General features: G+C 41.0%; 1 long non-coding RNA gene across 1 annotated transcript; it reads right to left on the bottom strand.

The window, feature by feature from the left end:
- Positions 1-25,165: 25,165 nt before the first annotated feature.
- On the bottom strand, positions 25,166-38,994 carry LOC117515039. The gene is made up of 3 exons (XR_004562010.1): positions 38,839-38,994; positions 34,131-34,135; positions 25,166-25,178 (listed from the first exon to the last, which is right to left on the bottom strand). It is a non-coding gene; the product is annotated as an uncharacterized LOC117515039 (long non-coding RNA).
- Positions 38,995-72,089: the final 33,095 nt, after the last annotated feature.

Genomic DNA, 72,089 nt, shown 5'->3' with positions numbered 1-72,089 from the left:
TGTGTGTGTGTGTGTGTGTGTGTGTGTGTGTGTGTGTGTGTGTGTGTGTGTGTGTGTGTGTGTGTGTGTGTGTGTGTGTGTGTGTGTGTGTGTGTGTGTGTAAAACTAACATGCATTATAGATTAGTGATTGTAATTAATCTTGTTGCCAATTTTTCTGGGTAACGTGTGATCTTCAGTTGTTCTAAGGTAAAGTGTTCAATGAATACATTCTGCAAATGACAGTTGAATGGCATAATTATATTTCAGTTAAGAGCAGTTGCCAAAAAAATCAATATATTGAGCCAAAGTGCATATTGCCAGCATGCTTTTTATCATTTCTTTTTTATTCATGCAGCTTTTTCCTTTTGTCTATATTATTGCTTTCTCATAAGCTTTCGTGTTGCTATATATATATATATATATATATATATATATATAAACAACAAAATTCTGCTCATAAACCAGCCCTCATGAGATACAAGAAAAAAAATAGGGCTGATAAATCATACCCTTTTCCTATCAATTTTACTGCCCTGGAAACTGGCAATAAACTCAGGGTGATACAAATCTTAAAACAGGGCGATACAAAAAAGACTTTGAAAATACCAGGCTTTGTAACGCCCCACTTTTATCCAATCAGGACCCCCATTTCTCATCCCCACCAGTGACACACCCCACTTTGTGTTACCCTAGTGACAAGTGCAGGATCTTGATACAGCATCCACATCATTTCATTCAACCAAGATGTCTGTTCAAGTTGAGAGAGGTTTTTCCTCCCAAGTAGGGAGAATTCCACAACTTGACTCTCATACTGAAGTTGTGAAACATCAAGAACTTAGTGAAAAGGACACTCATGACTTAATAGAGAGACATAAGAACAAGAACACCACCAGCAAAATGCAGAGTGATATGAGCTTGTTCACTGAATGGCTGAGTGGAACCGAGGAGGAGGAGTGAGAGCTCCATGTTCTTTCTCTGGTGGAACTTGACAAATGGAGTTGAAGATAATTATGTGGTTCTTATTCTTTATTTTTGTTGTAATATGTGATAAATATCTTAATACATGTCTGCTTATGTATCACACCCTGTATCATGCTCCGGTGTATCTGTATCATGCTGAGTCCGAAGGCAGCAGCAGTTATGGCAAGACTAAGCCACAGAGTCTGAAACAACTCCAGCCTCACTGAGAAGACAAAGCTGTGTGTCTACCAGACCTGCGTGCTCAGCACATTCCTCTACAGCAGCAAGGTGTGGACCACCTACGCCAGACATGAGAAAAAGCTCAACAGCTACCATCTGAAGTGCCTAGGACGAATTCTGCACATCGGATGACAGGACAAGGTGCCCAACACAGAGGTCTTGGAAGCACCAACATGAGCAGCATGTTCACCATTCTTAGCGAAAGGCACCTTTGTTGGCTTGGCCACGTCAGGAGAATGGATCCGGGCTGCATTCCTAAAGATCTACTGTACGGTGAGCTGGCAGAGGGCACTCATTTGGCTGGTCAAGCACGCCTGTGCTTCAAGGATTTTTGCAAGAAGTACATGAAAATATGCAGCATCAATGTCAACATATGGGAGCAGTGTGCAGAGGGCTGTACAGCCTGGCACCTAGCTGTCAGAATAGGTGCACAGAGGGCTGAGCAGGAGAGGAACCAAGACCTTGCTGAACAACGAGCCAGGAGGAAGGAGCGACAGCAGCAGCCTCAGCAGGCATCACAGTACTTGTGCAATAAATGCAGCAGAGTGTGTCACTCGCGCATTGGAATGATAAGTCATTTGCACAGGTGCAGATAGAAGCAAAAGACAAAAATTTCTTGGATATTTGTATTGTCAACTGTGTCTGTAGCATGGCCCAAGCAGAGGGTCACCTTGTGAGTCTGGTGTGCTTGAGGTTTCTTCCTCAAATCATCAGAGGTAGCTTTTCCTTACCAGTGTCGCCTGTGTGCTCTCTGTAGGCGTTGGTTAGGCTAGACCTTACTTGTGTGAAGCACCTTGAGGCAGCTTTGTTGTGATTTGGCACTATGTAAATGAAATAAATTGAAATTGAATTGAAAAAGCGTAATAAAAACAAACAAACAAAAAAGCAACAAAAAACAAACAAACAAACAAACTGAACTCTACACCATTGTCTCCCGCAGATGGACGGATACAGGACATATATATATATATATATATATATATATATATATATATATATATATATATATATATATATATATATGTATATATGTATGTATGTATGTATGTATACACACACAAAGAGGAAAAAAACAGGAACAGAAAAAAAAAAAACAAATACAACCCCAATTCCAAATGTGTTGCAGGCATCCATTTCAAAATGAGTAAATATTTGCACAAAAACAATAAAGTTTATTAGTGTGAACATTAAATATCTTGTCTTTGTGGTGTATTCAATTGAATATAGGTTGAAGAAGATTTGGAAATCATTGTATTCTGTTTTTATTTACATTTCACACAATATCCCAACTTCATTGGAATTGGGGTTGTACATAAAAAATGAACAAACTACAAAAATATACACAATGCAGAGGTAAAGATGAAATAATCTAGTCCAAAAATATATTGGGTGTTTATGCAGACACAGACTGTAATAAATCTAGAAAGCATTGCTAAATGTCCAGAAACAGTGAGAGATTGTTGAAAACCCCAGTTTTAGAAAATAAAAGTCCGACCACGTGTGGCTTCGACCTGTGAACCTAAAACAGGTGGTTTGACTAATTAGCTCGTCTACCTGGCAGAAGAGTTGAACCAATTACAATCAGCTGGTTCAGTGGGAGGATGGAACACATACCCGGGAGGACTTTTACTTTCTGAAGACGGGGTTGTTCACCTCACTGATTAGACTTGGTCAAACTTCACTTTTATTACTATCCTGGATTTCTTAATCATGATTTTGTGGTTTGTGCCGTGACAGTTTTTATTCTCTATATTGTAGAGCAAATAAATACTTGTAATTTTCTGTTGTTAAAAACACTGTGCATACAACTTAAAAAAAAGGCTCCTTTAATATATATATATATATATATATATATATATATATATATATATATATATATATATATATATATATATATATATATATAAAATTAGATATAATGTTGCAAAATAGAAGCTGTAGAATGAAGAGAGAAATGAGAGACAGAGGAGGAGGAGGAGAAGGTAAAGAAAATAAAGGAGAAGGAAAACAACTGGAGACAAGAAGGAGCTGGAGGGGAAGAGAAGAAAGAAAGAAAGAAAGAAAGAAAGAAAGAAAGAAAGAAAGAAAGAAAGAAAGAAAGAAAGAAAGAAAGAAAGAAAGGACACAAGGGTGAGAATTGTACAGTGGGCAGAAAAATGGATGTGGAAGAGGAAAGGAGGAGAAAGCAGAAAGGGACAGTGAAGAAGAAAGAAGAGAAGAAGAAGAATCCTGTGGTGGAGAGACAGAAGGAGAGCAAGAAGGAGGAAAATAGAGTGATAAGAGTATATTGTTTAAGAAAAAGGAAGTGTGAAAAAGATGAGAAGAACGAGGAGCAGCTTATGAAGGAAAAAGATGAGTCATTAGTTAGACAGATTCGCCCCCAGCTGTCAATTCATAGTCTCAGGTCCCCGAGAGGGTGAAGAGAGAGAGAGTGAGAGGGAGATACGTGGAAGAACGAGAGCTAAAGACAGACCGACAGAAAGAGGGCCAGGCAGGGAAAGAGAGAAAGGTGAGCACTGGAAGAAGAATAAGAAAGAAAAGTCCATTTACAAACAATACAAGGAAATAAAGAGAAGGGTAAAAGAAACCGTGAAAAGATGGAGAGCTGAGCGCTGATGAAGGACGACTGCGAGTTCTTCTGCTACAGCAGGAGCTTTTTACCACAATTAGAATTCTCTCTCATATTCTACACAAATCAGACCATAACACACCAACAGTTCTACAGAATTATATCAAACCAAAAATCCACCCTGTGATCAGGCCGTATTTAACGGGTTTTATGAGGTCAAAGGTCACATGGAACAAAATTCTAGCTGAGTTTTCTGAATAACATCAAGTATGACTTCAACTCATCTGTGTGTAAATGATGTCATTATTGAAGTTCATATCAGTTCTTCATCCAGGGCCCCGTTTCATAAAATAGTCTCATCTTTTAGTCGACAAAGCTAACTTAGTCGACTTAGGTAATCGACAGCTTACATTAGTCAACTAGTCGACTAAGGTTGCCCAACATTTTCTGTCTAATCTCCGTTTCACATCGACGGCTAAATTTTTAGATTAGTTGTCTTATGTTAGTCAACGACTGTCATGATCATAGCGGACTCGCAAGTACTGTTGCTAAGAAACACCTCCAGTGTGCGACAGTTTTGTTTACTTCCGGGTTGATACATCTGGTACAAACATGGCCGAGTCTGCCGCAGCAGAGGAGATGCGCTGTCAACCTCGGAGCCTGTAAACATCTCCAATAGATTGTTCCAGTCCCGGAACACCCGCTCCCGCCGCAGGACTCTCCTTCCTTCCTCCTCCATCAAGTGGTGGCACATGATAGCCGCCTTTTTTGAGGTAAAACACTGAAATTTTGTCAAGTAAAATGAAATAAAATTAGCCTCCTCTGTACCAGGCTAAAAGCCTTTATCAGGTAATGTGAAACTTTAATCGACTAAGCGCTTTGTGCAACGACTAACGTCAGAAGAGGAGTCAACAAAGTGAGTTTAGTCCACTAAACCAGATAGAACTGCTTTATGAAAGCAGGCCTAGGTTTGGTCTTAGCGTAGTACAAGACGGTTAAATAGAAATTTAAAAAACAAGCTGAATAAGTTCAGTTCAGACAACTTCATTCATCCCAATGGACGGTTCACTTTCAGGGACAAGACACAACAAATGAAACAATAATTAAAAACGATACAATATAAATCAAAAATGTCCACAAGATTTTGAGAACGTGTTACACCCGACCTCCTGAAACTGACTGACAGATGGGCAAAAAAAATTACCGCTGTAAACGTGTGCAGATATTACTATTTGATGGAAAATGATAAGAGAGGACTCTTAAAGCAGTTAGACAAGGAAGGTAAGTATTGCCATTGTTGACCATAGCAACATTCCAATCACATTATTAAACTGACTGTGATCACTAGAATTGACAAATTTACTATTTTAATCCATCTCTTCAGTTGGGGTTTTTTCTCCTCCACAAACAGTGGTTCACATCTGCATTCCGGAGCTTTGTGTTCACAATTTTGAAGATCACACCAGCTTTTCAAGTCTATAATAACAATTTGCACAGTCAACAATAGCGCAATGTGCACCTGACATGTTTCTGCTTCACCTGAATTTAAGGCTTAAGGTTTAAAAGCAGTTACAGCTACATAGCTCCCATAATGCACATAATCATGCTAGGCGGGTTTGGTCGCCAAGCAAGAGCAATAGTGGAGAAGATATGCGCAAGATTTGAGGTGAATCGTGACTTTGATGATGAAAGCATGAAATTTGGTACACAGTTAGAGCATACCGAGCAGAAATTTTTTGGCTATAGAGGCATCGCAGAGGCAGCCATTTTGCAAGATGGCTGCCACGTGTTGTTGTTTTATCTGTTGCTCAGGCTCTAGACCAGGGGTAGGCAACCTGTTCCAGAAAGAGCCATGAGGGTGCAGGTTTTCTTTGCAGCCACTGACTCCACCAGGTGATTTTACTGATTAATATCACTTTGAGCAGATGGAATCAGTTAATCAGTGGCTCTGGATTTCGGTGGCTAATCCTACATATTCAAGGATGAGGAATGCAGTAGTACTATTTACAACATGCTAGCACCTACGTAACAACATATGGCTAGCATTCAGGTAATTAAATAATTGGAAAACCATTAAAATATGTAATATTGGTGATATTATACATGTTTTGAACTGTAACTAATGAGAGTACAACACAGTACCCTACTTCTCAATGTTTCATTCATTGCTGTTTGCAATAAATCCAGTAGAGGGAGCTCTAAAAATAGTGTGACCGACAGCAGTTTTTGGTCATCCACTCTTCTCTGCAGTAAGACTTGTTGGCGCAGATTTGATTGCGGCAAGAAATGTATGAGCAGTTTTTCTCAATACTCAACAATGAACATGTGAAAGCTTTTAATTAAATGCATTTATACGAGCACTATGTTTATTAATCCTAATTATTAAGCTAGCTAACTAACATATTTGGCATATTTGGCTCAGAAATCTAGCTGAGTAGCAAGCATTTATGAAGGGGCATACACATTATATTTCAAAATGATTTGAAAATGTTATTTCATTGGTCAAAACATCTGTATTCAGTTGATTTGGGTCCAAAACTGATCTCAATTTTTGTGACTAATCTGTATGTACATTTGTATGCTTTCAGCTGACCTTGACTGGCCTGTTGAAGCTAAAGGTGCACTGACACTTGCACGCACTTTGTCGTGATGATCCCACCCGCTGTGTTCCCAGCTGGACGCCGTGTTTTGTTCCATTGGATGCTGTGCTTTAGTACGCTGGACGCTGCTTATATGAAATAATTATTTCATGGCAGATTAATCATTTTCTGTCAGAGTTGGCTGTTGAAAACACCTCTGATTGCTTCCGGAATCACAGAGGACTGTTGCAACTGGACCTTTTTTCTCTCTGTCACTCTCGTCCGCTGCATGAGGTGGAGAATGTATTGGAACCGTCTAAAAGGTATTTGTAATATTTATATTGTAATGGCTTGGTAAAACCATTGCATGTTCTTTCCTTCTTATGAGTAGCTGTAAAATTATGTTTATGACAGATTTAACATCTCATTATAATCATTCAAGCAATCACTCGCACTCACACGCAGAGTTTTTTAATTCTTTGTGCAATGTTCATGTGAAGTTCACGTTATTAATGGGTGATGGAAATTTTGAACATTTCAAAATTTTCTATGTGCACTTGCACAAACCCGCACACAGTTTGCAACGGGTTACAATGAGTTTGAGACGAGTTTACTCTTCTGCACAGCAGAGTGCTTGCAAGTGTGCAGATCAGAGTTGTGCAAGTGTCAGTGGGCCTTAACTGTACTCTTCCATGTGACTGTGCTGGCAGTTGACATACCTTCCTGGTTTCAGCTGATGCTGGATTGGTTGTGCTAGAGCTAGCACATACTGTTCTTTAAGTAGCATAGTGAAATGTGAGACAGTGGCCAAACTATTCAAGTTAGTGGACCTTACTGAGCCTGGAATGTCAGATACACAGTGCTTGACCACAGTGGAATAAATGTGTTCTGTGTCAGGAAGATAGAGATGAGATACTGAAATGTCCAACTAATTCAACACGTGGCAGAGATGGGGAAGGATGTAAGACCATAGCTGAACTTGTATCACCAGAATCTGAACTCCTCTGCTGTGGATGCAAGAAAGGGATGCAATGGAAAGTGCAAATGTTTCAAGGCAGAGAATGAATGAATGAATGAATGAATGAATGAATGAATGAATGAATGGTTTATTCGAACCACAGAAAAAGTGAAGAAAATATAACACAATAAGCACACAACTTAAAAATGCAGTCTGCCATAGGCCTACAGCATTCAAACAATATACAGCTCAATACTGTGACAACTTATATTTCTGGATTATACATCCAGTTTAATCTAGTCTGAAAAGGAGTGGGTGGAAGTAAAATTTATTTATTCCCACTCCCTTTTTCAACCACTTTAATCACTTCAATTTAAAGGACACAATCTGAATGTTACAGAACAATTTACATTTACGTACAATATAGCAACACATGAAGCACAAATCTCATCTTTCTTCATCAGATACATATCTAGAGAACTTTATATTTATATTTAAACTGATTAATATTTGGACATTGTTTGAGTTCCTCTGTCTGATTGTTCCATATTTTAGGGCCACAAATGGAGCGCCAACAATTTTAAAATGATACAAGCCCCTTAAATTATATTTTCCCTCTCTCTCCATGAAAAATTCTTGAATTCTAAAGGCCAGTTGTTTATTTTTCACTTTATACATTAATTGAACAGTCTTAAATGAAATCATATCGTGGATTTTTAATATTATAGATTTAATGAACAATGGGTTGGTGTGGTCTCAATAACCTGCATTATGAATTGTTCTTAATGCTCTTTTTTGAAGACTGAATAATGGTTGCAATGTAGTTTTATAATTGTTCCTCCAAACATCAGCACAGTAAGTCAGGTAGGGTGCATCCAATGAACAATACAGAGTATGTAGTGCTCTGCAATCAAGAACATGCTTTGCCTTATTAATACTGCAATACTTTTTGATACTTTCTTTTGAAAATGCTGAATTTGAGCTTTCCAATTCATTCTTTCGTCAATAATGACACCTAAAATGTTATTTTATTTGACCCGTTCTATGTTTACCCCTTGTACGAGGTCTGTTAGAAAAGTATCCGACCTTTTTGTTTTCTGCAAAAATCAAAGACAATGTCGGACTCTGTAGTTTTCTCTGGGCCCCTCCCCAATCAGACCGGGAGTGACATGTTTAGCCGCATGTTCTCCTTGAATTGCTGGCTGTCTGAGTGGTGTCCAAAAAATGTGGTGGGCTTCATAGATAATTGGCAAAGCTTCTGGGGAAAACCTGGTCTTGTTAGGAGAGACGGCATCCATCCCACTTTGGATGGAGCAGCTCTCATTTCTAGAAATCTGGCCAATTTTCTTAAATCCTCCAAACCGTGACTATCCAGGGTTGGGACCAGGAAGCAGAGTTGTAGTCTTACACACCTCTCTGCAGCTTCTCTCCCCCTGCCATCCCCTCATTACCCCATCCCCGTAGAGACGGTGCCTGCTCCCAGACTACCAATAACCAGCAAAAATCTATTTAAGCATAAAAATTCAAAAAGAAAAAATAATATAGCACCTTCAACTGCACCACAGACTAAAACAGTTAAATGTGGTCTATTAAACATTAGGTCTCTCTCTTCTAAGTCCCTGTTGGTAAATGATATAATAATTGATCAACATATTGATTTATTCTGCCTAACAGAAACCTGGTTACAGCAGGATGAATATGTTAGTTTAAATGAGTCAACACCCTCGAGTCACACTAACTGTCAGAATGCTCGTAGCACAGGCCGAGGCGGAGGATTAGCAGCAATCTTCCATTCCAGCTTATTAATTAATCAAAAACCCAGACAGAGCTTTAATTCATTTGAAAGCTTGACTCTTAGTCTTGTCCATCCAAATTGGAAGTCCCAAAAACCAGTTTTATTTGTTATTATCTATCGTCCACCTGGTCGTTACTGTGAGTTTCTCTGTGAATTTTCAGACCTTTTGTCTGACTTAGTGCTTAGCTCAGATAAGATAATTATAGTGGGCAATTTTAACATCCACACAGATGCTGAGAATGACAGCCTCAACACTGCATTTAATCTATTATTAGACTCTATTGGCTTTGCTCAAAAAGTAAATGAGTCCACCCACCACTTTAATCATATCTTAGATCTTGTTCTGACTTATGGTATGGAAATAGAAGACTTAACAGTATTCCCTGAAAACTCCCATCTGTCTGATCATTTCTTAATAACATTTACATTTACTCTGATGGACTACCCAGCAGTGGGGAATAAGTTTCATTACACTAGAAGTCTTTCAGAAAGCGCTGTAACTAGGTTTAAGGATATGATTGTTGTGTGGGCCGCCAGAAGAGGAGGTACTGCTGGCCCACCACCAGAGGGCGCCCTGCCTGAAGTGCGGACTTCAGGCACGAGAGGGCGCTGCCGCCACGGACACAGCCGGGAGCTGTTACTCATTACTTCCTGACAGCTGTCACTCATTCTTCATCACCTCACTCCATAAAACCCAGACGTCATCTCCACCTCATCGCCGATATATCGTACTTCATTGAAGGTAATATCCTCAGCCATTTGTGTTTATCTATAATCTGTACATTGTGAGTGTTTGCAGGCGTACCGGTCCCTTGTTTTGTGGAGGCTGAGTGAGTGCAGGACGGCACTCTTTTCCTCTGAGGGATCACTGCAAACTCATCAGCATATTGAGTGAGAGGTGGAGGTGGCATTCCCACCGTTGTTGTTACTGGGTGTACACACACCCACACTTGACTGTCTTTGTTCTCGCCAGCAGTACCAGATCCGACAGTCGGAGACGGTGATCACCTGGGAATTCGGGACTTGGCGGCTCCAGTATTCACCAGGTTCGGTGGTGGCAGAAATCGTGTGGTTCCGGCCCTTCTCAGGACAGACATCTTCTATCCTCGAGCCTGCCCACACGTCACCTTTGTAATTTGACTGTAATCACATTCTGAGATTGTCTGTATATTCGTTGTGCACATTTCACAACATTAAATTGTTATATTTTGGCTCATCTATTGACCGTTCATTTGCGCCCCCTGTTGTGGGTGCGTGTCACTACACTTTCACAACAGGATATCTCGGCCAGCGTCATGGACTCCGAGGGGCGTCACCCGGCTGTTGAACGACCAACGGGAGAGCAGGGAGCGCAGGCCTCTGCAGGAGGTGTGATTGGTGAGCTGCAGCACATTCTCACCGCCTTTACGGCTCGGTTGGATCAAATGACTGAGCAAAACATCCTCCTGAACCGCAGGGTGGAGGCTCTCTCCGCGTAGATGGCGGCGAGCGCTCAGGGCGCTGCTGCAGCTCGTCCTCCTGCCGACCCTGTGCAGGATATAAACGTTCCAGTGGTGGGTCAACAACCCCTCCCACCATCCCCTGAAGCATACATAAGCCCTCCTGAGCCATACGGAGGTTGTGTGGAGACGTGCGCGGACTTTCTTATGCAGTGTTCGCTCGTCTTCGCACAACGTCCCATCATGTACGCGTCAGATGCTAGTAAAATAGCTTATGTGATTGCTCTGCTTCGGGGTAAAGCACGCGCCTGGGCTACGGCGCTCTGGGAACAGAACTCACGGTTGTTATCAGCATACACTGGGTTTGTGGGGGAGTTCAGAACAGTGTTTGATCACCCTAACAGAGGAGAGACCGCTTCAACCATGCTGCTGTCAATGAGACAGGGACGCGAGAGCGCAGCCGCTTATGCAGTCAACTTCCGCATCGCGGCTGCGAGGTCCGGCTGGAATAACGTTGCGCTCCGCGCCGCCTTCATAAACGGACTGTCGTTGGTTCTGAAGGAGCAGCTGGTAGCTAAGGAGGAACTGCGGGATTTAGATGGGCTTATCGATCTCGTTATACGGTTAGACAATCGGTTGGAGGAACGCCATCGGGAGCGAGGCGAAGGACGTGACCGGATACGCGCCGCCCCTCTCCCTTCCGGGTTCGAAAAGGGGCCGCCCTCCCCACACTCCACAGCCGCAGCGCTTTGTGGGGCAACAGCTCCCCCTGCTGACGTTGTTAGGGAAACGCACAGGGCCAAAATGAGGAGGTTGATCCGTGGAGAGTGTTTTCTCTGCAGCTCAACTGAGCACACACAGAGAAACTGCCCCAAACGGCCAAAACGACAACACTCGCCCTTAGAGACTGGGCTAAGGGGGGGTCAAAACATTCAAGTGAGACACACACAGATTGCCACACGACTCCCAGTCACAATCCTGAGCGGGGATTTAACCCTTCAAGCCCCAGCACTGGTGGACACGGGGTCAGAAGGGAATCTGCTAGACAGCAGATGGGCAAGGGAGGTAGGGCTCCCTCTGGTGGCGCTTCCTTCGCCATTGCAGGTGCGGGCACTAGATGGCACCCTCCTCCCTTTACTCACACACAAGACACAACCAGTAACTCTGGTGGTGTCTGGAAACCATCGGGAGGAGATTGAGTTTTTTGTAACTCCTTCTACCTCCCGCGTGATTTTGGGCATCCCATGGATGTTGAAGCACAATCCCCGGATTGATTGGCCGTCTGGGGTGGTGGTTCAGTGGAGCGAAACCTGCCATCGGGTGTGTTTAGGATCCTCGGTTCCTCCTGGTTTACAGGCTAAGGAGGAGGTCAAAGTCCCTCCCAATCTGACGGCAGTGCCGGTTGAGTACCACGATCTTGCTGACGTCTTCAGCAAGGATCTGGCACTCACCCTTCCCCCGCACCGTCCGTACGATTGTGCCATTGATTTGGTTCCAGGCGCTGAGTTCCCGTCCAGCAGGCTGTACAACCTCTCACGACCTGAGCGCGAATCAATGGAGACCTACATCCGGGACTCATTAGCTGCCGGGCTGATCCGGAACTCCACCTCCCCGATGGGGGCAGGTTTCTTCTTTGTGGGCAAGAAAGATGGCGGACTCCGTCCATGCATTGATTACAGGGGGCTGAATGAGATTACGGTTCGCAATCGATACCCGTTGCCATTGTTGGATTCCGTGTTCACCCCCCTGCATGGAGCCAAAATCTTTACTAAGCTGGATCTTAGAAATGCGTATCACCTGGTTCGGATCCGGAAGGGAGACGAATGGAAGACGGCATTTAACACCCCGTTAGGTCACTTTGAGTACCTGGTCATGCCGTTCGGCCTCACCAACGCCCCCGCGACGTTCCAAGCCTTGGTTAACGACGTCTTGCGGGACTTCCTGCACCGATTCGTCTTCGTATATCTGGACGATATTCTCATCTTTTCTCCGGATCCTGAGACCCATGTCCAGCATGTACGTCAGGTCCTGCAGCAGTTGTTAGAGAACCGACTGTTTGTGAAGGGCGAGAAGTGCGAGTTTCACCGCACGTCTTTGTCCTTCCTGGGGTTTATCATCTCCTCTAACTCCGTCACCCCTGATCCGGCCAAGGTTGCGGCGGTGAGAGATTGGCCCCAACCAACAAGCCGTAGGAAGCTGCAACAGTTCCTCGGCTTCGCTAATTTCTATAGGAGGTTCATTAAGGGCTACAGTCAGGTAGTTAGCCCCCTGACAGCCCTGACCTCTCCAAAAGTCCCCTTCACCTGGTCGGATCGGTGCGAAGCCGCGTTCAAGGAGTTGAAACGACGGTTCTCTCCTGCTCCAGTTTTGGTGCAGCCCGACCCTAGCCGCCAGTTCATGGTTGAAGTGGACGCCTCTGACTCAGGGATAGGAGCTGTGCTGTCCCAGAGCGGAGAGACCGATAAGGTTCTTCACCCGTGTGCCTACTTTTCACGCAGGTTGACCCCAGCTGAACGGAACTATGACGTCGGCAATCGAGAACTCCTTGCGGTGAAAGAGGCTCTTGAGGAGTGGAGACACCTGTTGGAGGGAGCATCTGTGCCATTCACGGTTTTCACTGACCATCGGAACCTGGAGTATATCAGGACCGCCAAGCGGCTGAACCCCAGGCAAGTCCGCTGGTCACTGTTCTTCGGGCGTTTTGACTTCTGGATCACCTATCGCCCCGGGACCAAGAACCAGAGGTCGGATGCCTTGTCCCGGGTACACGAAGAGGAGGTCAAAACTGCACTGTCGGATCCACCGGAGCCCATCCTGCCGGAGTCCACTATCATGGCCACCCTCACCTGGGACGTGGAGAAGACCGTCCGGGAGGCCCTGGCACGGAGCCCGGACCCAGGAACAGGTCCAAAGAACCGTTTATACGTCCCACCAGAGGCCAGAGCTGCAGTCTTGGACTTCTGTCACGGTTCCAAGCTCTCCTGTCATCCAGGGGTGCGAAGGACCGTGGCAGTTGTCCGGCAGCGCTTCTGGTGGGCGTCTATGGAGGCCGACGTCCGGGAGTATATCCAGGCCTGCACCACCTGTGCCAGGGGCAAGGCAGACCATAAAAGGTCCCAAGGACTTCTCCAGCCATTACCAGTGCCTCATCGCCCCTGGTCCCACATCGGCCTGGATTTCGTCACGGGCCTCCCACCGTCCCAGGGCAACACCACCATCTTCATGATAGTGGACCAATTCTCCAAGGCGGCCCACTTTGTGGCCCTCCCGAAGCTCCCAACAGCCCAGGAGACAGCAGACCTCCTGGTCCACCACGTCGTCCGTCTGCATGGGATACCCACCGACATCGTCTCTGACCGTGGTCCCCAGTTCTCCTCACATGTCTGGAGGAGCTTCTGCAGGGAACTGGGGGCCACCGTGAGCCTCTCGTCCGGGTACCATCCACAGACGAACGGACAGGCAGAGCGGGCCAACCAGGAACTGGAACAGACCCTCCGCTGCATAACATCCACGCACCCAACGGCCTGGAGTAACCATCTGGCCTGGATCGAGTATGCGCATAACAGCCAGGTGTCTTCTGCCACCGGCCTCTCCCCATTTGAGGTGTGTTTGGGGTACCAGCCCCCATTATTTCCTGTGGTGGAGGGAGAGGTCGGTGTGCCCTCGGTCCGGGCCCATCTTCGGAGGTGCCGTCGGGTGTGGCGCACCGCCCGTTCTGCCTTGTTGAAAGCCCGGATGAGGGCCAAGACCCATGCAGACCGCCGGCGGTCCCCGGCCCCTGCATAGCAGCCCGGGCAGGAGGTGTGGTTGTCAACGAAGGACATCCCCCTGCAAGTACAGTCTCCAAAATTGATGGACAGGTTCATCGGCCCCTTCCGTATCCTCAAGGTCCTCAGCCCTGCCGCGGTGAAGCTCCAGCTCCCAGCTTCACTGCGGATCCACCCGGTCTTCCATGTTTCCAGGATCAAACCTCACCACACCTCGCCCCTCTGTGCTCCCGGTCCGGCACCGCCTCCTGCCTGGATCATTGACGGGGAGCCGGCTTGGACGGTGCGCCGGCTCCTGGACGTCCGTCGAATGGGCCGGGGGTTCCAATATCTGGTGGACTGGGAAGGGTATGGACCCGAAGACCACTCCTGGGTGAAGAGGAGCTTCATCCTGGATCCGGCCCTCCTGGCCGACTTCTACCGCCGACACCCCGACAAACCTGGTCGGGCGCCAGGAGGCGCCCGTTGAGGGGGGGGGTCCTGTTGTGTGGGCCGCCAGAAGAGGAGGTACTGCTGGCCCACCACCAGAGGGCGCCCTGCCTGAAGTGCGGGCTTCAGGCACGAGAGGGCGCTGCCGCCACAGACACAGCCGGGAGTGACAGCTGTTACTCATTACTTCCTGACAGCTGTCACTCATTCTTCATCACCTCACTCCATAAAACCCAGACGTCATCTCCACCTCATCGCCGAGATATCGTACTTCATTGAAGGTAATATCCTCAGCCATTTGTGTTTATCTATAATCTGTACATTGTGAGTGTTTGCAGGCGTACCGGTCCCTTGTTTTGTGGAGGCTGAGTGAGTGCAGGACGGCACTCTTTTCCTCTTAGGGATCACTGCAAACTCATCGGCATATTGAGTGAGAGGTGGAGGTGGCATTCCCACCGTTGTTGTTACTGGGTGTACACACACCCACACTTGACTGCCTTTGTTGTCGCCAGCAGTACCAGATCCGACAGTCGGAGACAGTGATCACCTGGGAATTCGGGACTTGGCGGCTCCAGTATTCACCAGGTTCGGTGGTGGCAGAAATCGTGTGGTTCCGGCCCTTCTCAGGACAGACGTCTTCTATCCTCGAGCCTGCCCACACGTCACCTTTGTAATTTGACTGTAATCACATTCTGAGATTGTCTGTATATTCGTTGTGCACATTTCACAACATTAAATTGTTATATTTTGGCTCATCTATTGACCGTTCATTTGCGCCCCCTGTTGTGGGTCCATGTCACTACACTTTCACAACAATGATTCCTTCTTTATGTTCTCTAATGCCATATACCAACACAGTGCAGAGTAGCTACCTAAACTCTGTAAGTGAGATAGAGTATCTCGTCAATAGTTTTACATCCTCATTGAAGACAACTTTGGATGCTGTAGCTCCTCTGAAAAAGAGAGCTTTAAATCAGAAGTGCCTGACTCCGTGGTATAACTCACAAACCCGTAGCTTAAAGCAGATAACCCGTAAGTTGGAGAGGAAATGGCGTCTCACTAATTTAGAAGATCTTCACTTAGCCTGGAAAAAGAGTCTGTTGCTCTATAAAAAAGCCCTCCATAAAGCTAGGACATCTTTCTACTCATCACTAATTGAAGAAAATAAGGTTTCTTTTCAGCACTGTAGCCAGGCTGACAAAGAGTCAGAGCTCTATTGAGCTGAGTATTCCATTAACTTTAACTAGTAATGACTTCATGACTTTCTTTGCTAACAAAATTTTAACTATTAGAGAAAAAATTACTCATAACCATCCCAAAGACGTATCGTTATCTTTGGCTGCTTTCAGTGATGCCGGTATTTGGTTAGACTCTTTCTCTCCGATTGTTCTGTCTGAGTTATTTTCATTAGTTACTTCATCCAAACCATCAACATGTTTATTAGACCCCATTCCTACCAGGTTGCTCAAGGAAGCCCTACCATTATTTAATGCTTCGATCTTAAATATGATCAATCTATCTTTGTTAGTTGGCTATGTACCACAGGCTTTTAAGGTGGCAGTAATTAAACCATTACTTAAAAAGCCATCACTTGACCCAGCTATCTTAGCTAATTATAGGCCAATCTCCAACCTTCCTTTTCTCTCAAAAATTCTTGAAAGGGTAGTTGTAAAACAGCTAACTGATCATCTGCAGAGGAATGGTCTATTTGAAGAGTTTCAGTCAGGTTTTAGAATTCATCATAGTACAGAAACAGCATTAGTGAAGGTTACAAATGATCTTCTTATGGCCTCGGACAGTGGACTCATCTGTGTGCTTGTTCTGTTAGACCTTAGTGCTGCTTTTGATACTGTTGACCATAAAATTTTATTACAGAGATTAGAGCATGCCATAGGTATTAAAGGCACTGCGCTGCGGTGGTTTGAATCATATTTGTCTAATAGATTACAATTTGTTCATGTAAATGGGGAATCTTCTTCACAGACTAAAGTTAATTATGGAGTTCCACAAGGTTCTGTGCTAGGACCAATTTTATTCACTTTATACATGCTTCCCTTAGGCAGTATTATTAGACGGTATTGCTTAAATTTTCATTGTTACGCAGATGATACCCAGCTTTATCTATCCATGAAGCCAGAGGACACACACCAATTAGCTAAACTGCAGGATTGTCTTACAGACATAAAGACATGGATGACCTCTAATTTCCTGCTTTTAAACTCAGATAAAACTGAAGTTATTGTACTTGGCCCCACAAATCTTAGAAACATGGTGTCTAACCAGATCCTTACTCTGGATGGCATTACCCTGACCTCTAGTAATACTGTGAGAAATCTTGGAGTCATTTTTGATCAGGATATGTCATTCAAAGCGCATATTAAACAAATATGTAGGACTGCTTTTTAGCATTTACGCAATATCTCTAAAATCAGAAAGGTCTTGTCTCAGAGTGATGCTGAAAAACTAATTCATGCATTTATTTCCTCTAGGCTGGACTATTGTAATTCATTATTATCAGGTTGTCCTAAAAGTTCCCTAAAAAGCCTTCAGTTAATTCAAAATGCTGCAGCTAGAGTACTGACGGGGACTAGAAGGAGAGAGCATATCTCACCCATATTGGCCTCTCTTCATTGGCTTCCTGTTAATTCTAGAATAGAATTTAAAATTCTTCTTCTTACTTATAAGGTTTTGAATAATCAGGTCCCATCTTATCTTAGGGACCTCGTAGTACCATATCAACCCAATAGAGCGCTTCGCTCTCAGACTGCAGGCTTACTTGTAGTTCCTAGGGTTTTTAAGAGTAGAATGGGAGGCAGAGCCTTCAGCTTTCAGGCTCCTCTCCTGTGGAACCAGCTCCCAATTCAGATCAGGGAGACAGACACCCTCTCTACTTTTAAGATTAGGCTTAAAACTTTCCTTTTTGCTAAAGCTTATAGTTAGGGCTGGATCAGGTGACCCTGAACCATCCCTTAGTTATGCTGCTATAGACGTAGACTGCTGGGGGGTTCCCATGATGCACTGTTTTTTTTCTCTTTTTGCTCTGTATGCACCACTCTGCATTTAATCATTAGTGATCGATCTCTGCTCCCCTCCACAGCATGTCTTTTTCCTGGTTCTCTCCCTCAGCCCCAACCAGTCCCAGCAGAAGACTGCCCCTCCCTGAGCCTGGTTCTGCTGGAGGTTTCTTCCTGTTAAAAGGGAGTTTTTCCTTCCCACTGTAGCCAAGTGCTTGCTCACAGGGGGTCGTTTTGACCGTTGGGGTTTTACATAATTATTGTATGGCCTTGCCTTGCAATATAAAGCGCCTTGGGGCAACTGTTTGTTGTGATTTGGCGCTATATAAAAAAATTGATTGATTGATTGATTGATTGATTTGAATCACGTTTGACTGCATCAGCCAAGCTTGAACCTTGTGCGCATGCGTGAGTTTTTTCACACCTGTCGGTTGCGTCATTCGCCTGTGAACACGCTTTGTGGGAGGAGTGGTCCAACCCCCTCGGCGGAATTTTGTCAGGAAAATGGCTGAGCGACTGCCACTTTGCTGCATCAAAATTTTTTCAAAAACTGTGAGAGACAGCCAGGTGGAAACCATTTGGAAACTTCAGATGGCTTTCGGTAAAGATCTTATGGGCATCACACAGATTAAGGAGCATTACAACCGGATTAAAGGTGGCCCACAGCAGCTGAGGGTTGCGCCACGCTTCGAGTGGCCATCAACAGGCTGAAACGACCAGATCATTTCCAAAGTGAAGGCTGTGTTGATCCGGGACGTCGTTTGACTACCAGTGAAATGGTAAGAGAGGTGGACATAGCACTTTTTCGGCGCATTACACTGTTACAGGAGATTTTGTAATGAAAGACATGCAGCGGAATTCGCGCGTCAGGACGGAGCCGTGTAATGGCGCAGAACAAAAAGCACCTCCGTGTTGGAAGTCTCATGGGACATGCCCAGCTCTTCCACCATTCAGAAGATTCAGACGACTTTGGGTGGCTTTTCAGTCGAGTGAGTATCTGAGAAATTATCGAAGATCTGGGCATGTCACATGTCCTGTGAGACCAACAAGGAGGTGCTTTCGTTCCGCGCCATTAGCGGCTCTGTGGCAAATTCCTCTGCTCCCGTTTTCATGACAAAATCTCCTTTAACAGTGGAATGTGCCGGAAAAGTGCTGATGTCCACCTTTTCTGCCATTTCTCTGGTAGTCAGACGACGTCCCGGATCATCTCAGCATTCAGTTTGGAAATGATCTGGTTGTTTCAGCCTGTCGATCGCCACTCGGAGCGCAGCGCACCCTCCGCCATTGTGCGCTGTCTTTAAACCGGCTGTAACACTCCTTAATCTGTGTGATGCCCATAAAATCTTCCCTGAAAGCCATCTGAATTTTCCGAATGGTGTCCACCTGGCTGTCTCTCATAGTTTCTGGAAAAATTTGATGCAGCGCTGCTCCAGCCGTTCAGACATTTTCCTCACAATGAAAATCCAACGAGGGGGGAGGACCAGTGCTCACTCAAAGCCTGCTCACAGGCGAATGACGCAACCAACAGGCGTGAAAAAACTCACGAATGCGCACAAAGGTTCAAGCTTGGCTGATGCAATCACACGTGATTCAAATCCATATGGTTTTTGCAAAAAATAAAAAGGTCGGATACTTTTCTAACAGACCTCATATATTTAAATGAATTTGTATGTCTTTTTTATAATTTCCAAATAACATTATTTTAGTTTTAGACAAATTTAGTGATAATTTATTAATATCAAACCATCTCTTTAACTTTATCATTTCAGTTTCTAAATCAGATAATAATTGTTGCAAATTTTCTCCTGAACAAAACAGGTTTGTATCATCTGCAAAGAGAACTGCTTTAAACAAATACAAAACTTTGCATTAATCATTGATGTACAAAATAAATAATTTTGGTCCCAACACAGAACCCTGGGGAAGCCCACAAATGATGTCCAGATATGAAGAAAAGTTTAACAAACTTTTTCTGATTTTGTAAGTAACTTTTAATCCAGTTCAGAGCCACCCCAGTTCAGAGCTTAAGTGCACTGCATTTTGCTACTGTGGTGGCTTGTGTTTTCAGAACTAATGTTGCATTTAACTATAACTGTGACCTCTTTGTTGTTGTCACTATGCCACTGCAGTTGTGTTTTCAGAGCTAGCGTTGCATTTTATCATTCACTGTAACCGTGTAAACTCTTTTTTGTTGTCATTAAAAACAAACAAACAAACAAAAAAAAAAAACAGATTTCATAGATTCAGATGAAAGCTTTTAAAGATACACTAATCCTAATTCAAATGTTTGATCTAATGGTGGTGCTAGAGGGAAGGTCCTAGGGTCACCAAAATCAATAGAATTCATCCTCAGGGGGCCATGAATGTTTCCAGATAATTTGAAAAGAATCAGATGAAAGCTCTTGGAGTTAACGCATTAATGTGAAAACTCTGCAATGGTGGACATGGTGGTGGTCCATGATAAACCATAATATCCCTCCTTGACTCATCGTTTAGGGATTTAAATAGTACCACTGCATTCCTCATCCTTAAAAATGTAGGATTAGGCTGATTAGACGGATTTTTAGAGGGGACCGTTCAGGTGGCGACACCGGGTAACCTACATGAATTGTTGTTTTGCATGGGGAATTAACTTTTAAAATTCATTAATGATTTTACACAAGCAAATCAAATCAGTAGTAGTTGTTTGACAATGGTGTCAATTTGAGACTTTCCAGTACAAGTGTTGCATAGAAGGCGGAATGGATCTGGCACCGTCTAACTAAACAAGTCAGTTATTTGTGATGAGATTAGACATTTGATTGAAATACATGGAGGGGTAGGGATTCCAGCAAACATAATATTGGTGATTTTGTGCATCTGCCCACACCCTTTTCAGGTAGAATTTCACCCAGAACACCCTGGGTATTCTGATGCACGGGTTACGGTAAATATTCAGACACTAAGATGTAAGTAGCCAAAAGAGAAATAGATGTGAAGGCAAAAAAGAAAGCAGACAAAAAGAGAGAAGGGAAGACATGTCAAAACAAAACGGGAGTGAAGAGAAAGTGAAACACACAATAACACTAGTTATGTATATAACTGTGGATCTGTGAGACGAACGGGTGACTCTCAATATGGGCGATACAGAATGAAAAACTTTGTTCTCTATATTCTCAACACCTATGACAACAGATAGTGGAACCTCCTACAATATAAAAATGGGGCCAACTTCCTGTTTGTCTTGTTTTCTTGAATGCCACAGGGCGTTCTGAGTGACAAAGTTATTCTGGTCATTCTTTACATTCTACTCATTCTCATAGTTACATACATAATCTGTTCCAACCTGACTCTGACCACACCATGGTCAGAATAGGATGACAAATAACAAAGGGGTCATGAGGAGTGGCACAATCCAAGTCCCTGAACCTCGTTGATCAACCAACATCAGGATAGCAACAATCAGTTGATGCTGAACTGGTGACATGGACTATATAAAACCTGACAAATGTTTGTGATGAAACCTTGCATCTGCTCTGCACATGTCTCCCAAAGGTACACCCCTCAGTGCAACCCAGGATGTAGCCACACCTCTGGTCGAGTGGGCCCTAAGTAAACAAGACAGGAAAATCTGTGGTACATAAACACAAAAAATTACCTGAATTACACTGTGCAATACCTGAACACCAGCATGGACTCCCAAAATTTCCTGTATATTTGTCGAGTGTGTCGGTAGCATGGCCCAAGCAGAGGGTCACCCCTTTGAGTCTGGTCTGCATGATGTACCTTCCTCAAATCCTCAGAGGGAGTTTTTCCTTTTCCTTACCACTGTCACCTGTGTCCATGCTCTAGGGCAGGGGTCACCAACCCTATTCCTGGAGGGCACCTGCCCTGCATGTTTTCTAACTCTCCCTGTTCCACTCCCAGGCAACTAACTCTATCAGGTGTGCTCAGCCAATCAAGAGCTGGAAAACACTGCTTTCAAAAACATCTGGTGTGTCTTGAGTAGGTAGACGTGGAAAACATGCAGGACAGGTGCTGTCCAGGAACAGGGTTGGTGACCCCTGCTGTAGGGGTTGTTAAGGTTAGACCTTACTTATGTGATGCGCCTGAGGCAGCTTTGTGGTGATATGGTGCTATGTAAATAAAATAAAATAAATCAAATTCAATTATTTCCTACTACTTTTTACTCTTTATTTTACTTTGTCTTTTATTTGTTTTATTGCCTGTTGCAACTTTATTGTTATTTTTAATTTATTTATTTATGATTGGGGTAACTTGGTGCCCATTTTTAATTATGTACAGGACTTTGGTCGACTACTGTCGTTTTAAACGTGCTTTAGAAATAAAGGTTGAGTTGGGTTGAGTTGAGTAATCCAATGGGACAAGTACTGTATCAAAAGGGGCAATCCCAGTTATCCCTTTACACAGCAAACTGACACACCAAGCTCTGACGATCCATTGGTCGGCCACTAATGTCCTCATTAAATGCCGAAATGGAGGAAGCATGAATGGAGTAAGTATGAACACCAATTGTACTGACTGGAAGAGTGTATGGGATCAGTACTCAAACTGAGCCACCAGTTCCGAAAGATCTCCATCATAGTGCGTAACCAGTATTAGCAGGCAGACCTCCAACATGACCTAATGTGTCATAAATAATGTTGTCTAGTTATTGAGAGATGGATGCAGCATCCATTCATCCACCTGCAACTGAAGGTCCCCTCTGGACAGCAGTTACAACTTAGCAGTTTTGCAAGCCATGGGTGCCTTGGCCAACATGTAGCAACCAGCAGAACAAGGCAATGGCTCTCCTTGACGCTGTGGAGGACTTGGCAAATCACAGGAAGAGCAGAAAGTGTATAACAAGCTTGTCAGCCATTCTTTGAGACAGAACATCCAGGCCTAAACTGTGTCCACTGATGTGAAAACATTAACCTGGGACCACCCTGTATCAAGCCCAAAAATGGGCCACCATGACTGTGTACAACTGCAAGTCCCCAGGGGAAAGCCCTGCAGTGGACAGGAAGCTCACCACCATGTTTGCAATATGCAGAACAGTCAAAGCCATGTTGATGAGGAGAGCCATGCCAAACAGAGTTATAAGGCAGACAGGGGGTAATCACAGTGGAGGTTCTACTTGTTCATAAGACCACATCCCTGGGGTGTAGAAATGACAAAAGACATCGCTGAGCAAAATAAACAGTTACACCACATGTGTGCTGTGACGTCTCAAGTGGAATCCCACCTAGACTCCACAGTCTTGCCCCTTGTCTTCAGGATGGGAAAAGGGCATAACCTTATTCTTCCATCCTGACATGGACAAAGATTAATTGGCAATGCCTCATGGGACACACTTTTAGCAGACACAAGCAAAGTGCCACAGAGTCAAGAAGTCAATGTACTTAGCAAACGTTAAAGAAAATAACACTATGAATTCATTCATTCATTCATTCATTCATCTTCAACTGCTTTTCCTGGTTCGGGTCGATGGGGCAACAGCTCCAACAGGGGACCCCAGAATTCCCTTTCCCGTGCCACATTGACCACCTCTGACTGGGGTATCCCGAAGCGTTCCCAGGCCAGTGTGGAGATATAATCTCTCCACCTAGTCCTGGGTCTTCCCCGGGGTTTCCTCCCAGATGGGGGTGCCTAGAACACCTCCCTAGGGAGGCACCCAGGCACGCCCATAACACTATGAATCTGCAAGATAATTTGGAACAGGTTTCACCCTTCCCAACTCTAGATGCACTTGGAGAATGAGCATGGGCGGTTGACCCTGCTGTAGTGTAAGTAAGCACATGGATTGCATGCTCCTCTGTAGTGCCCACCAGCAAGACCAGTAATTTCCTAAAGCTATGAGCAGTAGCAAGGGGCTTACTACCACAACTACCACAACTACACAGTCCACAATATGAAGACTGAGACAGCCAGTCCTGGAATAGATGTAATGGAAACAAAGACCAAGAAAGCACCCCTTTTGGTTGTTGGGATTGCAGTCAGTTCAGAGGAGAGACATGGTCAGTCAATACTGGTAGAGTCTCCCTTTGTTATATGTCAGGTGCAAATGAGCTGACAAAGAAGAGTCAAGAGAAATGGAGTCCTAAACATCCAGGCTCACAGTTGTAGCAAGGTTGCCAAAAGACAGTAAGTTCCACCTGTACGAACTGCATACACAGAAGTTTTAAATAATCAGAAAATCAGCTGTCACAAATATGGGCAAGTCAGAGTGTCGTCCATGAAGCCATACCCAATCCTATCAGAGGTAGGCCCCAACCCCATGTCCACTGGGTAACAGGCACATGCCAATGGCTGACATCCAGCAGTAAACTGAGGTTCACCAATTCCTTCCAACTTTAGCATTGACAAAACTGGACTGGTGGAACGTGGAGCATTGTGAGTTCACATCTTGAGGGGAGCAAGTGGGAGGAGTCAAAAATACAACGCAGACCAAGTTGCTGCATTTGACATCTGCGTTTTATTTTTAAATGTGTCTAGGAGAAAGCCGTGCAAGTTTTCCACTTTTGCAAGAGTGTGACCATGAAGGCTTGGAGAGTTAGCAATGCTGAGTTCACATTCTCAGCAGGACAGCTGTGGTGTGGACACGGGACTTCAAAACAATTAGCACTGGTAACTGTTAGCGATGTCTATGCTTACTAGCTTTTTGACTTTGTTTGGAGAAATGAAAGAATCAAAAGGCACAAAGGTGACGATGGCAATTGGCTGTTTAATGACTGTCATGTGGAACTTTGAAAAATCAAAGATTAGGAAGCCCTGTGAAGCTGGAAGCAGTGTCAGACAGCAGGACAATAGTTTCGATGATTCTTGTGTGCCGCTTCAGGTGAAGTAAAATCAGTGGGATGCAGTTGTGTTGCGAGGTAAGTAATAATAACATTCTCACTGGCCAGGATGTGACTAAGTAAGGAGAAGGTAAGGTAAGGTAAGGTAAGGTAAGGAGAATTAATGCATAATAGCAATCAGGGTGTGACCCCCCCCAACAAAAATGGTAAAGACAGGTAGAGGGAGGAATGATGTGTCTCCATTCCATCCATTCTCTAACATAGACCCTACAGAACATGGAAACTATAAGCTGCACATCTGTGCCACCGCCTGCAGCTACCAAAGCAGGTGTCATCAGCACTACATCCTGCCCTTTGGCACCACAAGCAAAAAGAACCAGGAAAATTGTCTCTTTATCAAATCAAATCAAATCAATTTTATTTATATAGCGCCAAATCACAACAAACAGTTGCCCCAAGGCACTTTATATTGTAAGGCAAAGCCATACAATAATTACGGAAAAACCCCAACGGTCAAAACGACCCCCTGTGAGCAAGCACTTGGCGACAGTGGGAAGGAAAAACTCCCTTTTAACAGGAAGAAACCTCCAGCAGAACCTGGCTCAGGGAGGGGCAGTCTTCTGCTGGGACTGGTTGGGGCTGAGGGAGAAAACCAGGAAAAAGACATGCTGTGGAAGAGAGCAGAGGTCAATCACTAATGAATAAATGCAGAGTGGTGCATACAGAGCAAAAAGAGAAAGAAACACTCAGTGCATCATGGGAACCCCCCAGCAGTCTAAGTCTATAGCAGCATAACTAAGGGATGGTTCAGGGTAACCTGATCCAGCCCTAACTACAAGCTTTAGCAAAAAGGAAAGTTTTAAGCCTAATCTTAAAAGTAGAGAGGGTGTCTGTCTCTCTGATCCGAATTGGGAGCTGGTTCCACAGGAGAGGAGCCTGAAAGCTGAAGGCTCTGCCTCCCATTCTACTCTTAAAACCCTAGGAACTACAAGTAAGCCTGCAGTCTGAGAGCAAAGCGCTCTATTGGGGTGATATGGTACTATGAGGTCCCTAAGATAAGATGGGACCTGATTATTCAAAACCTTATAAGTAAGAAGAAGAATTTTAAATTCTATTCTAGAATTAACAGGAAGCCAATGAAGAGAGGCCAATATGGGTGAGATATGCTCTCTCCTTCTAGTCCCCGTCAGTACTCTAGCTGCAGCATTTTGAATTAACTGAAGGCTTTTCAGGGACCTTTTAGGACAACCTGATAATAATGAATTACAATAGTCCAGCCTAGAGGAAATAAATGCATGAATTAGTTTTTAATCTTAATCTAGTTTTTAGTCTTTAATGCTGACAAGTGTGCTTCAGGAGAAGGTCCACTGGTTGTAGACCAATCCTTCTTCAAACCGTGATAAGGCACAGAAGCCCATGCCACTTTCACTAATACGGAAAAAAAAACATCTCAATAAGAAATATAAGAGCCAATGTACATATTTAAGTTGTTTCCCTTTTTCCAGAGTGTGGAAGTGCACGTCACTTGCTGGTCATGAGCTGCACTGCAGGAACTATCAACAGTTGCTCTGTCAATATCCAAGCATGAGGGGAATTTGCAAGTTGATATGATGTATTGTACAGGACAAATATACATTTACAGTGAGGAAAATAAGTATTTGAACACCCTGCGATTTTGCACGTTCTCCCACTTAGAAATCATGGAGGGGTCTAAAATTTTCATCTTAGGTGCATGTCCACTGTGAGAGACATAATCTAAAAAAAATCTGGAAATCACAATGTATGATTTTTTAAATAATTTATTTGTATGTTACTGCTGCAAATAAGTATTTGAACACCTGTGAAAATCAATGTTAATATTTGGTACAGTAGCCTTTGTTTGCAATTACAGAGGTCAAATGTTTCCTGTAGTTTTTCACCAGGTTTTCACACACTGCAGCAGGGATTTTGGTCCACTCCTCCATACAGATCTCCAAATCTTTCAGGTTTGGAGTTTCAGCTCCCTCCAAAGATTTTCTATTGAGTTCAGGTCTGGAGACTGGCCAGGCCACTCCAGGACCTTGAAATGCTTCTTACGGAGCCCCTCCTTAGTTGCCCTGGCTGTGTGTTTGGGGTCATTGTCATGCTGGAAGACCCAGCCATGACCCATCTTCAATGCTCTTACTGAGGGAAGGAGGTTGTTTGCCAAAATCTCGCAATACATGACCCCATCCATCCTCCCTTCAATACGGTGCAGTCGTCCTGTCCCCTTTGCAGAAGAGCACCCCCAGAGTATGATGTTTCCACCCCCATGCTTCACGGTTGGGATGGTTTTCTTGGGGTTGTTCTCATCCTCTAAACATGGTAAGTGGAGTTGATTCCAAAAAGCTCTATTTTGGTCTCATCTGACCACATGACCTTCTCCCATGCCTCCTCTGGATCATCCAGATGGTCACTGGTGAACTTCAAACGGGCCTGGACATGTGCTGGCTTGAGCAGGGGGACCTTGCTGCCCTGCAGGATTTTAAACCATGACAGCATCATGTGTTACTAATGTAATCTTTGTGACTGTGGTCCCAGCTCTCTTCAGGTCATTGACCAGGTCCTCCTGTGTAGTTCTGAGCTTTCTCAGAATCATCCTTACCCCACAAAGTGAGATCTTGCATGGAATCCCAGACCGAGGAGAGTGACAGTCATCTTGTGTTTCTTCCACTTTCTAATAAATAATCATAACAGTTGTTGTCTTCTACCAAGCTGCTTGCCTGTTGTCCTGTAGTCAATCCCAGCCTTGTGGAGGTCTACAGTTTTGGCCCTGGTGTCCTTAGACAGCTCTTTGGTCTTGGCTATTATGGACAGGTTGGAGTGTGATTGATTGAGTGTGTGAACAGGTGTCTTTCATACAGGTAACAAGTTCAAACAGGTGCAATTAATACAGGTAACGAGTGCAGAATAAGAGGGCTTCTTAAAGAAAAATTAACAGGTCTGTGTGAGCCAGAATTCTTGCTGGTTGGTAGGGGATCAAATACTCATTTGCAGCAGTAACATACAAATAAATTATTAAAAAATCATACATTGTAATTTCCAGATTTTTTTTTTAGATTTTATCTCTTACAGTGGACATGCACCTAAGATGAAAATTTCTGACCCCTCCATGATTTCTAAGTGGGAGAGCTTGCAAAATCGCAGGGTGTTTAAATACTTATTTTCCTTACTGTAGCTATAGAAACACACACACACACACACACACACACACACACACATATATATATATATATATATATATATATATATATATATATATATATATATATGTGTGTGTGTGGGCTGTCCATAAAGTATCGGCCCTTTTTATTTTTTTTAAAAACTATATGGATTTCATTCATACGTTTTTACGTCAGGCAAGTTTGAACCCTCATGCGAATACGTGAGTTTTTCCACGCCTGCCGGTGACGTCATTCGCCTGTGAGCACGCCTTGGGAAGGAGTGGTCCCGCCCCCTCATTGGAATTTAATTGTCTGGAAATGGCGGATTGAAAAGGACTTTTTTCCATCAGATTTTTTTCAGAAGCTGTTAGAAACTGGCACCTGGAAACCATTTGAAAAATTTATCTGGCTTTTGGTGAAAATTTTGCAGGCTTCACAGAGAATAAGGACTGTTAACTGTCGCTTTAAGGACCCCTTTAAGGACGGTTTGTGCCGTGATGATGCGGCACAAACCACTGGATAATTTCTAAACGGATAGCTCTGTGGATACGAGACGTCGTGTGCTCTTTCTCCGGTAAGAAAGACACGCGAAGCCTCTGCATGGCTTTCCATGACAAAATCTCTAGTTAAATGTGAAATCTGCCGGAAAATGGCTGATGTCCAGCTCTTGTGATTACTGGGGAAAGAGCACACGACGTCTCGTATCCACAGAGCCATCAGCTTAGAAATTATCCAGTGGTTTGTGCCGCGTCATCGCGGCACGGAGCGCGGTGCGCCGACCGTCCTTAAAGGGGTCCTTAAAGCGACAGTTAACAGTCCTTATTCTCTGTGAAGCCGGCAAAATTTTCACCGAAAGCCAGATAAATTTTTCGAATGGTTTCTAGGTGCCAGTTTCTAACAGCTTCTGAAAAAAATCTGATGGAAAAAAAGTCCTTTTCATTCCGCCATTTCCAGACAATGAAATTCCGACGAGGGGGCGGGACCACTCCTTCCCAAGGCGTGCTCACAGGCGAATGATGTCACCGACAGGTGTGGAAAAACTCACACATGCGCACGAGGGTTCAAACTTACCTGACGTAAAAACATATGAATGAAATCCATATAGTTTAAAAAAAAAATTAAAAGGACCGATAGTTTACGGACAGCCCACGTATATATATATCCATATGTATTAGGAAAACACAAGAAAATACACCTCCCCTGTGACTCTTAACTGGAATAAGCAGGTATAAGGTATATAGCCAGCACCCTCTTTTACACCGTGGTGGGCTGGGCGGGGCACATCCAAGAAGGACACATCCAGGCTGGACAAACTGATCAGTCAGGCTGGCTCCATGGTTGGCATGAAGCTGGACTCTCTGGACAAACTGCTGGACATTATGGATGATGTCAGTCACCCTCTGCACACTGTCATCAGCAACCAGAGGAGCTTCTTCCACCACTTTGTCCCTCAGGCCATCAGACTGTATAACTCCTCACTCAGGGGGAGTTGGAGTAACAGGAAGATAGAGGACAGGAAGGAGAGGAACAGTGGTAGCCGGTAAATCAGCATTAATCAGTATGTCTGGTATTTATGTTGTATATGCAAACTGTTTTTGTTTTTTTTTTAGCCTTCACTTTTGATACTCTGTGTGCTTCTTACAATGCTGCTGGAACCTCAATTTCCCTGAGGGAGTCTTCCCAAGGGATCAATAAAGTTCTGCCTAATCTAATCTAACAAATGAATGAATGAATCTTCTTCAACAGCACAGGGTCTGTGGCAAAGAGAAGTCTCAATGACCTCGACACACTTAACCCCACTACTACACAACAGTCGTAAAAGGCAATCAAACCACAAAATTAGATGGACTTCACCAGCATGGGAGCATACCTGCCGTATAGACAGAAATCACACTCTGTACATGTCCAAACCATCTCAATTGCACCTCTCTGACCTCACCTCCAAACAGTCCTACCTGTAATGTTCATCTGATATTCTTATTCCTAGTTATGCTCTGCCACTTCCAGCTCTGCCTCCTGTCTTTTTGATAGTGCCACCATCTCTAAGCCATACAACATAGCTGGTCGCACTACTGTCTTGCAAGTGTTCCATTTCAAGCTAGATACCAAGTCAAGTCTGGGAGCATGTGCAGGTGCTGCACCTGGCTGCAACCATGATACTACAGAACGGCCACCACCCAGACAGACAACTGGTCACTGTCACAGCGTGGTGAAGCGTGAACATCCCCTTGTTCTTCTCCAAGTACAGGGGTCCTCAACACTCAGGCTCCAGTGTGATGAGTCATGCGCAGAGAAACGATCCACGTGTCAAAAATGATGAAGCTGCCGCTCCGTCGGAATGCAAGTGATGTGCCTCATCTTGGGCCTCGTCTCCCAATATGTTCTTCTTTGTCATTTTCAAATAGTTCCACAAACATGGCGCTATTTCAAGAAATATCTGCATCCACACCAAAATGCTCAAAACAACTGGAAGTGCTACATGTAGCACTTGTAACATGTAGCTTCTACAATGCAGAATCAAATTTTATGGGTGAACACTTTCAAATTATGTAGTTTTAAGTTAATATACAACAAATTTAAATTTAACTTGCTCAGTGAACCTAATAAAATTATGGAAAGTATTTCCACCCAAGTAAAATGTGTTAACGTAGCCAGAAACTATTTTGCTGAGTGACCTAATTGTAAAATTGTTGGGTCAACATGATGAATTTGCAGTATTGTTGCTTAATTATCATGAGTCAGGCCAACTAGATTTGTAAGAGTAAATGTAACAAAAACAAACAAAAAAACAGAAAGTCCCTTTGACTGCTCGCTTGTTTGCACTCGGGGTTTTCACAGCAGATCCAAGGAGGATCTGAATAAATTATGCAGATCCAACACAGCAAAGTTAAGTTGATATGTAACTGTACTATTTTAAAAGTAGTTGTAACGACTTACAGGGCAGGGGTGGTGGCCAAGTGGTTAGTGCACTTAGTTTCAGTATGAAAGGTTCCTGGTTCAAACCCCACCACTGCCACATTTCTTCATGTAATATGGAGTTGTATCACATCTGACGGTGGTGTATATGCAGTTTTTGCATCATCTGATCGCAGTCTACATATTCTGATAGCATCAAAACAGCATCTGAAACAATCTGATGGTTGTTCTGAGAGTTCTGAGATGGATCAGTCACAGCAAAGCCTGCCATCATGTTGTGCCACGGATCTCCACCTCCACTGGACCCTGACCATGGAGGGCAAAGGAAATGTTGGTATGTTATAACATGTACATGTGTCACACATTCATCATGTACAGTGAATGTGAACAGTGACAGTCAGAGCTGAATGGATCTCACCGCTTTAATATACATATTACTTGAACATTACTAAACTCTGTAAGAGGTGCAACATGAAACTGGATCACCAGGCCATGACAACATTATTAAATATGAACCTTACCTCCAACACAGAATGACAATCATTTCGCAGCGCACAGTGCACATTTGCACTCATCAGCCTGGAAGCTTCGCATGGGGCATACTTGGACATTCCAACATGACAACGATCCAAAACACAAGGCCAAGTTGACCTGTCATTGGCTACAGCAGAATAAAGTCAAAGTTCTGGAGTGGCTATCGCAGTCTCCTGACCACAATATCATTAAGCCACTCTGGGGAGATCACAAACGTGCAGTTAATGCAAGACAGCCCAGGGATTTACAGGAACTGGAGGCGTTCAATCAAGAAGAAAGGGCATCAGAGAAAATATAGAGCTTTGTCCACAACTACCACAAAAGACTCCAAGCTGTCATTGATGTTAAATGGGGCAATACATTGTATAAAGAACAGGACTATGTAAACGTTTGATCAGGGTCATTTGGGTAGTTACTATGTCCACCAAGGACATAATAAAATCACTGGCATTTATTTATTTATTTGTCTGTCTGTTAGCAGGATTACGTCAAAACTACTGCACAAATTCTGACAAAATTATAGATATTAGGTATTAGATAGATGGGTATTAGATAGATATTAGGCCATGGAAGACTCCAATCAAGATTTCACTTTACATAGGCTTTGAACGGTTACATCAAAACTACTTCACGGATTCTCACCAAATTTGCACCACAGATACATATTAGGGCATGGAAGACTCCACTGAATTTTGGAAGTGATCTGGATCCAGATCCAGATTCAGGATCAACATTTCATTTTATATAGGCTTTGAAGGATTACATCAAAACTACTTCATGGATTTTCACCAAATTTTCACCACAGATATATGTTAGGGCATGGAAGACTCCCTTAAATAACAGAGGTGATCCAGATCCTGGATCAAGATTTCACTTTATATACGCTTTGAAGGATTACAGCAAAACAACTTCACGGATTCTCACCAATTTTGCACCACAGATAGATATTGGGGCATGGAAGACACCATTAAATTTTGGAGGTGATCCAGATCTAGATCTGGATTGGCGGACATCAGAAATCTGTGATTGCTCTTGTTTCAGTTGTCATTATGATTTAAAAAGAGTAAACACAGTTGTTGACAATAAATGGCTTCACCCAACCACTAACCATGAGTAGAAAAAAGTTTTTTTTTGTTATCATTCATATTCTATGAAAAATGGCCAAAAAAAACAAAAAATTCTGCTGGAGTATGTAAACATTTGAACACAACTGTACGTATCACTGTCACTACTGCTGCTGCTCTGCTTCAAATACTACCTCAATAGTTATTCATCCCGTGCAGTACAATCATCCTATATTCTTATCTTATATTTGTACATAGAGATTTTCATTGCACTGTTCTGTAGGATTTTATACAAGCGGAGCGCCCCAGAGCGGTGTGAGGCTCGCTCTATGGTAGACAAAGGCAAAACTGGAATTGGCACAAAAAAATCTCAGCAGTGGGGAAAAAGCCACAAACCGTTGTTGTGAAAAGTTGTAAAAAGCCATAAATCGACGGTAGACGAACATAGACATTATATAGAAGAGTAGACGCCGCATTGGTTGCTGAGGTGCAAGAAATGCAGCCGTCATCTTGGAGCGGTCATCGTGGTAATTTTATAATCTTATTTTCTTTTTTAATCTCTCTAACATAACGTGTGTGAAATACCCAGTGTTCCAATACTTTTGGAGGGCACTGCATCCTAAGCTTATGATGAGTGCAAAATGAGGTGGTATTATTACTGTTTTGTTTAAGAATGTCATTTGTGTGAAATCATAGTCATATCTTATATCATACTGATATGACAATATTGCGATGTGATAATTTGGGCATATTGTAGGCAAAAAAAAAGAAAAATGCTTAAAAAGGTGGGGGGTCTAGGAGCTCCCCCAGAAGCTGAAAGGTTTTAGCCATGCTCATGCACCACTGAAGCATTTACTCAAAATAAAGTCTGAAGGACCTAAATGACATAGTGAGATGCTGAAGAGTAGAGGTGGGCGGATCGATCCTAATATCGATAATATCGATACAGACGCTGGTATTGATATTGAACGATCCTCGTGTAAAAAGATCGATACTCAAGCTTTTTTCCTCTCCCGCACGCACTGACTGCTGCGCACGCAGATTCATCAAAGTCTGCTCTCTGTCTGTAAGAGCAGCGCTGCGCTGTGTCACACAACACACAACAGCGCACCCTTGTATTGTGGTTTGTCAGCCCTCTACCTCAGGAGATTTTGTTTTAAGTTGTGTTGAGTGATATTTTTTTAAACAGAAATGTTGATTGTGATAATAAAGTATTTTGTTGTCACGTACAATGTTTGGCAAATTTGGGTCCTTTGGATCTATGAAGCTTAAATATGAGAAAGTATCTATATCGATATTAGCGATACTGGGCCTGTATTTACTTGCTCTCGGATCAATACCAAAATTCCTGGTATCGCCCACCTCTACTGAAGAGCTTTGCTCGTCATGTCTGCAACATATACATATTACTTATAACTATTTATGCTTTTTTTATATTGTCTGCACTGACAAGGAGAATCTCCGATCTCGTCGTATATTGTGAATAACGACAATAAAGAGCATTCTATTCTATTCTATATAGTCCAGCTTTGTGCACCTTACAACAACACCTTGTGTGCCTCCTTCTTCTTAAAATTAGCATTTATGAGAACCATTTCCATCCTTTTTGCAAAACCTATCGCCATCTGCCCTTCCACATTCCTCTGCTTGATACCATATCCACCCATTACTTCTTCATCACTTCTGTTCTTTTCTCCCCAGACATATTCATTGCTGCGGTTCACCCATTCCATGATACCATAGCAGCTCAAGTTTTTGATGGAGGAATCACATCTGATCTATTTCCTCTGTCAAATGGCACAAGTGCTGTTCACCATGTTTGCAGCGGTGGTACATGTTGCTATCATCAACTGTGATCTGGCCATTTCCAGATGATGTGGTCCTTTAACCTCAAGGAGAAGTCAAGACACTTGTACTCCCTGACTTCTTCTTCACTCACGACTCTGCACACTAGCTGCACACTCCCTAGGTGACACTCAAGCCATCACAGATCACGTTGTCACTGCCTGTCAGCACTTTGGCCTCACCATCAGCCTGAGGAAGACTGAAGCTACGCTGCAGCCAAGCTCAGGTGGTGATGACAGATTACCGCAGATCACGATCAGCAATACTCAATTGAATGCTGTCGACAGGTGCTGCTGTGTTGGCAGCACGCTAAGGCAGCACGGTGGATAAGTGGTTAGCACTGTTGCCTCACAGCAAGAATGTCATGGGATCAATTCCCACTTGTGTCCTTTCTGTGTGGAGTTTGCATGTTCTCCCCATGTCTGCGTGGGATCCCTCCGGGTGCTCCGGCTTCCTCCCACACCCACAAACATGCAGGTTAGGTGAAGTAGAAACTTTAAATTGTCCGTAGGTGTGTGTGTGTGTGTGTGTGTGTGTGTGTGTGTGTGTGTGTGTGTGTGTGTGTGTGTGTGTGTGTGTGTGTGTGTGTGTGTGTGTGTGTGTGTGTGTGTGTGTGTGTGTGTGTGTGTGTGAATGTGTTTGTCTATATGTAGCCCTGTGACAGACTGGGGTCCTGTCCAGGGTGGGTGTACCCAGCCTCACACTGCCCCCCATCACCCTTAATTGGAGTAAGTGGCTATAGAAAATGGATGGATTTACAAACCATAATTATGTTTTCATGGAGGTTGTGAACACATAAATAACTCCAAACTGGCCGTTTGAAAAGCAAATGTTGGCATCTACACATTTCTGGATCAAATAATAATTGATTTTTATTAAAGATCCTAAAAATATTTCAGGTAAGCAAACTTTTAATTACTAGATAAATTACAAATTTTCCTTGTAGCATGGAATTGTATAATTTTCTGGATGTTTTACATGAAAATACATTTAAGTGTAAAAACGTGATACAGGTGACTTTGCACAGTGTGACCTGTGTAAATAAACTCTGTTGATGCATTTAAACTGATACTTTAAAGCTACTGCATAAAACTGTTGGTGCCCACGTAGGAGGTGTCCGCACCACCTCCCATCATGCCCTGGGTCAGAGCTTCCGCTCACTTTACTGGTTGAACATGACTGCTGTGAGATTTCTTTGAAATGAAAACGTCCCTTCATGGACAGCGACATGACGTCTCCTAACCGGGCAAAATATTGATGAAGTACCCGGATGTTAATGCATTTTCAATGGAGATCCGCAACTGAACACACTCAGAAAAATGCTTGCAAAATACGTGTTAAAATGCCATTTTGACCTGGATATCGAGCCAGTAAAATTAATTGACATTAAATTATGTCAGGAAAGTATTAAATTTACTCGGACACACACACATTCCCAAATATTAGTGTTGAAAGTTACACGGATTTGCGCTGTTCAAGCTGCTGAGCTGAGGCGTCCTTCAGCTGCTGTTCAACGCAGCTCCTAAAACCATTACAATACATTTATATACATTTTTTTGTTTGTTTGTTTGTTTTTGTGGAAGTCTGACGTCAGTGCACACCATCACTGGACATCACAATTTGGACTTTAGCAGCAGTGGAATACCAAAATGGAAGTCCCTTTTCTGTTGTTTATAAATTAATAAAATATCAAATGACAAGGATCTATTTTAGCTGTTATATGAAACAAATACTGAATGTTTTTACATTCTTTCAATGGAATGAATATTCATGAAATATTCGTACCATTGAACCCATAAACATTCATTATTTGTATATTGATGCACAGCAGAGGGAAACACTTTTCTAACTATCTGTCATTGCTTTCCTCTTATGAAGTGTTTCCCTTGTGGTTTCTGCTGTGCACCATTTATTTTTAGCATGTACAAGCACATCTATCTATCTATATATATATAAACATGTTAGATTTATGGTAGTACGGTGGCTTAGTGATTAGAACTGTCATGGGCTCGACTCCCACCTGTGGCCATTCTGTGTGGAGTATGCATGTTCGCCTCGTGTTTGAGTGGGTTCCTTCTGGGTGCTATGACTTACTCACACATCCAAAGACATGCAGGTTAGGTGGGTTGGAAACTTTAAATTGTCCATAGATGTGTGTGAATGTATTTGTCTGTCTGTGTGTATGTGGCCCTGCGGCAGACTGGCATCTTGTCCAGGGTGAACGAAGCCTCATGCCCTATGATTGCTGGGATAGGCTCCAGTGCCTGTGTGACAGTTGATTGGAGTAAGCAAGTGTAGAAAATGAATGAATAATAATAGGGCAGGCAGCACAGTGGCTTAGTGTCATCTGTCATCTCTCACACTGAGAAGGTCCCAGGTTCACTTCCCACCTGGTCCTTTCTGTGTGGAGTTTGTATGTTGTCCCCGTGTTCGTGTGGGTTCTCTCTGGGTGCTCCAGCTTCCTCCAACTTCCAAACACATGCAGATGAGGTGAATGGGAAACTTTAAATAGACCGTAGGTGTGATTGTGTTTCTCTGCATGTGTGGCCCTGCAGCAGTCTGGCGTCCTGTCCAGGGTGTCCCGCCCCTCACACCCAGGGACCGGTGGGATAGGCTCCAGCCCCCTGTGACCCTTAATTGTAATAAGCTGGTATAGAAAACGAATGAATAATATTAACAATAATAGTTTGGTGTTTGTGTTGTGGTGCTCCTCGTGCAGTGGATGATCAGAGACCACCTGACTTTAAACTGAATAAAATGTGCACATGCACAGAGGTGCTGGAGCTCATTGTGTTTCCACATTTACAGCATCCCTTCAAAATGGACTCACAAGACTAAATAATACCTGAACAATACTGTACTTCAAAGTGTTCATGAAATACAAGAAATGAAACAATTGAGCATTTGTTTCTTCTTTTTTTAAGAATAAATTTCACATTTTAAAATAGATTTTGGGGTGAAAGCAAATGAAGCAAAATGAAGACTGGCCACTTGAAAGAGTTTTCAGCAAAGCGCTGGGATTCCTTATGGGATTCCTTATTTTTATTGCCATTATTATTATTATTATTTAATTTGCTTTATTTCCTCAAACTCTGATAAGTCTGGTATCTTTTGTTATTATTTTTTGGTTTGCTTGTTTTTTGTTTGCTTGTTTGTTTTGTTTTGGTTTTTTTGGGGGGGGTGGTTGGAGAACAGTCATCTATAGACAATTAAGCAAAAGTAATCTGAGGGGCACAAGGTTCTTTCACACCTTAAAAGTGGCAGGTTAACCAGAGTGAGGATTTTTGAAGTTGTTACCAGTTCACTGTGAGCAGGTATGAAAGCAAAATATCTAAATATGGAATCCTTTTAGAAAGAAAATGTGGCTATTTTCACTGGTACCGTGCAAGCGTGTTGGACCCTCTGTACAAATTTCGTCTCCTTTTGTGTGGCACATTTAAGCCTATAGCTCAGCTAAAAATAAAATAAAGGGATGGAAAGAGGAAGAAAAACGATTGTGCTCTGAGTCACACATGGTGATGACAATAAACTCCACACACACACACACACACACACACACACACACACACACACACACACACACACACACACACACACACACAGCCAACATTTAAAAAATAAAACCCAGTAGATTATCATAAGAAGTTAAATGATGCATAAAAATATATTTAAAAAATCTTTTCTGTTCTTAAAAGAATGTGTGCTTACAGAAACTGTAGTTTTGGTACAAGCCCTATTAAAATATAATGTACACCACTTTCCACATTATATTTATTTTAAATTTTTCTGCTCTCTGTTTATTGAGTCTCTCTGACGACGAGAGAAATTAAACCTGTAAAACACAGATAGCACATGCACGGCTGTCATGTGAAAATGTTTATGTCAAAAAAATTCAGTTCAATTAAAATACATGTTGAGACACTAACTGTTTGGGTAATAAACAATTGGGGGTTTTATCACAGCTGCACAAAAAAAAACCCACACAGAATGCAAAATTTAAAGTATCAAATGTTTTGGAAATGGAAATTTACACAGAATTTGAACCAAATTTACATTATTTTTTCTGAAATTTCATAAACAATCAGAGTTATGTGGAAACCACAAACAATGATTTAGTCATTACGACCGAGGGGAGTGGGCAGAATTCTGATTTCTTTCTTCTTTTTTTTTTGCCTGTCCTGTACATACTTATGTACAGGACTTTTTTTTGATTTGTTATGTTAGTAAGAGATTTTTGTTTATGTGAGTGCTGAATAAAACTCATTCATTCATTCATTCATGTGAGGACTGAAATTTGCTTCAGAAAAGCTCTCTGTCATTTATATTTTTCCACAGAGATTATAAGTAAATTACCGTTTTATCATAAATAAATTCTTCTGACAAATCTAATCAAAATAATAAAAATAATTTTGAAAGGGATGAAGTCATGATTGTCCCAGTGCCGGCTGCTGTTCTCACATGTCCTTTCTACTAAATGATCCAAGCACTTTCAAACACAAGCAAGAATCAAACCACCAGGACCTTCAGGACAGCTGTGTGCTTCAGCCGCATGTACGCTCTGCTTACGCCATTTAGTTTTGCACTGACGCTCCATTTTTAGCCAAAGAGTTTTTGTTCAGCAGCCTGTGGGCCGGACGTTAGAACCTGAAGGTTTGGTGGTTGAACCAGTTTACGTGTCGAGATGTCATTGAGCAAGATGAAGGGGGCTCTGTGCATGTGGACGATACGATACAAACTGTTCTAAGGCTGTAATTTAAAAAAAAAAAAAAAAAAAACAGTCATTAAACATTAAATGTGGAAAAATATCAAAGTCGAATTTACTAAAAACAAGTGAATAATGTGACCGAAACAACAGAATACACAGTTACATTTACTTCAAATTTATATGTGGCACAAATTACAAAACTCCCCCCAACACACACACACACATACACACACACACACACACACAACAATAACAGCAAATCCACTTGAGATCTTGTCGTTTCTTTTCAAAGTACCCTCTTTGATTTAATAAGAAATGCCAGCTGCATGAAGTCATTTAATAGTTATTCCTGAGCTTTTGGTCAGATGAATTTACATTTGTCAGCATGAACACTCAAAGAGGAAAAATTAGAATTTAAATTAAAATACCAGACTTTTTTTTTCTTTTTCTTTTTAAAGATATGCATCCACTTAAGGATAATTACACCCGTTTTTGGATCAGAAGTCTAACATCAGCTGCACTTTTTCATTTTATACCCATATTAACCACTTCTGATAATCTATACTTTGCAAAATGTGCATTTTGTCAGTGTTTTTATGCTTACATATTTATTCATGGCGTCACATAAAATTCAGACTGTTAGATGTTTGCTTAAAATATGCAATAAATTGTCACATGTTACTAAAGCAGTCTGAACTTTCGACGAGGCTAAAATCACATGAGAGAATCACACACTCAGGAGAAAACACTAAGTAACATATACAGGAATTTATGTGTGATTTACATCACTGTTTTGTCCCACTGGTCACAATTTTGAGAAGTAAAATATATTCTGCCAGGATAACATTTGATCCCGGTCCAAATAGAGTTAAATATACTCTGTCACAGTGTAAAATCAGCTCTATCACGCTGTGAGTGACTCTTATTGGAGTTGGAAAGCATGATTTAACAAGACGGTAGAGCTGATTTCACTCTATAATAGAGGGTAGAGGAGGTGATGGACTAGTGGTTAAGCGTTGGGCTTGAGACCAGATCATCCTTGGTTCAAATCCGAGCCTGACTGGAAAATCACTAAGGGCCCTTGGCCAAGGTCCTTAATCCCCTAAGTTGCTCCTGGTGTGTAGTGAGCACCTTGTATGGCAGCACTCGGGGTGAATGTGAGGCATTATTGTAAAGCGTTTTGAGCGTCTGATGCAGATGGAAAAGCACTATATAAATGGGATCAAATGTTATCTTGGCAGAGTATATTTTAGTCCGCAAAATTTACTCTGTAGGATGTTATGACTTTTGTCAGGACACTGAGCCACTTCCTGTTTTCTGATTCTCAAATTTCTTCATTTAACTCAGTAAAATATTTAATCAAAGCTCATTCAGCATCACCCCACTTTACTAAATGGTGATGAAAATTAGATTTTCACACAAACATGGGTTAAAAAAAACTGAGCTTTTATTTAATGTCAACAGGAAGAGCAAATACTGCATGATTAAAAAACAGCCTAAAGTGACATACAGTTGTGCTCAAACGTTTACATACCCCGGCAGAATTTTTGGTTTTTACATTCCCTCCGTGTCTCTGCTGTATTTTTGGCTACAAACATTATTATGTCTTTTTCAGTAAGTTAATAAGGGTCTCTGGTGATCCTTATTAACTTACTGACTCCTTTAAAAGTTCAGCAGTTTCAGTGTCGGATGAAACAGTTTTACAGTTGTGCTCAAACGTTTACATACCCCGGCAGAATTTTTGGTTTTTACATTCCCTCCGTGTCTCTGCTGTATTTTTGGCTACAAACATTATTATGTCTTTTTAGTAAGTTAATAAGGGTCTCTGGTGATCCTTATTAACTTACTGACTCCTTTAAAAGTTCAGCAGTTTCAGTGTCGGATGAAACAGTTTTACAGTTGTGCTCAAACGTTTACATACCCCGGCAGAATTTTTGGTTTTTACATTCCCTCCGTGTCTCTGCTGTATTTTTGGCTACAAACATTATTATGTCTTTTTAGTAAGTTAATAAGGGTCTCTGGTGATCCTTATTAACTTACTGACTCCTTTAAAAGTTCAGCAGTTTCAGTGCCGGATGAAACAGTTTTACAGTTGGGCTCAAACGTTTACATACCCCGGCAGAATTTTTGGTTTTTTACATTCCCTCCGTGTCTCTGCTGTATTTCTGGCTACAAACATTATTATGTCTTTTTCAGTAAGTTAATAAGGGTCTCTGGTGATCCTTATTAACTTACTGACTCCTTTAAAAGTTCAGCAGTTTCAGTGTCGGATGAAACAGTTTTACAGTTGTGCTCAAACGTTTACATACCCCGGCAGAATTTTTGGTTTTTACATTCCCTCCGTGTCTCTGCTGTTTTTTTGGCTACAAACATTATTATGTCTTTTTCAGTAAGTTAATAAGGGTCTCTGGTGATCCTTATTAACTTACTGACTCCTTTAAAAGTTCAGCAGTTTCAGTGCCGGATGAAACAGTTTTACAGTTGTGCTCAAACGTTTACATACCCCGGCAGAATTTTTGGTTTTTACATTCCCTCCGTGTCTCTGCTGTATTTTTGGCTACAAACATTATTATGTCTTTTTCAGTAAGTTAATAAGGGTCTCTGGTGATCCTTATTAACTTACTGACTCCTTTAAAAGTTCAGCAGTTTCAGTGTCGGATGAAACAGTTTTACAGTTGTGCTCAAACGTTTACATACCCCGGCAGAATTTTTGGTTTTTACATTCCCTCCGTGTCTCTGCTGTATTTTTGGCTACAAACATTATTATGTCTTTTTAGTAAGTTAATAAGGGTCTCTGGTGATCCTTATTAACTTACTGACTCCTTTAAAAGTTCAGCAGTTTCAGTGTCGGATGAAACAGTTTTACAGTTGTGCTCAAACGTTTACATACCCCGGCAGAATTTTTGGTTTTTACATTCCCTCCGTGTCTCTGCTGTATTTTTGGCTACAAACATTATTATGTCTTTTTCAGTAAGTTAATAAGGGTCTCTGGTGATCCTTATTAACTTACTGACTCCTTTAAAAGTTCAGCAGTTTCAGTGCCAGATGAAACAGTTTTACAGTTGTGCTCAAACGTTTACATACCCCGGCAGAATTTTTGGTTTTTACATTCCCTCCGTGTCTCTGCTGTATTTTTGGCTACAAACATTATTATGTCTTTTTAGTAAGTTAATAAGGGTCTCTGGTGATCCTTATTAACTTACTGACTCCTTTAAAAGTTCAGCAGTTTCAGTGTCGGATGAAACAGTTTTACAGTTGTGCTCAAACGTTTACATACCCCGGCAGAATTTTTGGTTTTTACATTCCCTCCGTGTCTCTGCTGTATTTTTGGCTACAAACATTATTATGTCTTTTTAGTAAGTTAATAAGGGTCTCTGGTGATCCTTATTAACTTACTGACTCCTTTAAAAGTTCAGCAGTTTCAGTGCCAGATGAAACAGTTTTACAGTTGTGCTCAAACGTTTACATACCCCGGCAGAATTTTTGGTTTTTACATTCCCTCCGTGCCTCTGCTGTATTTTTGGCTACAAACATTATTATGTCTTTTTAGTAAGTTAATAAGGGTCTCTGGTGATCCTTATTAACTTACTGACTCCTTTAAAAGTTCAGCAATTTCAGTGCCGGATGAAACAGTTTTACAGTTGTGCTCAAACGTTTACATACCCCGGCAGAATTTTTGGTTTTTACATTCCCTCCGTGTCTCTGCTGTATTTTTGGCTACAAACATTATTATGTCTTTTTCAGTAAGTTAATAAGGGTCTCTGGTGATCCTTATTAACTTACTGACTCCTTTAAAAGTTCAGCAGTTTCAGTGCCAGATGAAACAGTTTTACAGTTGTGCTCAAACGTTTACATACCCCGGCAGAATTTTTGGTTTTTACATTCCCTCCGTGTCTCTGCTGTATTTTTGGCTACAAACATTATTATGTCTTTTTAGTAAGTTAATAAGGGTCTCTGGTGATCCTTATTAACTTACTGACTCCTTTAAAAGTTCAGCAGTTTCAGTGCCAGATGAAACAGTTTTACAGTTGTGCTCAAACGTTTACATACCCCGGCAGAATTTTTGGTTTTTACATTCCCTCCGTGTCTCTGCTGTATTTTTGGCTACAAACATTATTATGTCTTTTTCAGTAAGTTAATAAGGGTCTCTGGTGATCCTTATTAACTTACTGACTCCTTTAAAAGTTCAGCAGTTTCAGTGCCAGATGAAACAGTTTTACAGTTGTGCTCAAACGTTTACATACCCCGGCAGAATTTTTGGTTTTTACATTCCCTCCGTGTCTCTGCTGTATTTTTGGCTACAAACATTATTATGTCTTTTTAGTAAGTTAATAAGGGTCTCTGGTGATCCTTATTAACTTACTGACTCCTTTAAAAGTTCAGCAATTTCAGTGCCGGATGAAACAGTTTTACAGTTGTGCTCAAACGTTTACATACCCCGGCAGAATTGTGTTTTGTTTTTTTGTTTTTGTTTGTTTGTTTGTTTGTTTTTTTGGCCATTTTTCAGAGAATATGAATGATGGAATGATAACACAAAAAAAAATTGTTTTTTTTTCTCACTTATGGTTAGTGTTGGGTGAAGCCATTTATTGTCAAACAATTGTGTTTACTCTTTTTAATAAATTATCATGACAACAGAAACTACCCAAATGATCCTGATCAAAGGTTTACATACTCTAGTTCTTAATACCATGTCTTGTCCCTTTTTCACATCAATGACAGCTTGGAGTCTTTTGTGGTCGTTGTGGACGAGGTTCTCTGATGGTGAAGCTGCCACTGAATATGTCTTGGACTTTATTTACAGCAATACAAACAATATGGCACTCAAAGGTAAATCTGCATGGAGTAGACAGTTCTCAAAAACTGAGTGTGCAAGAAGAAGAAAAGTGAGGGAAGCCACCAAGACACCCAGACAACCCAGAAGAGGTTATAGGCTTATGTGGCTGTGACTGGAGAAATTGTGTACAATGCAAATTGTACATTTTGCATCACCACTCCGAGCTTCACAGTGGAGTAGTGCAGAACGATATTCTTTCACCAAAACAGATCAAATCTAGGCTTGCATCTCAGATGTACCTTCTGGCAATTTGTAGCTGAAGTTTAAGGTCTTCTGTTTAAGAAAATCCTCCTCTATACCACTTCATCATGAAGCTGTATAACTGGTGATACAAAATGCAGAATTTGCACTGTTCACAATTTCTCCAATCACAGCCACGTAAGCTTATAACGTCCTCTGGGTTGTCTGGGTGTCTTGGTGGCTTTCCTCACTCTTCAACTTCTTGCACAGTTATTCAATTTTTGAGAACTGTCTACTCCATGCAGATTTACCATAGAGTTCCATAATGTTTGCATTTCTTCATAACTGATGTAAATAAAGTCCAAGACATGTCACTGATGTGAAAAAGGGACAAGACATGGTATTAAGAACTGGGGTATGTAAACCTTTTGGGTAGTTTCTGTTGTCATCATGATTTAAAAAGAGTAAACACAGTTTTTTGACAATAAATTGCTTCACCCAACCACTAACCATGAGTGTAAAAAACGTTTTTGTGTTGTCATCCATATTCTCTGAAAAATGGCCCAAAAAAACACAAATTCTGCCAGGGTATGTAAACATTTGAGCACAACTGTAAAACTGTTACGTGCGGTGGTGAAATTGCTGAACTTTTAAATGGGTCAGCAAGTTAAGTGATTTTGCACTATATAAATTAAATAAATTGAATTGAATTAACAAGCATCACCAGAGATCCTTGTTAACTTGCCAAAAAAGACATAATAATGTTTGTAGCCAAAAATACAGACACGGAGGGAGGAGTTAAAAAATAAATAAATAAAAGCACATTTTCAAGTATCCACTCTCACTTTGGATGTCAGCCTTCGTGTGGAAGCGTGTCATACAGCATAGACAATGGGTGGCAATCAAAGAGTGACATATGTCACAGAACTCCGAAATGAGCTGTTTCAGGTCTACAGTTTGCTTAAAGAAGTGAAGAAGCAGAAAGTCAAGAATTTGATGATGATGATGATGATGCTTGAATCCTCAAGTGTGATTAACTGTAAATAGTTTACTTAAAAAAAATACTCTGTACAACATAATATTTTTAATAGAGCCAGAAATCAGCAGAGGTGGAGTACACCCTCGACAGGACACCAGTCCACACACACACACACACACACACACTTAAAGCTCCAAGTTCACCTAACATGCATGTCTTTGGAGGTGGGAGGAAGTCAGAGCACCCAGGGGAACCCACGCAAACACAGGAAGAACATGCAAACACCACACAGACAGGACCAGGTGGGAAGCAACCCCATGACCTTCTTGCTGTAAGGTAACACTCATAACCCCTAAGCCACCATGGCGCTGATGGAAAATGCACATAAATAAATAAATAAAAGTAATGATCCTTACATTTACTTTGATTCTATTTTATTGTAGACGCTATGAAGCAAAGATATTTCATGTTTTTGTGGTCAAAGTCATTTCTTTTATTAATACACATCAATTCCTGCATTTCAGGCAACACAGTCCAGAGAAAGTTGGCACGGGGGCAGTTTCTCCTAAATATAATGAATAAATCATCACTTTTAGAGATGGTTTTCTTGAGACAAGTCAGGGGTTGAATACATGAACATTTGTTGTTATGAGTGTACACACACACACACACACACACACATATATATATATATATATATATATATATATATATATATATATATATATATATATATGTGTGTGTGTGTGTGTGTGTGTGTGTGTGTGTGTGTGTGTGTGTGTGTATAGCAAATGGTAAAAGGGGTCGGTGTTTATAAGCTTTTGCTTCCGCCTACACCCTCTTGGCCGCACAAAACTGGGAAATAGCCTACGAGTGTTTTGTTTTGTTTTTGTTTTACCAGAGATTTTTTGTTAAGTATGTGTGTGTGCGCCGAATAAATTCATTCATTCATTCATTCCTAAGTCCCTGAATATGTCTTAGCCCTTGCATAACTAGCTATACAACTTCATGATGAAGTGTAATATAGAGCAGAATTTTCTGAAAAAGAACATGGGAAACCTGAGTTTAGATTTGACCCGCTTTCCTGTTTTCCAATCCTTCTCTATACTCCACTCCAACGTGAAGCTGTAAATGGGGATGCAACAGGCAAATGTTGCACCATTCCCAGTTTCTCCACTCACACCTACCAAAGCCTGTAATTCTCTCACAGCAGTAATGGGTGTCCTGGTGGCTTCCCTCACTAGTCATGTTAAATGCAGGAATGGAACTATATTAACAAATGAAATAAAGTTGATCACATACAAATGAAATATGTGCAGTTCAGATGGTCTGCAATGAAACTGAAGTCAAAGTAAATTGAAGGGTCATTGTGAGGGGTTGGTTGTTTTTTCATTTTTGTTTTTTGTTGTTGTTGTTGTTTGTTTTTGATTTGTTTTTTGCATTTTCCATGTCTTCCCACCTTCTTCTGATTTGGAATTTTACTCAAAGCTACAAAATTCAACACAAGAAAAAGCTGCTCCAAGACGTAAAATAAGACATACAAACATGCTTGTTCTTCACATTCTTTCTTCATTTTAATCAGATTTTGTCACCTTAAAGAATTTAATGTGCTTGTGATTTGCTTGAGAATTTATAAGGTGACTAGTTCCCTCTTTGTGCCCCATTTTGGGATCTTTGTCAAGTTAGGAAGGTTTTAATTGTGGAGGGAAAGGTATGCAAATTCCTCAAAGAAAAATCTCAGCCAGCCGTCAGGTTCAAACCCACGACTTTTATGCCCTTTTCTTTGCAGGTGTGATTTTGAAGTAGCCATTTAAGAAAGTCTGCAGTTTCAACTTTAGACATATTGTGGTCTCCATTCTACTTTTTTTATATAAAGTAATATATAAATCAAAACCCTCACATTTAAGACACTTCAAAGGTGCCCCCCCTTTGCTTGGTTTAATTTGTTTTTAAAGGAACAATTAATATCACAGTCTTTGCTGAGAAAGAAATTCACATTTTTAAGAATAAAGGATCAAAATGTTATCACATTTATTTTGATGTGTTCATATTTTACACCATAACACCCAACTATTGACTCAAGATTAGTATTAAGAATTAATGGCATTTTCCAGAAAGCAAAAGCTTCCTTTTTAAACATGAAAATACTATTTTCACTTGATTTTATGTATGTAATTGTTTTTAATTATACTCATCTTGATCATTAATATGAATACATTTGATGTTGAACATAAGTCAGGCTTATTTCTGTTAATCAGGCAACAAACTTTTTTGTTTGTTTGTTGTTTTTTGTTTGTTTTTGGTTCCATATATTGTATGAACTCAGTTATCATGGAAATGTATGTATTTATTTTAGATGTCCACCATTACATTTCTCTTTATTATACTTTATTAACCTGAATTATAATGTCAGAAACAATAAAGTTGTTACAGTCCATAATCAACAATATCTTTGTGCAAAATATAATTTAAGAAAAATGATTACATTATCCCTACAACAGTGTTGACAAACAGATAAAATACTTTATCAAAAGCTAAAATCTTAAATGTGTGACTGAAATATTTTTACAGTGTTGTTTATTTTGTTACATCAAATCTACATATGGAGCCTTCACCATACAGAATTAAATCAGACTGCACAATAATATTTTGTGGTTGTGTTTGTTTGGATTTTTTTTTTCTTTTTTTTAGAACATAATTTTTTACTTAAGCTGTACACTGATTAAAAATGATATATTTTTGGTATTTTTGGCCCTGTAAATATTACTTTGATTTCATAATTATATTTATTACATTATAATTAAAATTTAAAATTTATAATTACATTTATTTTTTTAAAAATACGCATTTTTGTAATGTGCTATTTGGTATTTACTTGTATTTTTTACTGCATTTTACAATGTAACTGTGAATGACATTATCAGATGAGATTTATTCAGTTAATGTATTAAAACTGTGGAAATCAATCCAGATCTCTGTATTAGCTTTTGTACATGTAAGAGATGGGAATGTTTTTAACTTCTTTTTTTTTCCATGTTGGACATGCCTGCTGAAAGGAAAGGAGAGAAAAAGATGTTTCAGAGCTTTTACTGAAATAGTTAATTTTGCGAGTTGAAAATCCTCTCTGGAAGGACAGAAGTAGAACTGAACCCATCACCTGCCACCTCATGTTCAAATCATTGGGTCGACCAAACTGCTGCAGTGGGGTGAAACCTGTGGCTGTGGGGGGCAACCATAGTACAACAGCAGAACATTTCTGCCTGTTTGTGTCATATGTTAAAAATTATGAGGATTATTGAGGACTTCCATGAATGTCATTTAGTTTTTAATGTTGATATTTTTAGGCCTAATACGAGCAGTCTGACAAATATTTCTGTATCCTATTCAAACTTTTTTGTTTTGTTTTGTGTGAAGGTTGTTTCATTTCATTCACTATATAATGTAAAATTACAGGTTGAGGTTTTATACATGTCATGCTCATATTTAAGATTTTTCAGATCATTTATAGCTGCATTGAAAACTTTCTTATTAAAATTTTAGGTATGATTCAGACTGATTTTGATTTGTATGTGAGTATTCAATCAGATAATTTGTGATAACACAATGATTTATTTTCCTTGTTTTGACAAAATTATTTTTTTATAATAATTCATAGTACTTGATCAGAAATTACAGTAGATATTCCAGATGCATAAACATAGCAACATGTTGTGAATTTTCCTTATTTGTTTGTTTGTTGCTGCCTTGAGCAAGCTTTGTTGTGATTTGGCACTATTTCAATAAGATAAATTGAATTGAACTGAAATTGAATTGAATTGTTTTTTGCTTGTTTTTGTATTGGCAACAAGTATCTCTATGATCAGCTGCATGAGCTGTTTCATATGCAGTTATTCTAATTTTTTCTTCTTTTTTTCCTTTGTGTTTTGGGTTTTTACTATTATTATTATTGTTTATTTTCATCTAGACCTGATAAAGCATGAGACCTTATTGTTTTCTGTCTGGGGTGTCCATCCCTCCATCTGTGTACCAGTAAAATAACCCACAGGTTTTGAGACAGTGGAGCAAGTGAGGGTCAACTAAGGCCAAACTCAGAATCTGGCACCAGCACTTATGTACAGCAGGTAAAATAAATATTGAACACATCACTATTTTTCTCAGTAAATATATTTGTAATGGTGCTATTGACTTGAAATTTTAACCAGATGTCGGTTACAAGCCAAAAAATTAAACCACAGATGTCCAATAATTAAGTTATGTGTAATAATGTGAAATGACACAGCAAAAATGTAATGAACACATGAAGAAAGGGAGGTGCAAAAAGGTTTTGAAAGCAAGACACCAGCTGAAATCTATGAGTAATTAGAAAGCAATCCTGCCCCTTGTATGTGCAAATTAATGTCAGCTGATTGAGTCCCAAATGAAAGGTGTCTTATTACGAAGGTGTCACGCAAGAAACATCTCATGATGGGTAAAAGCAAAGAGCTTTCTCAAGATCTTCACAGCCTTATTGTTGCAAAATATACTGATGTTGGTTACAGAAGGATTTCTAAACTTCTGAAAGTTCCAGTGAGTACTGTTGGAGCTATAATCTGGAAGTGGAAAGAACAACATTTCACCATAAACTGGCCATGACCAGGTGCTCCTCACAAGATTTCTGACAGAGGACTGAAAACAATAATCAGAGTACATCACCATCTTGTGCAAGACTTTCCCTAATTCAATTCCATTTGAAGACTGTTTGTGTGGAAGAATGGACCACAATCACACCTGATCAGTGCATGAGACTAGTTTCTCCATACAGGAGGCATCTTGAAGCTGTCTTTAGCAACAAAGGCTTTTGTATGAAGTATTAAATACATTTCAATGAGCGTGTTCAATACTTTTTCCCTGTGCATTCCATTTTCTTACACCTAACTTTATTTATGGACATCTATGGTTTGATTTGTTTGTATGTGTGGATTACTGGGTTGTTACCGACATCTGGTGAAACTTTGTCAACAGCACCTTTAGAAATATATTTACTGAGGAAAAAATAGTGACGTGTTCAATACTTATTTTACCCGCTGTGTAGGATGTTTGTACAGTGATTTTTTTGTTGTTGTTTGGAAACAGCATGACTTAAACATGGTGGAAGCATGTGTTAGTCAAGATTAAAGTGGTTCAATTTGGGATTAAACTGATTAAATATCAAGGCCACTCAGAACCATATATAATGATATCACTCGGTCTCAAATAATTAATTTGCATGACTCAGTGTGATATATATATATATATATATATATATATATATATATATATATATATATATATATATATATATATATATATATTTTTTTTTTTTTTTTTTTTTTTTTTTTTTTTTTTTTTTTTTTTCTTCTCAGATTTCCTTCTTTGGGACAGCTCTCTAATTGTTCAACACAAACACCACAAGGAAAATTCCAAGTCTATATTCATGGACGCTCTGCACCTGTCCAAAATAAAATATATGGAGCAGCGATTCCCAAAGTGTGGGTCACTGTACCCTAGTGAGCCTTGAAGGCGCTGCAGCTGGGCCAAGAGAGTATATTAAAAATGTATTAATAAAAACCTCTTTTAATCTTCAATTATACCATAAAGTTTACAATGATCTAAAAATATTGAATTATTTTTTAAATGTAATCTGAAGAAATAAAAAAAAGCCATGGGACTTAAATTACAATACTTCCTGATTTACTTTCTCTTTATCTAATTTTCTTCAGTCGTCACCTTCTCAAAGTACTCCCTCCACCTTTTGAACATGCTGTCCTTGTTTGTCAGCACATTACCACCTGCATCTTTTATCACTCTAACCTGCTGCACAGCTTTTCCAGCTCAATACATCTGTCTGGACAATCAGTACAAGTCCTTATCTCCTTTTTTAGTGTTTAACTTCACATACAACTCAACATACAGCTTTTTCTTAGCCTTTGCCACATCTCATTTCACCTTATGCTGCATCCCCTTGTATTCCTGTCTACTTTCCTCATCTCTCTGACTTTCCCAATTCTTCCTCTTTCTCTGCAGATGCCAAACCCAGCACCTTCCTAGTTTTCTCCCTCTTTACTTCTGTAATATTTGTCCAATTGTCCAGCATCACTTCACCTCCAACCAGTGTCTGTTTCACCTCCTCCCTGAATTTCATGCAACAGCCTTCTTCCTTCACCATTTTACTGTCTCCAGTTGCATCCCCATACAGATGATACAGTCAGTGGTGAGCACAGTTCTGATAACCGCTAATTAGCGAAGCTAACTTTTTTGTTAGCGGATTTGTTTTTCAGCTAACTATGAAAACCATCAGTGGACCAGTTGGCTTCTGCTAAATTTAGTTCAGCTAACTTTCAGTCCTTTTTTTATTTCACCATGAGGTTGTGACTGCTGACGCAACAGTCAAAATTTGCACAATACACAGTTTCTTCAATCACAGATGGAGATGCCTATAACCCAGGGGTGGGCAATTAATTTTTACAAGGGGCCACATAGGGAACCTGAATTATGTCTGAGGGCCACACCATCGATAACTCGGCTGTCTCCCATTACAAATTTTACAAAAAATTACCTATTTAATAGCTTTTATAGGTAATTTTTATTATTGTAATAATATGTAAATATTTAAATATACCTAAATAAACCTCTCTAATGATTTGCAACACACAAGCTTGACATTTTTAATATATGTAATAATAATCACAGACCTCATGAGGGCCAGACAGAGACATGCAAAGGGCCACATGTGGCCCCCGGGCCGCAGTTTGCCCAGGTCTGCTATAACCCCTTCAGACCTGTCTTTGGTGTCTTGGTGGCTTCCCTCATGATTCTCCTTCATGCCCTGTCACTCAGTATTTGAGATCTGCCTACTCCAGACAGATTTACCATCTTTACCATGCTATTTGTGTTTCTTAATTATTGATCTAAGTGAAGTCCATCCCCAGCTTGTCTCAAGGAAACTAGCTGGGCAATTCCACTGTGACGGACATTAAGGGGCCTTCACACACGCGCACGAATGAAGCCGAATGCCATACAAATGAGGACCTGAGCCACAGTTGGGCAAATTCAAGCTGCATTACAAACAGCCAGACAAGTTCGTGTGGCCGGCCCGAATGTGTAGCTCATGTCCAAAACAGTTGAGGTGCAGTCGAGGTGGAAAAATATCATACGGCAGTTGAGGTGGACTCTGACTGCAATCTGACTGCATTCTAAATATTATCTCGGATTCAAAACAGCATTCGAAACAGTCTGATCGCATTTGAGGGGAATTTGCCATGGACAGGCAGTCGAGGTGGAAAAATATCATACGGCAGTCGAAGTAAATAAAATGGTAAATGGACTGCATTTACATAGCGCTAGCATGTGATGCAGGTGCAGGTGCAGGTGACCTTTAGAAATAATGCCTCACATACACCCCGATGTGAGGGTGCTGCCATACAAGGCGCTCACTACACACCAGGAGCAGATTACAGTTGGGGGTGGACTCCAACAGAAATTTGACTGCGTTCTAAATATATCCACGGCGTTAAAACAGCATTCAGAACAGTCTGATCATGTCCGAGGAAAATCCGTCATGGGCAGACACATCTCATCCTGCCATGATGTCCCGCACTGCATCCCCGTGCATTCCATTCACGCAAAGGAAATATTGTAATGTGCAATGTCTGTGACACACATTCATTTTTTGAACTAGACATGAACATTATACAATCAAACCAAAAACACTGTGTGTCACTGCAGGTCAGTGTGTCCCTCAGCAACAGAGCAGTATGTGCAGCTGGACGTGGTGTAACCTCCAGAATTAGCATGATATCACAGATCCATTGTTAGTCCACCTCATGTGTCAGAGGATGTATCTGTAATATCATGTTCTCATGGCTGTTAGATCCCGTCCAGATGACTGCGCTGTGCATCAGCACGTCTCCGTGACACGCTGATGCGCAGTGCTTGTGGATGCAGTCTCACAGCTGTAATAAATATATAATGACGATACATCTTCCAAACCATTAGAAGGCCTAATGATGCAGCCATTTACCAAGGCACTACAATGTAAATACAGTAAGTAATCACCTTTGGAGCGGCTCCAGACGCCCTTCCCACTGCATAGCGACCACCTGCCACACCCAGCCATCAGCTGTTATGTCATCCACATAACATGGGTGCAAAGTGGGATGGTGACATCCACCATGATTGTAGAACAGATGTCCACTATGAAATAATTATTCTATATGACGTTGCGGTGCTCCTGCGTGGGTCCACATCATCTGATTGCTTCAGTGCACATGTTTGAGCCCATCTGGACAGTGGGACGCCCGGCTGTCTGCTAAACAGCTGATAACCTGGAGAGGGAGAGAAAGAGACAGGGAGAGCGCGTGCGATGGATGTAGTCCTATCTCACATATATGAATCTGTACACATGATATGTTCCTCAGAATCCATATTGTGTCGCCAGTGAATGATGGCATTTGTAATGATGTTGTGGTGATGACAACTGCGCTGCAGAGGAGGGCCCTTCTGGCCGGATATGACGTGGCCGCTACGAATTCACCACTGAACATGATCAGATTGTTTTGAATGCTGTTTTGAGGTCGTGAGAATATTTGGAACACAGTCGGACTGCAGTTAAAGTCCACCTCGACTACCGTACTACATTTTTCCACCTCAAATGCAAGTGCTCTACATTCAGGCTGGCCATGTGACTGTTCCCAACTGTTTAGGCTGCTCTTAGAATGCTGTCCAATGTTTCAACTGTGCATTTTTTGATCCTTCCCAAATGTGGCACGAATTGTGGGTTTTTTCCCACCATTTGGTTTCATTGGTGTTCATTTGTGCTAGGTGTGAAGGGGCCCTTACATTTGTAAGGCGTCTGAGTCATTTCAGCCAGTCTTGTTGGGAAGGTGTCGTAGCACGGACCCACAACAGGGGGCGCAAATGAACGGACAATGAATAAACCAAAAGGTAACAATTTAATGTTGTGACACTACACAACGAAAAGATACAGAAAATATGCACAGTCAATTAGCACCAGGTGACGTGTGGCAGGCTCGAAGATAGGAGACCCCCCCGACGAGAGAGAAGCCGTACTCCACACGGCTTCCACCACCAACAGCCTGAAGAACACCGGAGCCGCCAAGTCCCGAATCCCCAGGTGGCCTCTGTCCCCGGCTGTCGACCCTGGTACTGCTGGCAGAGAGCAAAAAAACAGGATGTGTGAGTGTGAGTCCGCACACTCAGTAATACACAGTCCAACACTGATGGGAGGGAGCACCTCCACCTCCAATCATACACTTAAGCAGCTCCTGTCAGTCACTTATCTGGAGGGAGTGGGAGGCGAAGACGTCGCGGTTCCCACAATACGCTGCTCCAACAAAACTGTCCCACAGGAATAAACGGCTGCAAACAGAGATCAAAACGTGGATTAATCCAAATACTGCAGAGAAGGATTACCTCAGGAATGGTAGTCGATTTCTCGGCGAGGAGGTGGAGTTGCAGTCCGGCTTTTATGGTGGTGATGATGATGAACGAGTGACAGCTGGTGCAGGGGATGAATGACAGCTGTCACTTCTTCTAGGTCTGGCGCCCTCTCGTGCTTGGAGCCCACACTCCAAGCAGGGCGCCCTCTGGTGGTGGTGGGCCAGCAGTACCTCCTCTTCAGCGGCCCACACAACAAGTCTCACACTAAAAGTTGAAGCCATAAGTCCCACATCTTGTGTGTGGGCATTCATTAAGGTCTTGAAGTATTTAGACAGGAAAGAAAAGATATCCAGTAACACTTCTGTTTTTTATGAGTATGATGGGCATTACAAGAAAAGACACATGAAAATGACCACAAATTTAATTTCAAAATTCTCTGAAAACTAGGAATGATTCATGATTGTGAATTCCAGGTATATGTAGGGGGAGTCGGCTCACTAACTGCTGTAGAGAACAAATAGTGAGGCACTTGGCAGCGCTGGCTTCAGGGTTGTGAAAAAAAAAAATCAATGTGACAGACATTACATCTGATTCATTAATGTGACTTGCAGATAAAAAGACTTTTCTGAAAACTTTTACTGATTTGTTTAGGAAAATATGAAACAATATAATTATTCATGATTTCACATCAAATTGCACCCTTTTATGCATTTCTGGGTTTAAAAGGTTTTAGGAAATCTGGGGAAACTGTTTTCACTCCCTCTACATGCCCAACCATTTGAGAGATACATGTAATAAGAACATATATGTCAAACCATAAAAATCAAATGTTAAAATCTGACCAACCAATTTAACTAATCACTTAACAGTTGAAATTCATGTGGGAGAGGGTTATTTCCTCATGAATTCACCTTTTATTGTAAAGTTGGGGGTTTCATAAATAAGTTGCACCCTTGTCAGAATGCATAGCTGAAAATACTTTTTGCCTGGTCATGTACCATTTTTGATGGAATTTCCTGGCTGTGAAAGTGATGATTTTGTGTAAGTCCCTTTGTTTGCTCCCTTGTTTCACTCGAGGTCACCACAGCAGATCCGATATAAATCTACACATTGATTTGGCACAAGTTTAAGCCCTTCCTGACGCAACTCCATATTGAAGAATGGGCAGGGGTGCACTAGGAACAAGTGCACTTAACCGCTTGGTCACCACCCCTTGTTTGTCCAATTACATGTTCCACTGAAAAGGAGGCAACTATATAAATATGGCTATAAAATGGTGAATCTAAATGGTTAATGTTAGTGTTTGAATGGTTAATGTGATATCTTTGTGAAACCCCCTGAATTAAAGTTAAAAGTCTACACTACAAGCACATCTTGATTGATTCATTTCAACTCTATTATGGTGTTGTACAGACAAAATGCAAAAATTGGGTCACTGTCCAACAACTTATGGACCTGGCTGTATATTTCCCTCAGATTAAACACCATATAAATAGCAGCACATTACTGGACACACACCAAATGTACTTGCTCTGTGCATTATAGACAAAAGTTCATCAAGCTAGGACTCTATGAGCCTATATACACTCAACAAAAATATAAACGCAACACTTTTGGTCTTGCTCCCATTTTGTATGAGATGAACTCAAAGATCTAAATCTTTTTCCACATACACAATATCACCATTTCCCTCAAATATTGTTCACAAACCAGTCTAAATCTGTGATAGTGAGCACTTCTCCTTTGCTGAGATAATCCATCCCACCTCACAGGTGTGCCATATCAAGATGCTGATTAGACACCATGATTAGTGCACAGGTGTGCCTTAGACTGCCCATAATAAAAGGCCACTCTGAAAGGTGCAGTTTTGTTTTATTGGGGGGGGGGGGGATACCAGTCAGTATCTGGTGTGACCACCATTTGCCTCATGCAGTTGACATCAGAAAACCGCTCACCCACACGACGCCACACACGCTGTCTGCCATCTGCCCTGAACATTGTGAACCGGGATTCATCCATGAAGAGAACACCTCTCCAACGTGTCAAACGCCAGCGAATGTGAGCATTTGCCCACTCAAGTAGGTTACGACGACAAACTGGAGTCAGGTCGGGACCCCGATGAGGATGACGAGCATGCAGATGAGCTTCCTTGAGACGGTTTCTGACAGTTTGTGCAGAAATTCTTTGGTTATGCAACCCAATTGTTTCAGCAGCTGTCCGAGTGGCTGGTCTCAGACGATCTTGGAGGTCAACATGCTGGATGTGGAGGTCCTGGGCTGGTGTGGTTACACGTGGTCTGCGGTTGTGAGGCTGGTTGGATGTACTGCCAAATTCTCTGAAACGCCTTTGGAGACGGCTTATGGTAGAGAAATGAACATTCAATACACGAGCAACAACTCTGGTTGACATTCCTGCTGTCAGCATGCCAATTGCACACTCCCTCAAATCTTGCGACATCTGTGGCATTGTGCTGTGTGATAAAACTGCACCTTTCAGAGTGGCCTTTTATTGTGGGCAGTCTAAGGCACACCTGTGCACTAATCATGGTGTCTAATCAGCATCTTGATATGGCACACCTGTGAGGTGGGATGGATTATCTCAGCAAAGGAGAAGTGCTCACTATCACAGATTTAGACTGGTTTGTGAACAATATTTGAGAGAAATGGTGATATTGTGTATGTGGAAAAAGATTTAGATCTTTGAGTTCATCTCATACAAAATGGGAGCAAAACCAAAAGTGTTGCATTTATATTTTTGTTGAGTGTATATATATATATATATATATAATGTGTGTGTTTGTACTCACTGACTTAGTTAATATGCAAATAAGCTCACTGTTGCTATGGTATTCCTTCCCCTCACTGGGAACACCCATGTGCCAAATTTGATTAGTTTGACCCATGGGCCTTGACGATGTCATTATAAATGTTTGGGTGGATGGGCAGATGGACAAACGGACAGTGCTCTTGAGTCTATCTCCTGGCAATACTTTGTTCAGGTGGGCAGTAATTTTTTTTTTTTTTTCACCACGTTCCTCAGCTTTGGAAAAGCCAAAGCATGCATTCTGTAAAATACAGTGAGCAACTACAAAGATAAACCACTCCATCCCATTCATATTGTTAACACGATAACTTAATAACAAGAAATACAATCATCTTGTATGTCTCCAAATTAAGAGGGCATACAGTGAAGATAAAGTGATTAATATTTAGGGAACTTTGATGCGCCATATCAATACAAAAAAGCATGTTTGTTTTGTTTGCTTATGTAATCATGCCTACCACATACTGTATCTGTCAAGGCTTCCAAATCTTGTGTTTTAAGCTTATAAAAACAACAAAAAACAAAGAATACAGGTGGAATATAATTGTTAGAATGGCCCAAGCAGTGGGTCACCCCTCTGAGACTGATCTGCCTGAGGTTTCTTCCTCAAAAAAAAAAATAAATAAATAAATGCAAGAGGGAGTTTTTCCTTACCACTCTCATCTATGTGCTTGCTCGGGGGGTTGGTGTGGTTAGAACTTACCAATGTGAAGCTCCTTGCAGTGACCTATGTTGTGATTTGGCAATATATAAATAAATTAAATTGAACTGAATTGCACTGTGCATCATCTGTCCCTGATTATACTGACCAATGAAGACAAGCGCAAATAATCCCAGAAAGGGCCCAATCTTCCATCTGGCACAAAGCGATGCACAGCGCAGCGCTAGTGTCAATGCTCATTTACACCCAAAACAAGTTGTCATTTTCAAGCCCAGCACCCACCTGGTTTAAATAGCAAGTACGTGTGCATGATGGTCAACCACTGAGTTATGGACAGGTGCAGAGCTGGTGTGTTCATATCTTCTGTTAAAACAAAGTGTTTGCACCATAGACCAGCAAAACCTGGTCTGTGGTCCAGCACTGGCACATACACCCTGTGCAAGGACATGCAATAGTGCAGCAGAGGACCATGAACTTTAATTAAACACAAAATGAACAATGAAATAAAAGTTGTAGCTAATAAAAATATATTTAATATATTTTTACTATAGACTGTGTATGTATATGTGTGTGTGTGTGTGTGTGTGTGTGTGTGTGTGTGTGTGTGTGTGTGTGTGTGTGTGTGTGTGTGTGTGTGTGTGTGTATATATATATATATACACACACACACACTGTGGTGTCACCCATTTACCCTACTGACGTATTCCATAATCCCTTGAGCACCAGAGAGGTGCTGCATTCAAAACAGCATGGAGAAACCACATGATAATTGTAAATGAACATTGCAATACCAAAATGTTAATGTTTATGCCTTTCATAACATCTCTAAGAGGCTGCATGCATGAGACCCCTGAACACTCGCTAAAACAAATATGACAAATATTCAGTGTCTGCTACCTTCAACCTGCGTGGAACTTCATGAACGCAAACCAAATTTCACACATCTTATATATATTACTCTGGAACAAACAGTGTTGTAATACCCCGTTTATGACGAGTCCACAACAGAGTTGCAACTGAAAACATCCTCTGCTCGCCGTCACCCTCACTGACTCCCACTGGGGTTTGCAGGCTGGTCACAATGGGGTCTCCATGGTCGGGAAAGGATCCCTGTTGGTCGCTGGCATTCTCCATCGGTCTCCATCAGGTGTGTGAGTGTACTGAACTGTTTAAAACACTCACACAAGTTGTGCAACCAGTTAACCCAGGGGTGGCCAAGTTCGGTCCTCGAGAGCCACATTCCTGACACTCTTAGTTGTCTCCCTGCTCCAACACACCTGAATCCAATGCCACCCCTGAGTTAACCGATACATGGGTCTCATGATCGGTCTTGATAAATTCTCATGTCTCAACTCACTCTCTACTTGATCCTGTGGGTTGCAATAGACTCTCAATTGACTCTGCATGGGGTTGCATCAATGATTGCAGATATTAACGTATTTTTCACTTAACGTAGTAGGGGAACTGAAACCTCAATTCGGCAAATACGGTATCATAATGTTAGCAATGCTTACTCCCTCTATGTCCCGGCTAATCCATAAATGGATGAAGTGGTGGAGCACCGCAAGACCCTGCATGACCTGGGCAGGACAAATGAAATCTGATCATGCTCTGGTCTCAGAATTACCAAAGAAGTTAAGTGCCAACAGGCTAACATTACATCCACCAAGGACGTATTAAAATCATCTGTGTTTATTTATTTTTCTCTGTTAGCAGGATTACGTCAAAACTATTGCACAGATTTTGACAAAATTCCATCAAAATCCATGCAATTGACAAAATTTCCACCAGATAGATATTAGGCCATGGAAGACTCTATTAAATTTTGGAGGTAATGTGGATCCGGATCCAGATTCTGGATCAAGATTTCACTTTATATAGGCTTTTAAGGATTATGTCAGAACTATACTTCACAGATTCTCACCAAACTTGCAGCATTTTTGCAGATTTTGAGGATTACGTCAAAACTAATTAACGGAATGTCACCAAATTTTCACCACACATTGGTATTAGGCCTTGGAAGACTCCATTACATTTTGGAAGTGATCTGTATTCTGGATCAGGATTTCACTTTGTAGACTCTTAACGATTACGTCAAAACTACTTCACGGATATGATATCATGATGTAAAACCAAGATCAGAAAGACACTATTTTGTTTCAGCTTGTGAATTAAATATCAGATTGCAACACTTGATCAGTCGGACCATTCTGGATCAGTATGCAGTTATTGCATTGTGTTGTGGACTCTGGATCCAGGTAACGTCTCGGTCATGACTGAATCACATATCTGTTATTTGGAGTTCTCATCAACCCTTGGCAAACATCAGAAATCTCAGATTGCTCTTATTAAAACATATTTTGGGGGACTGGGTGGTGGTTTTCATGACAGGTGTCTTGTTGGTATTAAAAATTATGACCACCTTATTTCCTCAGTAGTAATGGATTAACTGGGCATGAAGTCATCTAGCTGCCGATAGCTGCTACAAGTGTTAATTTGTTAACAAACAAAATTAAATAACATGGAAATTTACTCAATGGAAATACTGGAGCACAGACTTCTTTCGTTTAGGACAATTAACCACACAACAAGCCATATTATTACAGATTTGTAATGAAATGCCTAGAAAGGACAGACATGGTCAGTCCACAACAGCTAGCAGGCAGGGCTAGCGGCCTCTGGTAGCGGAGCTCTGGACTTAGCTCAGCGGCACACACTGCCTGTCATTCAAAGTGACCTAATTATTCATCATTTTGTGGCTTACAAGATGTTAAACTGATGAGTTATTTACAAAAAAAAAATTCATAGAGGGGGAAACTAGCTACACAGATTAAAATCATTTCTTTGTACCAAGTAAAAATGTTTATTTTTGCTCCAAGGTTGGACATGGGCTTCTAAGGGAATGTGCTCACTTTTGGAGCCTGCCTCAAGTGACCATTTAAGGTACTGCATTTTTTTTCCTCTTTGAGGTAAGCCTCATTTTAGATGGCCAGAGGTTGGGATGTGATTTTTATACTATGTTTACTTGTCCCTGCAGTGAATAAACAAACATGGCAAAGGAAGAATTCAGCCTTCCTGGCAGGGTGGGACTTAAAACATGGTTTAAAATGAAAACTTTCCCTCATGATAATACAGCTTTAATATTCATCACAACCTGTGTTTCAATAGAAAAACACTGTCTGTGCATCTGTCTGATGGAGTGCACAACAGCAAAAGTCTAACTAATGAAAAACTGAGCAGATATTAACTTGCCTTTAAATATGCATGGCTTTGCACCTACATGCACATATGTGCACCTACATGCACATATGTGCACCCACATGCGTAGCCATGCACTACAATCACTAAACAAACTTCTCGCTTAGCAGATGGAAGAGGTTTTTAGAAACACACTATTTGAGCATATCGATCCAACTGTCATAACAATTTCAGCATTATATATCTGCTCATATGTACAATCCTCTCACACCTCAAATGCTGCATTCACATGTTGACTGTAGAAAACCATCACACCGGGCACCACAGAAGAATCACTGTTATCTGGATGATCTGAATGAATGATCTGTTTGAAATTGATTTTTATTCCACTACGGTGCTACTATTGTCAGATCTCAGCCCTGTATTTGACACATCATATACTACTGGATACATTTGAGAAGCACTTTGGCATTGCTGGTATTGTCCTAATGTGGTTGACATCCTACTTAGCTAACCTTTATTTATTTATTTATTTATTTATTATTTTTTGGTGTCCTGTACAATAACGTTACTTCAAATCTTGTTCCTATGAAATATAGGGTCCCACAAGGGTCTTTTTAGGCCCCCTACTTTTCTCCCTGTATATAGCATTTCTTGGGCAGATATTGTGACATTACGGGATTACATTTCACTGTTACGCAGATGACACTCAGTTATATATGCCACATTAAGACTTTAGAGGATTTCACAGCTTCAGTGAAAAACTGGATGTCTGGCAACTTCTTACTTTTAAATGCACTTAAGAACAACATGATGGTCACTGGTCCTATGTAACACAGATATCAGTTTAAACAGCTAATGCTAGACCTAGACTTGAGTGCTATATGTCACAGTGATAAAGTGAAATCCCTTGGGGTGACTTTCGATCCCACACTGTCCTTTGACCTACACCTTAGAGAACTCACTCGGACTGCTTTCTTCCACCTCTGTAATATAGCAAGAATTTGTCCCGTTGATGCAGAGATTGTGATCCATGCCTTTGTCTCTTCTAGATAGGATTACTGCAACATTCTATTTTCTGGTTTACCGCAGTCCAGCATTAGTGGTCTTCAACTGGTTCAAAATGCTGCTGTTAAAACCTTGACTACAAGTAGAAAGTACAACCATATTACCCCAATCTGGTCTCTCTTCATTGGCTTCCTATCCCCATGAGGTCTGATTTTAAGGGTTTGTTACAAACGTATAAAATCCTTCACTAACGAGCCAGCCCAGTCTCACTTTTTTTTTCATGCTCCCATGACGAAATGAGTCAAATTTGCGTGACAGGGTTTTTTTTTAATCGAGCAATATCATCTTCATTATATCTAAATTCTGGGTCTGTTAGTAAAGCAAAGGGCTAGCTGTTGGTGACCACATCAGCATCCTCTCTGCTTCTCTGATGGTTTACTGCTGGGAACTAGTACTGTTAGCTGACAGATTCTGCTCTTTTTCTCTATCTGTCTGAGGTGCTTTCACCAAAAATGGATCTGGGACCAGGGTTTTTGTCACTGTCAGCTGAACCTTTGCATAACTACACTTCCTCCTGAGATGGGTGGCCTGAAGGACACTGCAGAGAAACAAGACTTCAAATTGACTTAAAAATTTGGGACTTTTCTAGAATCAGATCCATCTGTTTTTTCTGCATTGTATTTTGTTTCATGCACTCTGTTACTATTAGAATGGTCTAAGCAGTTAGTCACCCCTCAGAGTCTGGTCTGCTTGAGGTTTCTTCCTCAAGAAAGGCAAGAGGGAGTTTTCCTTACTCCTGTTGCCCATGTGAAGCACCTTGAGGCAACTTTGTTGTGATTTGGTGCTATATAAATAAACTGAATTGGACTGAATTGAATCTGCAGTTGCAGACTTGACAGTGTGGTTCAAACATCAGTTTTCAGTATTAATGAGGTGGACAGTAATTTAGTTAATTGAAAGATACAACAGAGTTTGAGTATTTTGCACAGCATAACATCAAAACAGGAAAACTTATCACTCTCTTCAAAAGTTTACTTTTTATGAACTTATAGCTTAATTTCTCTATGTAAATCACACGTTCTTCATGTTTACCAGATTAAAACAGAGCAACTCTCTGCTCTTACATAATACATCTCTGGCTGCTATTTTCTTTGTTAAACATAAAGCAACATCTGGTTTGCCCCTGTAGCAGGCAAGAAAAGGTGAATATGTTTAACTTTTGACAGCAAGTGCTATCGCTATGTGAGGTAACCACGCTCACAGCCGGCGGGAGCAAAATTTTCTGTTGGCCTCTCATTGAAAGCAATGGAACATCCGGTTTACTGTCTGCCACTTACAGCCAACATGTGAATGCAGCATTATTTGCATCTGCTTCATGCTACAGCTACGTGCACGTGGGCACTCTGGTTTAAATTCGTGTTCTAGCATACAATACCACCTTGATTCATGAAGATATGAGGGATGATTGAGATGCTTTGAGTCTGACCCAGAAAAAGTAGGGTGTGGTTCTCCATCTTTTGCATTCTGAGTAACCAACATTTCTCAATATTGCACCCAATGAGTCAAACTTCACACATTCTCAAGAAATGTTTGTTTCTTGAAACATCTTAATCGCTCCTTGTATTAAATCCAGCCATTTGCGCCCAATGCTCACCTTTGCATTCAGTTTATGCACCCTATAGATAGCAATAAGAACATGGACATGCCCTAAAACCATTTGTGTGTCGTGCCCTGAGAATCCCATGTGGCTGGAAGCTACTCCATCCCACAGTGGGGGTGAGAGGTCGGGGACACCTTGGACAGGATGTCACTCAACCATATCCAGGCAATTTAGAATCACCAGTCTTTGAAGGGAAGAAATGAAAGTCCCCTGTGAAACCCATACAGAAAGACCTGAGCAACACAGGTGGGACTCAAACCCATAACTTTTTTTGCTGAGAGGCGACAATCAGCCACAGAACAGTCACACTGCCATTACTGGTATCATGGTTATAATCAGACAGTCAAACAATGTGCAGAAAAGAGATGAAAAATGGTTTTAGCTGAATCAAAGCTGGACGTGCGCTTTGCTTCTGATGCCTTATTTACTTCAACATAACCTACAGAAACTATGACGGGAAAAGATCATTAATTAGCAAAATGTTGATAAATATACTAAGATTTATGTTTGACTTTCACATTGTCCTTTTGATGCCAAAAGATACAAAGGAAGCGTGACATGTTCAGAAAGAAATGAAAAGATTTCATTTTAAACTGAGATGATTCTTAAGAATAAATCCACAGGGACATATGATCTACACAGATACTGTCATAAAGTGTTTTCTGTATATTAAATTGTTCTGATTTAATCATAGCATCTTCCAAGCCTGTCGCATTCGGTTTTAACCATGATGTCACCTCTCTAAATATAGCTCTTCACTGGTAGCTCATATGACATATAGCAGAAAAAGATTGTCAACAGCAGAAGGTGAGGTTCATATCACTTCAACATGTAATGTTTTTTTTTTATCTTTTTTATAGCACTCAGGGAAAAAAAATCTGTCACTTATGATGGTGTATGAGCTCATGAAAAGCTGTGGCTGTAATTAACGGTATTTATTAATATGTTGTAACGTAACCTCCTGTATCACGGATGAAATAATCAGACTGCATTATATTAATTATGGAAACTAATGATTAAATTACACAGAGTTACTGCATTTTGACTTGTACAAAGAATAAAAAACTATAATTTTGTGTGTGTGTGTGTGTGTGTGTGTGTGTGTGTGTGTGTGTGTGTGTGTGTGTGTGTGTGTGTGTGTGTGTGTGTGTGTGTGTGTGTGTGTGTGTGTGTGTGTGTGTGTGTGTGTGTGTGTGATGACATTCGCCTTAAACCAGTAAGCTGACATATTTTGTACGTATAAACATATTGTGTGATAATTTGATGAGTGTTAATGTGAAAATCTTTTTAAACAACAGGATGCCGTGTGAACACCACAGACGTCTGGGCGTCTGTCAGACGGAGCCTGATCCGCCATTTTCCCTCAGCACTTGAATCATTGAATGCATTGACGCTGGAAACATTCTAATTGTGAGCTCAGGAAACACAAAGCACACAGCATGAGCACCTTTTTTCAGACACGCCACGAGGACGTACCTCAGCCACAGACTGCAACCACACCAACTTATTTCATCAAACCACACAAAATCTGCACAGCGAATTTTGCAGAGTAAAATGCACTCGACGGGGACTACAATGGATCCCACTCCAACAAGTTAAATTAACTCTATTATAGTGAAATCAGCTCTATCGTCTTTGTCAAATCAAGTTTTTAATACTGCTATAGAGTTTATTTAACTCTATTTGGTCCCAGTCCACATAGAGTTAAATAAACTCTATTATAGTGTGAAATCAGCTCTATCGTCTTTGTCAAATCAAGTTTTTAATACTGCTATAGAGTTTATTTAACTCTATTTGGTCCCAGTCCAAATAGAGTTAAATAAACTCTATTATAGTGTGAAATAAGCTCTATCATCTTTGTCAAATCAAGTTTTTAACACTGTAAAGTTTATTTAACTCTATTTGGAGTGGGACCAAATTAAGTTCTGGCAGACATAAACTCTGTCAGAACTTCATTTGGTCCCACTCCAAATGGAGTTAAATACACTCCAATATAGTGTGAAATCAGCTCTATTGTCTTTTCAAATCAAGTTTTTAACACTGTTATAGAGTTTATTTAACTCTATTTGGTCCCAGTCCAAATAGAGATAAATAAACTCTATTATATTGTGAAATCAGATGTACTGTCTTTGTCAAATCAAATTTTTAACACTGTTATAGAGTTTATTTAACTCAGTTTGGAGTGGGACCAAATGTAGTTCTGGCAGAAATAAACTCTGTCAGAACTACATTTGGTCCCGGTCCAAATACAGTTAAATACACTCTATTATAGTGCGAAATCAGCTCTATCGTCTTTGTCAAATCAAGTTTTTAACACTGTTATAGAGTTTAATCAATCAATCAATCAATCAATTTTTTTATATAGCGCCAAATCACAACAAACAGTTGCCCCAAGGTGCTTTATATTGTAAGGCAAGGTCATACAATAATTATGTAAAACCCCAACGGTCAAAACGACCCCCTGTGTTTATTTAACTCTATTTGGTCCCACTCCACAAAGAGTTAAATAAACTCTATTATAGTGCGAAATCAGCTCTATCGTCTTTGTCAAATCAAGTTTTTAACACTGTTATAGAATTTATTCAACTCTATTTGGTCCCACTCCATAAAGAGTTAAATAAACTCTATTATATTGTGAAATCAGATGTATTGTCTTTGTCAAATCAAATTTTTAACACTGTTATAGAGTTTATTTAACTCAGTTTGGAGTGGGACCAAACGTAGTTCTGGCAGACATAAACTCTGTCAGAACTTCATTTGGTCCCATTCCAAATGGAGTTAAATAAACTCTATTATATTGTGAAATCAGATGTATTGTCTTTGTCAAATCAAATTTTTAACACTGTTATAGAGTTTATTTAACTCAGTTTGGAGTGGGACCAAACGTAGTTCTGGCAGAAATAAACTCTGTCAGAACTACATTTGGTCCCGGTCCAAATATCGTTAAATAAACTCTATTATAGTGTGAAATCAGCTCTATCGTCTTTGTCAAATCAAGTTTTTAACACTGTTATAGAATTTATTCAACTCTATTTGGTCCCACTCCACAAAGAGTTAAATAAACTCTATTATATTCTGAAATCAGATGTACTCTCTTTGTCAAATCAAATTTTTAACACTGTTATAGAGTTTATTTAACTCAGTTTGGAGTGGAACCAAATGTAATTCTGGCAGACATAAACTCTGTCAGAACTTCATTTGGTCCCATTCCAAATGGAGTTAAATAAACTCTATTATAGTGTGAAATCAGCTCTATCATCTTTTCAAATCAAGTTTTTAACACTGTTATAGAGTATATTTAACTCTATTTGGTCCCAGTCCAAATAGAGTTAAATAAACTCTATTATATTGTGAAATCAGATGTACTGTCTTTGTCAAATCAAATTTTTAAGACTGTTATAGAGTTTATTTAACTCAGTTTGGAGTGGGACCAAATGTAGTTCTGGCAGAAATAAACTCTGTCAGAACTACATTTGGTCCCGGTCCAAATATCGTTAAATAAACTCTATTATAGTGTGAAATCAGCTCTATCGTCTTTGTCAAATCAAGTTTTTAACACTGTTATAGAATTTATTCAACTCTATTTGGTCCCACTCCACAAAGAGTTAAATAAACTCTATTATATTCTGAAATCAGATGTACTCTCTTTGTCAAATCAAATTTTTAACACTGTTATAGAGTTTATTTAACTCAGTTTGGAGTGGAACCAAATGTAATTCTGGCAGACATAAACTCTGTCAGAACTTCATTTGGTCCCATTCCAAATGGAGTTAAATAAACTCTATTATAGTGTGAAATCAGCTCTATCATCTTTTCAAATCAAGTTTTTAACACTGTTATAGAGTATATTTAACTCTATTTGGTCCCAGTCCAAATAGAGTTAAATAAACTCTATTATATTGTGAAATCAGATGTACTGTCTTTGTCAAATCAAATTTTTAAGACTGTTATAGAGTTTATTTAACTCAGTTTGGAGTGGGACCAAATGTACTTCTGGCAGAAATAAACTCTGTCAGAACTACATTTGGTCCCAATCCAAATACAGTTAAATACACTCTATTATAGTGCGAAATCAGCTCTATCGTCTTTGTCAAATCAAGTTTTTAACACTGTTATAGAATTTATTCAACTCTATTTGGTCCCACTCCACAAAGAGTTAAATAAACTCTATTATATTGTGATATCAGATGTACTGTCTTTGTCAAATCAAATTTTTTAACACTGTTATAGAGTTTATTTAACTCAGTTTGGAGTGGGACCAAATGTAGTTCTGGCAGACATAAACTCTGTCAGAACTTCATTTGGTCCCACTCCAAATGGAGTTAAATAAACTCTATTATAGTGTGAAATCAGCTCTATCGTCTTTGTCAAATCAAGTTTTTAACACTGTTATAGAGTTTATTTAACTCTATTTGGTCCCAGTCCAAATAGAGTTAAATAAACTCTATTATAGTGTGAAATCAGCTCTATTGTCTTTGTCAAATCAAGTTTTAACACTGTTATAGAGTTTATTTAACTCTATTTGGTCCCAGTCCAAATAGAGTTAAATAAACTCTATTATATTGTGAAATCAGATGTACTGTCTTTGTCAAATCAAATTTTTAACACTGTTATAGAGTTTATTTAACTCAGTTTGGAGTGGGACTAAACGTAGTTCTGGCAGAAATAAACTCTGTCAGAACTACATTTGGTCCCGGTCCAAATACAGTTAAATACACTCTATTATAGTGCAAAATCAGCTCTATCGTCTTTGTCAGATCAAGTTTTTAACACTGTTATAGAGTTTATTTAACTCTATTTGGTCCCAGTCCAAATAGAGTTAAATAAACTCTATTATAGTGTGAAATCAGCTCTATTGTCTTTGTCAAATCAAGTTTTAACATTGTTATAGAGTTTATTTAACTCTATTTGGTCCCAGAAGTTCTGGCAGAATGTAGTTCTGGCAGAAGTAAACTCTGCCAGAACTACATTTGGTCCCACTCTGACCAGAGTAGGACCATATACACTGGCAGTGTTAATTTAACACAGTCAGTGTTAGTTTTACACGGGTGTACACGAGACTAATCCCGGCTCTGACCGAACCCAAAGGATTTTTACATGATGTTCATATTGTAAAATCACCAAAACCTCAACATCGTGCAAAAGGCAGCAACTCCAGTTTTTTAAATGGAGAAAAGTGCAGTTAAAAATTGGGATTTAAAGGAAAGCATATGAGAAAATGCACAGATTTCCATAAATAAAATGGAAATGGTTTCTTCAAAATCTTTAATATTTTGCACATAGAAAGCAGCAAACTGCATGCTGGCTTCTACTAAACGTGTCAATTTGAAGATCCTGGGGTTTGCATCTGAAGTCTTCACTTTATCCTATAAAGAAGTCATATTACACAACTTTTCAGCAAGTTTCAGCAGAGAACCTCATTTATATATGATGTGAGCGTCATCTTTTCCCACACATGAAGCAGTTTTTATACAGGGAGACCACACATTTAGTGTGCGCACCTCTCGTGTACCTCAGACTACATGGGCACGTGTTTTACAGAGCAAGTCACGTCTCACATGACGAAGACAGGATTTATCATAAAACAAAGTGTAACAGAGCTTTTGCATTTCTTACTGGGCAATTTCACGGTAACGGAATTACAATGACATCAAACACTGGCCGCATTTTAGGTTACCATTAAAATTTGTTCTGGTTGTAACGACATTATCAGAGAATTGCCATATTATCATCAAAATATTATTTCTGCTCACACATACACCTGCGTTAATATGTACACTTTACCACTCACAAACTGCACTGCAAATCATGTTATCATCCTTCTTATACAAATGCTTATTGACGTATTTTGCTGATTGTATGTGCTATAAATAGCCGCAGCCGTTCACTGCTCGTGACCCGTTACTTTTCCATTTCAGTGACTTTTCTTTAGCTTGTGATTCTCAAACCGACATCACCAAATTGAACATATTTCCTTTCCCTCACCTCTCCAATAACAGTATTAAATTTACATTTGGTGAAATTTGGCTTCTTTTGCACTTTTCTTGTTGTGCTCTGTGAGCTGTGTGAGCAAACAGTCAGGCATTAGAGAGGACGCAGACAGGATTTATATGCAAATGATCATTTGAGAGTGTCTACGTTCATCTGTGGCTAAAGATGGGAGTGAACAGCAGGTTCATGCATGTGCGTACAATTTCACAAAGACGGAGATTTAGAAAGGAGAACTATTTGAGCACAAGACTTCATAACGGTGCCAAAAAGAATGTCGGCACAATTAATGCCTTTCTGCGTACATATCATTTTAATTATGAATCTACCTAGAGTTTTATAAATGATCCAGGTGTTATGTGTCGACGCGGGTTGAGGAGCGGACCTGCGTCAGACGGAACCCAGCGCTACAAATAACCAGAAAAGCGGTTCCAAAAACAATATATTTATTACCCCCACTGTGCATAAAAGGTGTAAAAGCAAAAACAGCGTCCCTCTGGTGGAGTGACTGTTGGTACGCTCTCCAGCGCCCGCAAGGATCAAAGCCCGGCGTTCCTGGACTCACTACCACCACCAAACACCCCCCAGGTGGACACGACAAACTGACTCTCTGTGAAGCAAAGAAGAGGTGAGGTAAGTCAGCAGTTACAATAATATCTTTCAAAAGACACACGCTATCAGCAACACATTCAGGTCTGTATCTTTTTTAACTTTATGCAAATGAGCAGCTTCTCACAACAAGTGGAGGATCACTTATCCTGCACGCCACAGCAGTGAGAAGCAAACTGCACAATTCTCATCACAATTCCAGTATACTTATGTAACAAAACACCAAGTTACTATCAACAATTAGTCGAACACTTAATCACCTTTAATGTGTGCTGACAGCAAGTGTCCTCACCCTTCCTTGCTTCACGGGCTCAATGTGTCAAACCCAGGCGCGGTCCTCAGCGTCTCACAAACGGACATCACAAGGTCGAGTTCCCGGCAGTTCTGCTTGAATCACACATGACTTAAATGCAGAACGCCATCCAATTATCTGCTTCAGCTGAAAGTCTTTAAGGTTGCATGTGAGCACCAGTCACAGGTGCTTCACATGATGTTGATGAGGGTGAGGACTCTTCAGCCAGCACCTTCTCCACAGAAGAATCAGTTTCCATGCCACCTGAAGAGCAAAGAAAAGAAAAGAACACCAAAACATCCAGCCACACCCCCCAACACACAACACCATGTTGTATGGCTGGGGGGCCTGGCTGCCTTTTTGTTTCTGTCTTTTGTTTTTCCTTCCAGGTGGCTTGCATTTGGGACTGAGTGGCTGTGTAGCTGAGTTTATCAGGACCTCACCCTGATCACCTGCGGCTCGTCAGGACTCACAGCTGTGGTGCATCTACATGGATTGGAACATGGTGGCATTTAAGACTGGAGTACACAGTGTGTATTTGCCAGAGACTCGACCTTGTGACCAGACGGGTGAGATCGTCGTCTCAGGAGCCATCTCATCATCAGTGGATGCAGAGAACGTCCAGGTTTGATGCACGGTCTGTGAAAGAGGAGGGGGTGAGGTCTCACGCTCGTCAGCACACTTCCTGAGGTACGTTAGATTTTGTGACTAACATTTATACAGTCAGTAAATGTGGTGTCCCTCACACCTTATTATATTGAGCTGTATGTTGGTCGTTTAAATCAGCTTCCGCTGCAGTGAGTTTGTGAACTGGATGTTCCATGCCTGCAGGGTGGGAAGCTGATTAGTAATTAAGCCAGGAAGTGTTTGCTGTTTGTGCACCTTTGAGCGTTCTCTCTGTGTGTTGAGTGTGGACTCACATAATGATTCCTTCTTTCACAGACTCGGTTTGTCGCGGCCACCTGGGGGGTGTCGGCGGGGTCCTTGGGTCCGAACCAGTTCTGGCTCCGGACCGTTAGCGCTGCTGGGAGCGCACCGCAATCCACCACGCCAGACCGCGCACTTTTATATTTTTCACAGCACTGTTATGTTCATTAAACTCTGTTATCCTTTGTACCGTGCTCTGCTTATTGTATACTGGGTCCTTCAAACGCTGGTCGATTCTCCGGGCTGCGTCCGACACATAACAACACCAGGTGTCTTAAAAAACAAATATTGAGTCAACAAGGTGACACATCCTTAATAAACAATGTATTTTTGGATGAAATGATTCATTTCCAAGCCTGTTACTTTAAATGAAGAGGAGCTGTGCTGCTTTCTACACCCTCATGCTGCATTCACATGCTGGTTGTAAGCAGCAGACAGTAAAATCAGGTGTTCTATTGTTTTCAATGAGATGATGAATGGAAATGATGTCATCGCTGTCTGAGTGTGGCACTTGCCATAAAAAGTTTAAATTTTTCAACTTTCAGCAGTACGCACGAACCAGATGTTGTTTTCTCTTTAATGATTATTTAAGTGCAGAGAGTAGTTCAGTTTCAGTTAGGTAAATGTGAATACTTTGTGTGATATTACAGAGAGGAATTAATTCATCTAGAACTGGACAAAAAGTTAACTTCATCAGGGCTTCCTGTTTTAAAGTCTGTTCTGTCTTTCAATTAAGTAAATTATTGTCTGTGTC

The sequence above is a fragment of the Thalassophryne amazonica genome, chromosome 8 (assembly GCF_902500255.1).
Source record: "Thalassophryne amazonica chromosome 8, fThaAma1.1, whole genome shotgun sequence".
NCBI classification, from domain to species: domain Eukaryota; kingdom Metazoa; phylum Chordata; class Actinopteri; order Batrachoidiformes; family Batrachoididae; genus Thalassophryne; species Thalassophryne amazonica.
The sequence above is the reverse complement of the archived record's forward strand: the minus strand, read 5'-3'. Positions and strand labels throughout refer to the sequence as shown.